This window comes from Sciurus vulgaris, assembly GCF_902686455.1.
Source record: "Sciurus vulgaris genome assembly, chromosome: 2".
Taxonomy (NCBI): Eukaryota; Metazoa; Chordata; class Mammalia; order Rodentia; family Sciuridae; genus Sciurus; species Sciurus vulgaris.
The window spans coordinates 2,853,707-2,914,654 of NC_136462.1; the positions used below are offsets into that span (position 1 = coordinate 2,853,707).

The window sequence follows — 60,948 nt, forward strand, 5'->3', positions numbered from 1 at the left end:
GGGGAGGTCAAGAAGTGTCCTCAGAATAAGAAGATACTGAGTTCCATGAACTCAAGTGCAGATGCAATTTAGAAAGCAACAGAAAACACTTGGAAAATAAAGTATGGTAATAGAAACAAAGTTCAAGAGAACTGAAAGACAAAACCAAAGGAATTCCCCAGAAAGCAAAGCAAAAAGACTTGGAAAAGAAGAAGGAAGGCGGGGAAATGATGAGACAGAATAGGAAGCAGAATTTCTGATTAATGGGAACTGCAGAGAAAGGACAGGAGAGACGTGAGTGAGGAAATAATACGCAAATTAAAAATAATTCCCAGAACTATGGGCTAGGAGTCTTCAAAGCCTACAGTCATGAAAAATGTCAACATGTGTGTGCAATTTCAAAACAACACCAGGACAAAGAGGAGATACTGAAAGATCCAGGGGAGGGAGGGAGGGTTTTCCACATAAAGGACCCAGAAGTGACTGGCTTCAGTTATAATGAGGGTTTAACTAGTATCACCTTAAAAAGCAAAACAACCATCCACAGGATCAATCTATTTACAAGTAACTTCACCATGTCCCAGAAAAAAGCTTACAAATATTTATAAGAAACAAAATTACCCAGCACCCAACAATGTAAAATTCACAATGTTTAGAAATCAGTAAAAAATGACCAGGCATGCAAAGAAGCAAAAATGCATGAGAAGAATCAATCAATAGAAGCAGACCCAGAAATGAAGCACATAACAATAGACAAGAACACTAAAACTGTGTTACAACTAATTTCAGTATGTCCATAAAGGTAGAATCTAAAAAACACAGCCAATCAAACTTCCAGAGATGACAAATGTCATGTCCAGCATGGAAATTACACTCAGTGGAATTGATAGCAAATTAGACCCTGCACAAAAAAAAAAAAAAAAAAAAAAAAAAAAAACATTATTTTCAAAATTTTTTATTTTTTATATTTTATTTGTTCTAATTAGCTATTCATTAAAGTAAAATGCATTTTGACACATTGGACATAAATGGATTATAACTTCTCATTCATCTGGTTGTCTATGATGTAGAGTTACACAGGTCATGTAGTTATATATGCACACAGGGTAATAATGTCCGATTCATTCTACTATCATTCCTACCCCCATGCCCGCCCGCCTCCCTCCCTTCACTCTCCTCTGTCTATTCTTCCCCTCCCCCTTATTGTGAATTAGCATCCACATATCAGAGAAATCATTTGGCCTTTGGTTCTTTGGGACTGGCTTTTTTCATTTAGCATAATATTCTCCAGTTCCATCCATTTACCAGCATTTGGCAAATGCCATAATTTTATTCTTCTATGTGGTTGAGTAATATTCCATTGTGTATACATACCACAGTTTCTTTATCCACTCATCTGTTGAAGGGCACCTAGGTTGCTTCCATAGTTTAGCTATTGTGAACTCAGTTGGTATAAACAGCTGCGTCACTGTAGTATGCTGATTTTAAGTCCTCTGGGTATAAACCTATGAGTGGGATAACTGGGTCAAATGGTGGTTCCATTCCAGGTTTTCTTAGGAATCTCCATATTGCTTTCCATAGTGGTTGCACCATTTTTGAATCCCACCAGCAATGTATGGGTGTACCTTTTTCCCCACATCATCCCCAACATTTATTGTTGCTTGTGTTCTTGATGGTTTCCTTTCTGACTGGGCAGGTCCTGTTGCTCTATCTGATGTGCAGATGGAAAAGATTTTCTTCCATTCTATAGTCTCTCTCTTCATGTTATTGATTGCTTACTCTGCTGTGAAGAAGAAAAGTCATTATTTATATATAGAAATTATCCAGCATGAACCAAGGGAGAGAATAAAAGACTATCAATGATATTTGAGACAGTTCTAATTGACCTAATATACATGCAACTGGAATTCCAGAAAAGGAATAGGGATTTATAAAAAATGTTTAAAGAGTGATGACTGAGAATTTTGTGAATTTAATAAAATTTAGTAAACCCAGAGATTCAAGAAACTCAGTGAACCCTATTCACAAGAGTCATAAATAAAACCACACCAATACACACAATAAAATTTCTGTAAACCAGTGATAATGAGAAAATCTTAAAAGCATGCAGTGCGCAGGAGTGGAAAGGGAGACAAAACATATACAGAAGAATAAAGGTAAGGATGACCATAGATGTTGCATCAGAAATAATGCAAGCCACTCAACAATGGAACAACTCCAGAAAAGTGAAAGAAAAATGCTTTGCAACCTAGATATGTATAGCCAGTGGAAATATGTTCCAGAACTACAGGTTAAATAACTTTCTGATGTTAAAAAGTCATATAAATTCATCTCCAGCAAACCTGTACTACAAGAAATATTAAAGAAGTTCTCCAAGCCTAAAGCAAGTGACACCAAGTAGAAGTCTGGATCCCCACAGAGGAAGTAAGAGCACCAAAAGTGGAAAATAAGTCAGCAAGTGGAAACTATTTTTCAAATTTTTACATCTCTTTAAAGGATAACTGATGCCAGGCCCAGCAGCACACAGCTGTAATCCCAGCTACTTGGTAGGTTGAAGCACAACCATCACATTTTGAGGCTACAACTTAGGGTTTGGATATGAGGTGTTCCCCAAAAGCTCCTGTATTCATGCAGGAGGTGAAGTGATTGGCTCCTCCTTCTCTCTCTCCCTCTCTCCTTCTCCCTCACTCCATCCCATCCACCGTGAACTGAGAAGCTTCCCTCCACCGTGCCCTTCTTCCATGATATGCTGACTCACTTCAGGCCCAGGCCAATACAGCCAACCAACTATGGACTGAACCCCTGATATCATGAGCCTAAAATAAACTTTTCCTCCTGACAAATTGTTCTGGTCAGGTATTTTGGTCATAGTGACAAAAAGCAGATTAATACAGAGACTCTTTCTCAAAATAAAAAATAAAAACAGCTGGGGATGTAGCTCAGTGATCAAGTGTGCAGGACCATGGGTTCAGTCACTAGTTGTGGCGGGGGGGATAATTAAGTAAAAAATAGTGACATATTGTGCAGTTTATAACATGTAGAAATGAAATAAAAAATAGCGATAGCACAAAACCTGGAGGTGGAAATATACTATTCTATATTTGTAAGGTTTTCTTTCATTTCTTTGTTATTGTTTTTGTTTGTTTGTTTCTATATATGCTAGAAATTGAACCCCGGGCCTCATGCATGCTAGGTAAGTGCTCTACAACTGAGCTACATTCCCGGCTCTTTTTATTTGATTTTGACCCAGGTCTCACTAAGTTTCACAGGCTGGTCTCAAATTTTAATCCTCCTGCCTAAGCCACCTGAGAAGTTGATATTACAGGTGTGCACCCCTGTAACCACATGTAAGGCTCTTACACTAACTATACATACGTTTTTATGCTATTACTTGAAAATAGAATATGGTAAGTTAAAGACGTATACTATGGAGACATATGTCACATAATGACATTCCACTGATGACAGACTGAATACACAAAGGTGGTCCCATAAGATTACCTCAACTAGTGACATCGTAACTGTATTAGTTGGTTTAAGGATATTTTATAGTGTTTGCACGATGATGAAATTGCTGATGGACACATTTCTCAGAATATGTCCCTGTTGTTAAAAAACACATGACTGTGTATCCACTGAGAAAGCACAGAAAAGAAATTTAGCTAATAAGGCAATAAAGAAAATAAAATGTAATCACAAAATAAATCAATCCAAAAGAAGACAAAAAAGGAAAAGAGAACAAATAACAGATGGGAAAAATAAAACAAAGAATAAGATAGAGTAAAACCCAAATGTATCAGTAATCAATCACAGTAAATGTAAATGGCCTAAACATCCTACTTAAAAGGCAAAGAGTCTCTGATCACATAAAAGAACAAGATCCAATGATGTGCTAAAAGAGAAAATGCATTTAAAACCTTATATCACAAAACTGAAGATGATAACTTGAATCACAGGAAAAGAGAAATAGGTTGACAGTAAAAGGACAAAGAAGAAATGCCACACTGACTACTCAAAAGCAACCTGGGGTGGCTGTGTTAGAAACAAAATCGTTAAGTTCCAGAGTGAAGAATCTGATCAAGGATAAAAAGCTCATTTCAAGAAGAGGATAAAACAATCATAAATGTTTATTCACCAAATAATAGAGCCTCAAAATACATGAAGCAAAGAGAATGGAATTGAAAGAGAAATCGGCAGATCCACAATTGTAGTTGGAGCCTTTGAAACTATCCTTCCAGTAACGAGACAGAAAATCACCAGGATATTGTTGGCTTGAACACTACCAACCAATACACCTGACCGACACAGATGTTCCTCGACTTAAGAGGGGTGCCTCCTGATAAACCCACTATAAGTCAAAAATAATATGTTTAAAATGCATCTAATACCCTGATTAACCCATCATGAATTTAGAAAGTTATAAGTTAAGCAATTGCAAGTTGGGGATCATCTGTATATGGAGGAGTCCTCCCAATAACAGCAGAATAGATATTCTTCAGTATATATAGAACACTTACCAGGACAGACTCTCTTATGGGCTATAAAATAAGTCAAATAAACTTAAAATGACTCGAATGATACAGAGTATAGTCTCCACTCATAAAAGAATTAAATTTAAACATCAGGATCAGAAAGATATTCCCCAATATTTTGCAAATAAATTGTGTACTGCTAGGTAATCCAAATGTCAAAGAAAAATCTAAAAGAAATTAGCAAGTATTTTGAATGGTTTAAAAATGAAAGAAAAGGAGACCAACTGCAGACTGCTAGTGGATCGCCAGCTGCCTGCTGTTGCCGCGAAGTCCACTGTCACAGTACCTGGTTACACGTGGCTGCCTCCATTTTGAGACAATAGCCAGGACCTGTAGGACCCCTAGCTGGACTGACTGAGCCCCATCTCCAGGACCCCTCAACCCGACCGACCACTCCCTGCCTCTGGGACCCCAGACTGACTGACTGCTCCCCGCCACCAGGACCCCCAGACCAACTGACTGCACCCCGCCTCCAGGACCTCCAGCTGACCACACCCACACCCTGAGCTGCAGCTCCCCATTTGCCAGCACATTTGGAAGCCATATCTCCCATCTTTAGGTGGGGCAAAACCCGTCCTGAGACTCCTGCTGGAGACTGGAAGCTCATTGTCAGGTACCTCCCATACATCAGGCTACTGAAGACTGGGAGATTTGATTAGTATGAGATTGTTATAGTATAAATTTCTTTTTCTTTTTTCTTTTTTTTCTCCTTTTTGAAAATTTTAAAGTTGTTATTTCTTTACTTTTCTCTATTTTCCTTTTGTTTACCTATTTCCTCGGAGTCTCTTTCTCCCTTTTCTCATGCTAACAACCAACTTCTTTTGATTACACTTTCACTTTTTCTACGATCTAGAACTTCTATATACTCTTTTCTTATTCCATTAACAGCTATATCCTATACCCCTCCCTGTCCTCTCTGTCCTCCTTTAGAAACTGCAGACCTTACTGCAAATCTATTTGTTATACTGTAGATAATAATTGAACGCATTCTGTTTATTATGACAATATTGTTAACATCTTCAGAGGGGTTATTTGCTTTAGGGTTGCATTCTGAACTGGGCACTGGTAATATTGATCTCCCCCTTAAAGAAAAGGTTTTGGAAACCTATAGGGCCACTATAAGCCTATGGGGGAAATCTGAAATACCCCAGATCTGCACTGCTAGAGGGGAAGATACATGAACAACATGAAAAAACAAGGGAAGAAAATGATCCAAACAAATCTAGATTCTATATTAACAGAATCCAGTGACAGTATGGTAGAAGAAATGTCAGAAAAGGACTTCAGATTATACATGATTAAGATGATTTGTGAAGCAAAGGATGAGATAAGGGAGCAAATGCAGGCAATGAATGATAATACCAATAACCAGTTGAAAGAGCAACTGCAGGAAGCAAAAGATCATTTCAACAAAGAGACAGAGATTCTCAAAAAAAAAAAAAATGGAAATCCTTGAAATGAAGGAAATAATAAACCAAATAAAAAACTCAAGGGAAAGCATCAGCAACAGACTAGACCACTTGGAAGACAGAACCTCAGACAATGAAGACAAAATATTTAATCTTGAAAATAAAGTTGCCCAAACAGAGAAGGTGGTAAGAAATTATGAACAGAATCTCCAAGAACTATGGGACATCATGAAAAACCAAATTTAAGAATTATTGGGATTGAGGAAGGCACAGAGACACAAACCAAAGGAATGAACAACCTATTCAATGAAATAATATCAGAAAATTTCCCAAACCTGAAGAATGAAATGGAAAATCAAATACAAGAGGCTTACAGAACACCAAATGCACAAAATCACAACAGATCCACACCAAGGCACATTATAATGAAAATGCCTAACATTCAAAATAAAGACAGGATTTTGAAGGCCGCAAGAGAAAAACATCAGATTACATATAGGGGGAGACCAATACGGATAGCAGCAGATTTCTCAGCCCAGACTCTAAAAGCTAGAAGGGCCTGGGACAACATATTTCAAGCTCTGAAAGAACATGGTTGCCAACCAAGAATCCTATACCCAGCACCTAAGAATCTAACCTTAAGATTTGAAGACGAAATAAAATCCTTCCATGATAAACAAAAGTTAAAAGAATTTACAAATAGAAAGCCTGCACTACAGAATGTTCTCAACAAAATATTCCATGAGGAGGAAATGAAAAACAACAATGTAGATCAGCAAAGGGAGGAACTACCTTAAAGGCAAAGCCAATCAAAGGAGAAACCAAGTCAAGTTAAAAACCAAAAATGAGCCCAAATGACTGGGAATACAAATCATATCTCAATAATAACCCTGAACGTTAATGGCCTAAACTCATCAATGACATAGACTGGCAGAATGGATTAAAAAGAAAGACCCAACAATATGCTGCCTTCAAGAGACTCATTTCATAGAAAAGGACATCCACAGACTAAAGGTGAAAGGATGGGAAAAAACATACCACACTCACGGAGTCAGTAAAAATGCGGGGGTTTCCATCCTCATTTCAGATAATGTGGACTTCAAGCCAAAGTTAGTCAGAAGGGATAAAGAAGGACATTTCATACTGCTTAAGGGAACCATAAATCAGGAAGACATAACAACGGTAAAGATTTATGCCCCACACAGCGGTGCATCAATGTACATCAAACAAATCCTTCTCAATTCCAGGAATCAAATAGACCACAATACAATAATTCTGGGTGACTTTAACACACCGCTGTCACCACTGGATAGATCTTCCAAACAAAAACTAAACAAAGAAACCATAGAACTCAATAACACAATCAATAATCTAGACTTAACAGACATATATAAAATATTCCATCCATCAATGAGCGAATTAACTTTGTTCTCAGTAGCGCATGGAACCTTCTTGAAAATAGACCATACGTTATGCCACAAAGCAGCCCTTAATAAATGCAAAAGCATAGAGATACTACCTTGTGTTCTATCAGATCATAATGGATTGAAATTAGAAATCAATAAAAAACAAGTTACTCCAACACCTGGAGACTAAATAATATGCTATTGAATGAAGCATGGATAATAGAAAACATCAGAGGGGAGATAAAAATATTCTTAGAGGTCAATGAGAATGATGATACAACATATTAAAATCTCTGGGACACTATGAAAACAGTATTAAGAGGAAAATTCATTGCATGGAGCACATTCAAGAAAAGAACAAAAAGTCAACAACTAAATGACCTAACATTACAGCTCAAAGCCCTAGAAAAAGAACAGAACAACACCAAAAGTAGTAGAAGACAGAAACTAATTAAAATCAGAGTTGAAATCAATAAAATGGAAACAAAAGAAACAATTCAAAAAATTGACAAAACAAAAAGTTGATTCTTTGAAAAAGTAAATAAAATAGATAAACCCTTAGCCACACTAACAAAGAGGTGAGAGAAAACTCAAATTACTAAAATTTGTGATAAAAAAGGAAATATCACGACAGACACCACTGAAATACATAACATAATGAGAAGCTACTTTGAAAATCTATACTCCAACAAAGTAGAAAATACCAAAGACATCAACAAATTTCTAGAGACATATGATCCTCCCAAACTGAATCAGGAGGACATACACACTTTAAACAGATCAATATCAAGCAAGGAAATGGAAGAAGCCATCAAAAGCTTACCAACCAAGAAAAGCCCAGGACCAGATGGGTTCTCAGCAGAGTTCTACAAGACCTTCAAAGAAGAACTCATTCCAATACTTCTCAAAGTATTCCAGGAAATAGAAAAGGGGGAACCCTACCAAACTCATTCTATGAAACTAATATCACCCTCATACCCAAACCAGGCAAAGACACATCAAGGAAAGAAAATTTTAGACCGAAATCTTTGATGAATATAGGTGCAAAAATCCTTAATAAAATTCTGGCAAACCGCATCCAAAAACATGTTAAGAAGATAGTGCACCACGATCAAGTGGTGTTCATCCCGGAAATGCAAGTTTGGTTCAACATCCAGAAATGAATAAATGTATCCATCACATCAACAGACTTAAGGTTAAGAATCATATGGTTATTTCAATTGACGCAGAAAAAGCATTCAACAAAATACAACACCACTTCATGCTCAAAACACTAGAAAAAATAGGGATAGTAGGAACATATACCTGAACATTTTAAAGGCTTTTTATGCTAAGCCCACAGCCAGCATCATTCTTAATGGAGAAAAACTGAAACATTCCCTTTAAAAACTGGAACTAGACAGGGATGCCCTGTTTCACCACTTCTATTCAATAACGTCCTTGAAATACTAGCCAGAGCAATTAGACAGACCAAAGAAATTAGGAAAAGAGGAATTCAAGCTGTCACTATTTGCTGATGACATGATTCTATATTTCAAGGATCCAAAAAACTCCTCCAGAAAACTTCTAGACCTCATAAATGAATTCAGTAAAATAGCAGGTTATAAAATCAACATGCATAAATCTAAAGCATTTTTATACACAAGTGATGAAACATCTGAAAGGGAAATGAGGAAAACAACTCCATTTGCAATAGCCTAAAAAAAAAAAATACTTGGGAATCAAGCTAACCAAAGAGGTGAAAGATCTCTACAATGAAAACTACAGAACATTAAAGAAGAAATTGAAGAAGACTTTAGAAGATGGAAAGATCTCCCATGTTCTTGGATAGGCAGAATCAATATTATCAAAATAGCCATACAGACTCAATGCAATTCCAGGTGCTATACAAATTCAGTGCAATTCCAGCTAAAATCCCAATGGCATTCCTTATAGAAATAGAGAAAGCAATCATGAAATGCATCTGGAAGAACAAAAGACACAGAATAGCCAAAACAATCCTGGGCAGGAAGAGTGATGCAGGAGGTCTCACAATACCAGACCTTAAACTCTACTATAGGGCAATAGTAACAAAAACAGCATGGTAATGTCACCAAAATAGGCAGGTAGATCAATGTTACAGGATAGAAGACACGAAGACATATCCACATGAGTACAGTTGTCTCATACTAGACAAAGGTGCCAAAAACTTACAATGAAGAAAAGATAGCCCCTTCAACAAATGGTGCTGGCAAAATTGGAAATCTATATGCAATAAAATGAAATTAAACCCCTATCTCTCACCCTGTACAACACTCAACTCAAAATGGATCAAGGATCTAGGAGTTAGACCTGAGACCCTTCACCAAATAGAAAAAAAGGTAGGCCCAAATCTCCAACATGTTGGCTTAGGACCAGACTTCCTTAACAAGACCCCCATAGCACAAGAAATAAAAGCAAGAATCAATAAATGGAATAGATTCAAACTAAAAAGTTTTTTCTCAGCACAGGAAACAATCAATAATGTGTAAAGAGAGCCTACAGAGTGGGAGAAAATCTTTCCACACACACTTCAGTCAGAGTACTAATCTTCAAAGTTATAAAGAACTTAAAAAACTTTACACCCAAGATACAAAGAACCCAATCAATAAGTGGGCTACGGAACTAGGCAGACATTTCCAGAAGAAGACATACAGGTGATCAACAAACATGAGAAAGTGCTCATCATCCCTAGTAATTAGAGAAATGCAAATTAAAACCACCCTAAGATTTCATCTAACTCCAATTAGAATGACTATTTTCAAGAACACAAGCAATAATAAGTGTTGATGTGGATGTGGGGGAAAAGGCACACTCGTACATTGCTGGTGGAGTTGCAAATTGGTGCAGCCACTCTGGAAAGTAGTATGGAGATTCCTCAGAAAGCTTGGAATGGACCCAGCATTTGACCCAGTTAGCCCACTCCTTGGTTTATACCAAAAGGACTTAAAAATCAGCATATTACAGTGATGCAGCCACATCAATGTTCATAGCAGCTCAATTCACAATAGCTAGATTGTGGAACCAACCTAGATGCCCTTCCATAGATGAATGGATAAAGAAACTGTGATATATATACACAATGGAATATTACTTAGCCATTAAAAGGAATAAAATTATGGCATTTGCTGATAAATGGATGAAGTTGGAAAATATCATGCTAAGTGAAATAAGCCAAGCCCAAAAAACCAAAGGCCGAATATTTTCTCTGATAAGTGCGTGACAATATATAACAAGGTGGTGGGGGAAGAGAAGAATGGAGGAAATGTGGATAGTTAGAGGAAACTGGAGTGGGAGCGGGTGGAGGACAGAAAGATAGTAGAATGAAACAGACAGTATCACCCTGTGTAGATGTGTGAGTACATGAATGGTGTGAATCTACATTGTGTACAACCACAGAAATGAAAAGTTGTATCCATTTGTGTACGATGAATCCAAATGCAGTCTGTAAAAATAAAAAAGATTTTAATAAAAAAATGAAAAGTATACCTAAATTTGTATTGTGAAGCTAAAGCGGTGCTTAGAGGGAAGTTTATAGCACTAAAATGTCCACATTAGAAAAGAAGAAGGGTCATGCGTAGATGACTTTAGCTTGTACCTTAATATACTAGGAAAAGAAGCCGGGGAGGGGTCATCCAAAAGATCAAAGAAAATAGGAGGGATAAGTTCAAGAGATATATCATACAACATACAATGTTAATAACAAGAGTCAATAACAATGTGTTGAATTCTTTAAATTGCTAAGCTTTTAATTGTTCTCACCACAAAAAATCTATAAATGTGAAGTGATGTATCTGTTACTTTGATTTAGCTATTGCACGATGTATTTCAAAACAAGCTAAACAAATTCATATGATTTTTATTTGTCAAGTTAATAAATAAAGTTTTTTTAAAGGAACTAGGAAAAGAAAAGTAAATAAAACCCAAGAAAGAAAATAATAAAAATCAGAGTGGAAATCAGTATTATAGAGAACAAAAAAATAATGAGAAAAACAATAAAACCAAAAATTGGTTCTTTCAGAAGATCAGAGAAAATGATAAACTTTTAGTCAAACTCAATGATAAATTTTTAGTCAAAATATGTCATTAATATTAAAAATGGGATGCAGGCAGAGAATCCCAGTGGCTCAGGAGGCTGAGACAGGAGGATCTCGAGTTCAAAGCCAGCCTCAGCAATGGCACAGCGCTAGCAACTCAGTGAGACCCTGTCTCTAATCAAATACGAGATAGGGCTGGGGATGTGGCTCAGTGGTTGTGTGCCCCGAGTTCAATCCCCAGCACCCCCACACCAAAAAAATGGGATGCTGGACATTGATTCAGAGTCTCCATAGAAATAGAGTGCTACACACAACTTAATACCAACAAATCTGACAACCTAGAGTAAGTAAATCTCTTAAAAGAAACAAACTCCTAAGACTCACTGGAGGAGAAATAGAAAAACTAAGTAGTCCTGTACGTAGTAGAGACAATGGAATTTTCAGTTAAAAACCTTCCAACAAAGAAATTCCCAGGGTGGGCAGGAGGGAAAGGCGGGGAAGAATCGCCAAGAGCCAGATGACCCCTAGGGGTCGAAGTGGAACTTCATGGTTCCATGGCTGCACACAGATGTCGAGTCACCAAACTGTACACTCCAAACGGATCTCACTGGATGTCAGTGAGCCTGCGGCCAGCCTGCAAAAGCAAGTAGGAAAGTGTCCCCAAGACTAGGAGACTCAGGCACGGTCACTTCCACAGGTTCCTCTACTCTTCCTGGTCCTCTGCCTGCGGCTCTCAGAGCCCCAGACAGATGGTCAGGAAACCAGTCACCGCTGGCCCCATTGCCCTCCAAAGTGGGCAGAGTGGACAGATGTTTCCCCACAGGCTTCCTCCAAGTCGCCGAGGAGGCAGAGAGTGAGGAGCCATCCTCTGACCAGTCTCTACTCTGAACAGGGTAGAAGGCGACCCCGCCATCTTGTGCTGTGGGGCTGGAGCGAGCCGCCCCGGGTGCACGCCCCAGAGGGAGTTTCTGCTCTGCACTCCTGCCATTGGACTAGGAGGCTCCGGACGTGGCCAAAAGCCAGAGGGGCAGGGTCCTCCCACTTTCTCTTCCTCACTCCCTTCCCCTGCTGAGATTTCGGCTTGAGAGAGACAGTGGCCCTCAGCCTCGGCATTCGCCGGATCCTCCTGGGAACCCAGCAAAGACGCAGACTCCAGCCGGTCCTGCTCGGGAGCCTGGGCCTCCGTGCTCCTTGTCAGCAGCCGAAGCCTGGGAACCACCGACTTAGCAGACTGGCTGAGCAACTTGAGCAGAGACCAGAACAACAGTGGCTGTAGAAAGTCAGAAGCTTCGTTTCTCCATGGGAAGGAAGGACAGGCCCGTAAGGCCTGAGTGGCCAGGGGCGTGCGTATCATGTCCTTACCCTGGGCTGACTCCCAGGCCCGTCCTGCCTCTGGACTTACGGTGCTAAAGCCAGAAAACCCAGACAAACCTCAGCAAACCTGTCAGTCACCCAGGGACATCTTGCCACACCCTGGGGTGTGGCCCTGTGGGTGCAGCCTCCAGGCTCCACTCAGAGGCAGGGGAAGCCAAGGACAAGGACACGCGGCCATCTATGGTCACACCCCCTGGCGAGAACTGCCTCTTAAGTCCACACACAGCCCAGGGAGGGTGCTGGGGAAAAAGACCCAGGAGTGGGGAGGGAAGTGGCCAGCTAGCTTGCAGCAGCTCCATCACCAGAGGGAGTGGACACTGGGGACCCTCAGCGTCCTCTGTCTGATCAAAGGAACAGAGAGGCTGCAGTGCCAGGAAGCACAGGTCTGGTCTGCCTGCCCTCCTCACAGCTCCAGGGACAAAGAGACCTGTGGTGGGACCCCTCCCCACGGCCAGCTGGGGCCTTCCCTGGGTCCTCCAAGACCCTGGCTGCAGTGAGGGCCCTCCAGTGAGCCCGCCACCAATCTTCCCACCACGAATACTGTGGTGGGAATACTGTGTCTGTGGCGGGTCTGGCTCTGCCCCAAGTGTTCAGGGGGCAGGGTCCCTGGCTTGGTGGCACAGCCATCCAGCGATCCCACGCCCTCTGCGGGACAGCAGAGGTACTTGCAGGGCCTGAGGCACCTGCCAAGGTTGCTTGCTTGTAGTGGTAGAAGTGGTGCCAAGGCAGTGGGTAGGAGGGGGAGAGCCCTCTCCTCAGCTGCTCAGCCGTTCCCCAGGCCCATTCCCATAGCCTCTAACTGGGGATGGATGGGAACTGACCAGAGTCAGCTAGAACCGCGACCAGCAGCTCAAGCCCTGGAGGCTGTGTGACCCAGAGGCCTGTCTCGGAGGTCAGACAGAGTCGGTTGAGCCTCCTCCCCAGCAACAAGAAGGCTGGCCTCAGGGGTTGGAGGATTCTCCGGAGACCAAAGGGCCAGAGGTAGAACTGGGGGTGGGAAGCAGCCCGGAGAGAGGACCAGGCCACCCACCACCCATGACCACGCTGGTTTTGATTCTCTTGTGATCAGTTTGGGAAGGAGAGGCCACCAGGGATGAGACCCAGAGGAGAAAGACAACCAACCTCAGGACACAGCGATGCTTTGGAATATGTTTATTTTTGCCAACCTAGAATACACAGGCTTGCGCCACACAGAATGAGTCAAAGCTGGAGAAAAGGCCAGCACCCAGCACCCCCAGCTGAGCCCCAAGCCCTCTCCCTGAGCTGCTGAGGGCCAGCAGCTGGCAGACGGAGAGCATGGTAAATAAGGCAACTGCCACCAGAGACTATCTGGCCCTGCCGAGCACCATGGACCCCCCATGGACCCCCCAAGTCAGTGCCTTGGTGAGAGGGGCCACATGGTATTTGCTGGGCAACAGAGGAAGGTGCTGACCCAAGGTGGCCCCTGAAGAGAACAACATCTCTTCCACCTGGGTGGCCAGGGGACCGGCTCTGGCTGGCCCTCTCCCAGGACAGCCCTCCACAGTTACCTTCTGAGTCCTTGCATCAGCCCTGCCAGGAAGAGGACACAGAGATGATGCACGGAGGGAAGAGATGGTCCAGGGCCACCCTGCCAGGAATCATCCCCGACAGGTCTCAAATCCAGGCCTGTCAGATGGCCCAGGCTGTGGGGGCAGCTCCCCTAAACACTGGGCCAAGGAGGAAGGGCCCTGAGGTGGCCTCATCCCAGAAGGTACAGCCAGACCAGCAGGCCAGGCAGCCCCAGATGGACATGGCTTCCCAGGGCTTCACATTAGCCTCCCAGCATCCACCCCCCCACACACACACCTCAGAGGAGTCTGAAGCCCCAGTAGGGACACTCTCGTCCAAAGGTGGCAAGTCACCAACTCTACAACCGGGCTGCTGGTCTGTCTCCATATGTGGTCTCTAAACTCCCTCCCTGTCCAATTCTGGTCCTTCATTAATTCCTCACGCACTCACTGGACTCCCGCCCAGCCGTGCGCACCGCCCAGAGTTCCCCGCAGGCCCTGGGTGAAGTGAGAGGCTTAGGATAGACAGAATTCCCAGCTCTCCAGGACGCAGGAGGGTGCGGCTGCCACTGCCCCAGTCACCAGCCCTCAGGACGCCCAGGGCAAGGAGCACTCCTTAACCCCGAGAGGCCTACTGCCAGGTTTTCGCTGGGAGTTTCGACAAGGGTGGGGGCCCTCAGGGCCAAGGAGGGTGGCGATGGCGTCTCCAGGTCGGCAACTTGCCAGGAGCGTGGGCGATCCAGCTCTCCCCTACCCCAGCGGTTCCCAGAGTTCGGCGAGGCCACGCCCGGCCACACCCTGCTGCGCCTGGATCTCAGGCTGCTTGCGCGTCCAGGGCCGTCCATAGCCGGCCAGAGGCCCCAGGTCCCCAGCTGGGTTTAGCCGGAGCCCTGGTGTCTGCTGGGCGCAGCGCGGGACTCCACCAGGCTGGGATCGCGCAGCCAGGTGCGTGGACTCCTCTTGGGCGGTCCCTGGCGCGCCCCTGACTGCCCTTGACCGAGGGCCGAGCCTGGGACGCCTGGTTGTTGCGGTCGCGCTGCCAGGCGCGCCGGGTCTAGTGGTCCTAAACATTTCACAATTGCGCTACAGAACTGTTGAACTGTTAAGAACCACTGAACCCGGCGCGCGAGTCCGCTGCACCCTCGGCTCGACGCCCTGGAGAGAGAGAAGCCCCCGCTGCCCTGGGGACCGCCTGCGTCGTCCGGGAATTCCGGGGTGCCCAGCTCCTGCGCCCGGGTCGCCCCTCGCTGTGCACCCCGCTGCCGGGCTGCAGTCCGCGCCTCCACGCCGTCGCGGACACCCGGGACACCCCAGACACCCGGGCCCCGCGCAGGGCAAGCGCAGCCGCAGGACCCAACCCGCCCGCACCGCGCCTTGTCCGCGAGTCCCCGCCGGTCCCGGCGTCCCCTAGTCCCGCAGGTCCCGCGTGGCCGGCGGCTGCGCTCCGTGCGGCAGCGGGCAGCGCGGCGGCGTCTTTTATGCGGCGCGGCCGCCCTCCCCGGCGCCGGAATGCGCTCGCGCAGCGCTGGCCCGACCGGTTTTTCCGGGCGGGGCGGCTCTCGGGCCCGCGGGTCGCGCGGCGGGTCGCGCGGCTGGTCCACGGCCCCGGGACCTGCTCGGCGCGCCCGCGCGGGGGTGGCCCTGACTCACCGGCCGCACGGCCCCGCCCGGCGCCCCCGCCTCCAGCACCCAGCCTGGGCGCACCTGGCCTGGGGCTGGCAAGGGGGACACTCCCGCCGTGTCGCTGGGACCCGGGCGCCCAGGCTCACTGAGGGGTCTACACTGGCAGCTGGTGCCCGGGGTGGGCGACGACCGGGCCTGCCGGGGTCCGCACTCTCGGCGGGCTGGCACCGGGGCTGGACACGCCCACCCCGCCCGACCCACTTCAAAGGCAGCCTGGTGGGAGGGAGGAGGTAAAGAGAAAGTGAAACCCAGCGCGGGCGGAGGAGGGCAGGTTTCTGGCTGTCGGACACTTGCCTCCTTGGCTGAGGGGAGGGCGCAGCCCGGAACACACCTCACAGCCCACAACACACCTCACAGCCCACACGGGGCGCCCCACGCCCGCCCTCCCCGCGGTGCCACCCCTGCAGGCGCGCAGCGGGAGCCGGCACTGTGCCCTCCAGTGCGGGAGCCCAGCGTGCCGTGGCAATCTGGAGGCGCTCTGCACCCGCGGGCTGGAGGTGCGGGGTGGAGCCCAGGTGGAGCCTCCCAGGGACTCTGCCGATGGAACCCAGGGCAGGGAAGTGGAGCCACTGGGCGGGGGTGGGGGCTCTAGGTGCCCCCCTCAAGCTCTCCCCTAAGTCTGAAGCCCCCGGTGGGCAGTAAGGGGTGGTCATGATTCACTCAAGTGCAGGGTGCTACCCAGGGCCACCCAGGAGAGACCCACGTTCTCTGCTCAGGAGCCACAGCTCGAACCCAGGCCAGGGGCCAGCCACGAAGCTGTAAGGGAGTCCCTGGACAGTTTCACCTGAGCTGCTTATAGTCTAACTATTGCAAAACACCCTGTAGAGTGAACAGTGAGGATTTTATTTTATCTGTTTTGCAATTGGGAAAACAGACTCAGAAGAGTAGTGATTTTCCAGAGGTTCACCAGTTCCTGCAGTAGAGAAGGGCTGCACCCGCCCATGCCTAGTCAGTAGGTCTGCGTGGGAGTGGAGTCAGGGGCTGACTGGGGGTGGGTAGTGGCCTGGGATCAAGAGGAGTTTAGAACCCACTGCTCCCCATCGCCTCTGCGGGAAGAGCCCTCCTCTCCTCTCACAGTGCCCTGCCCTACAGCAGCCCCGTGGGGGGCACACTCCCCCTCCACACCTGCCTGGGTGGGCCCCCTCACTCAGCCAGCATGAGCCCTGTCTCTGCTCAGAGGGGACCACTGTGGCAAGGTGACAAGTACAAGTCCCTGTGGTTCCCCTGCAACAGGAAATACTAGGGTACAGCCAGAGGAGAACTTGCCAGCACGAAAGAGAGATCTGGTTCCTTGTCTGTAGCTGGGGTGGGGTAGTCACCCTAGAGGGCCCTCAACTGTGGAGCCCCGTCCTAGGGTAGAAAAGGCGGGGACATAGACGGTGGGTTCAGTGGAAGGAGATGTTCCCCAGAGATAACTCTGGGACCCAGATGACTCTTGATGGCCGTGAGAGCGGAGGCCTCCCCAGAGGGAAATTACCAGGTGTGAGGGCGGGAGCCTGGCCCAGGGCTCAGCCACCTCCCACGCAGCAGCAGAGCCGAGCCGGCCTTCCCTGCATCTGACCCGGCCTCACGACTGTCGGAGAGGAGGCTGATGCTAGGACAGGCGGGCTCAGCCCAGCTCTGCCAGGTGCCCAGGCAGAGGCCGAGGTGCAGGACTGGACAGCCCTGTGACTCAGTCTCTTCATCTGTAAGAAGGGAGGTGACCCAGTGTCCTCCTCAGGGCTGGAGGGGAAGGAGGAGCCAACACACAGCAGGACATGAGCACTCCAAAGGGGTCACCTGCTCCGGCTTCCCAGTGCTCACTGAGGGACTGGAGGTCAGCAATGTCCCCGCGGAGCCCCTCTGGGGGCTGCCGGCTCAGGCCATGCACCCCACAAGTGTGCCAGGGGCCTGCGACGGGGTTTGACCTCCGCTGGTCCCTGTGGGGAGTGCTGCTTATCTGCCTTGCTGCCCGAGCTCCCCTTGCCCCGTTGCCCGAGTCTCTGTGGAACCCTGTCTGACCCACTTGGGGGGGTGCCAGCTCAGCAGGGCATACATGGACACCAGGGCAAGTGGGCGTTTCCACATGGCAGGGTGCTCATCCTGGGCCCCAGTGGGCGTTTCCACACTGGCAGGTTGGCACCTGCTCTGGGAGGGTCCTGCCATGTGGAGTAACGTGAGCCACCTGTGCTTTCACAATCCAGGGCTCCGCGGGCCAGGGAGAAGTGCTGAGTGTGGTGTGGCCATGGGCCGCCTGGTCCCTCAGGAGCAGAGCCGAGAGCTGCATGGGGGGCATCCGGGTGGGCTCAGTGTGACCCAGGGGCAGCCTCGCCCCTCCTGGCCTCCACAGGCATCTGTCCGCTGTCCCTGCATCTCCAGCTCCTGAGGTCCCAGCCCACCAGTGGCAGCAGGGCTCCTGGGCCTCAAGCTCAGGGTCCTGTCCTTGCTCCGGCACCCCCACTCGTCAGGGTTCATGGGTGTGGGGCAGAAGCCTCCGGGCCTGCCATGCTCCTGGGGCACCCTGGTGTGCGAGGCTGGGCAGAGCAGTGTTGGTGAGGAGCCCAGGGTGTGGGCAGAACAGCCCTGCCTGGATGCCGAGGGCCAGCCCTTGGGGTCACGCTTTTGCCCCACATTCCTAGCCCAAGGACCAGATAGACGGACAGACAGATGGGAATCCTCCTGGACATGAGGTGGAGAGGTACCCAGGCCAGGGAGCAGCCTCTCATGCCCAGCAAGCAAGGTCAAGGGCTGTATGTGGCAAGAGGTGTGGTCAGTGGCTCACACTGGGGGTTCTGAACCTGGGGCAGGCTCATTGGGCAACATAAAATTTGGACCAAGAACTGCCTGGGGTTCAAACACCTGATTTCAACCCCAACCAGCCTCTGATGGGGCATGTGGCTGCCCACCAGCCCGGGAAAGCCACTCTCTTTGGGCAGGGGCCACCCAGCCATGGGCACCTGCAGCCTGCCCCTTGACCCAGGCTGGCATCACAGACCGACACAGGGCCCTGCCTCCCCCAGCAGGCAGCAGCCTGGGCAGCCTGGCTTGCCCTGGGTCTGGGTGGGGTGGCAGGGGATCAGCCTTGAGGGGCACTCATCACTGGAGCTGGTGCCAAGCCTTCTGGCCCCTGTGGTCTCCCTCCACCTCTCTGTTGTGCCCCTGCCCTACGATGCGGTCAGGGCACGGGAATGCTGGGGCAAGGGGGTGAGGCGGCAACCTGGCAGGCACCGTGAGGGGCGGGAGCTACATAGGAGTCTGGGTGAGGTGGGCCTCCCCCAGAAGTGGCCTCCGAGCCAGGCAGAGGCGGGGGACTTGAGGTGGGGCAGAGGGAACACCCGTGCAGGTGCAGGGAGGCTGGGGAGGGCAGCCTCCAGCGATTGGCTAAGCACCCCGACCCCCAGGGTGCAGACGGAGCCCTCTGCCCCCCACAGCCGCAGCCCAGACAGACCAACTGAGATGGCTTTGGGGACCTGGGGAAACAGCTCCCCCATGGCAACTTTATTGCCATTCTGCCCAACAGAGGCCTCTAGGCTTTCCGGAAGTCTGTCCAGCAGGTCGCAGTAGGGAGGAATGGCTTATGGCTTACTCAGCAAGATAGCTTCAGGTTAGACCCCAGGCAGCACTTGCTGAAAATGTGAGGTCTCCTGAGAACATGGGCCCAGGCTCTGCAGGAGGGCTGTCACCTCCAGGTGGCCGGCTGCTTCTGCCTGTGGGAGAGCACATGGGGAGGGGCTGCCTCCGGACCTCCGCACCTGAGAGCCCGCCCCCCAGGACGCCCTGGCCTCATAGGACCCCAGGGCCCTCCCCTTCTCTCCCCACAGCTCTGGGCCTGAGAGGGGCCTGGGGTGGGGAGCGGTGGCCCCGTGGCTCTTCACAGGGGAAGCACAGCCCCCAGAGCTGGCCTTCCCGCTAGAGCAGCAGAGGGCAGCTGGTGGGACAGTCAGGGTGGACTTCCTGGAGGTGTCACCTCCAGAGAGGGCACAGAGGCGGGCACTCACAACGTGCAGGGCGCTGCGCCCATCATAGCCGGGCCGCCACAGGTCGGCCCCCGCCTGGCACCACACCTGCAGGCCTTCGCTGTCCGCCCGGGAGGCCAGCCTGGGGGCGGAGGGGACGCTGTCAGGGCCTGCCGGTCACCCGTCCACCTGCCCACCCCTCCCAGTGCTCCAGGCACTTTTATGAAGCCAGCCCCAAACAGCTGACCAGCAGCGCCCGGCCCTGGGGGCAGAGTCGCGGGGGCCAGCGGCGCCCGAGTCTGGTTTCGCCCAGTGGGTGTGACTGACTCAGGTCAAGGGCGCACAGGGGCACACGCAGGCGTGCACACGCAGGCGTGCACACTGCTGCCTGCCGAGTGCCCTGCCAGTTTCACATTTCACAACAGCCCTGGCAGGGAGGAGAGCCAGGCACTCCGTAGCTGGACCTCAGCGGCTGCAGGGCGTCCTGCCCGGGAAGGGTGCGCCCAACTGCCCTGGAGAAGGTCGGGGGTACACCGACCCTCCCAGGCGTCTTCCACCTGGAGGCTACCCCAGGTGAACAGGTGAGGGAGGCCCCTCCTGAGGACCGGGACTCTGCTCCTGGTCAGGAAGCACCCACAGCAGGCCCCATGGTGGTGCTGGGCAATTCTGGTGGCAAACCTCGGGGGATGGCACCCCCAGCTCCTCTGGGAGCTGTGCCCACACCTCCAGCACAGGCCTTCGGGAGAGGAGGCTGCTCCTTCAAGTGAGCCCTTGGCAGGGCGGCCGGGCACAGCCTCCCCACCCCACCAGCCGAGCAGCTCAGAGGACGATTTGGGCCCAGCTCCCCTTGACCCTGCTGCCTCGGCCTCCCCATCTGTCCGTGGAGCCAACATGGCCAGCCCAAGCCACCCCAGAAGCCCTTTCAAAGCCAGACTGGCTCCCATCCTCCTGGGCCCCATCCTTAGCCCCTCCCCTGAAAAGGGCAGGCAGGGCTGGGCCCGCAAGCAGCACTCCCCCCCCAACCCCCGCAACACTGAAAACCTCAGGGCCCAAGACTGGGGCCAGTGGGTCTGGCTACCCAGCCCCACACTGAGCACTGGGGACATCTGAAGCACAGAAAGGCCTTGCTGGGGCCAAGGTGTTGAGGGGTCGAGGGCCCAGAGCTTCACAGTCCACTTCCTGAGCAGGGACCTCACCCCACCTCCCGCCAGCCTGAAGTCCACAGTAGTCACCCATTCTGTGGGCCGCAGCTCCTGATGGTAGGGATGGAGACCCAGCACCCCCACCCAGCTCCTGCCTCTGCTTTCCCTTTCCTGACTCTCCCCACCCCTCCTGAGCCCCAGGCAGGCACGCCCAGGACACACACTCTCACTGGACTGTCCTCTAGCAGGGAATGATCCCTTCATGAGCTCCAGGACAGACCTCCACCCGTCAGCAGGCTGGTGCACCCCAGCTGGGCACAGGTTCTCCCTCCTCAGCCCCCACACCTGGGCCGGCCAGTCCCTACCAGCGGGTCTGGCTTCCCTGCCTTAAGCCCTATGCCTTCTCCCCAAAACCATGCCTGCTCTGGCCGCCCTCACCTGCACAGCTCCGTCCCTGCATCCTCCAGCTCCTGGGGAGACAGGTGGGCCCCAGCAGCCCGCAGCAACCCAATGACACCTCGATGCCTGCCGTGAGAAAGAGTGTGTAGGCCATCAGACCCAGCCAGGCCCGTGCACCCCTGGGCCCGCTCTCCAACACAGCAGCACCTCAGGTCCTGTGCACGGGGGCCAGGGCAAATCCCTGGGCCTTGGCCCAGCAAGGTTGCTGCCCTGACCGCTTGCCTGGGCTCAGGTGAGGCCGTCCTGAGGACCCACCTCCTCCATCTGCCCGGGGCCCCTTCAGGACATCTGGGTCTGCAGGGTGTGGTCGGCACCCACACCAAGTCAGGGTCCAAACAGCCCTGGCTGAGCAGCACCTCCGTGCAGACCGCGAGCCCCACAGGCTCCACCATCCTGCGGACGCCCTGTAGGTCAGCCTCCCACACTGAGCCCGCCAGCCCCCGCGCCCTGGATACTTGTCTCACACACGTCTGAGGTGACCTGACTCCCCTGGCCAGGCCTGGGGCTGGCTGTGGGGAAACTGAGTCACTTGTGCCCCACATCTGCCCTTGGGTATGCAGGGGGCTGCAGTCCTGCAGACCAGAGTGAGCGGCAGCGTTGGCAGGAACCCGGAAGCCATCTCCTCCAGAGGCAGCTGGCACAGGGCTCTGGCAGGCCACAAGGGAACCAGCAAGGCCCGGGCTGCAGCGAAGCGCAAGGGGTGCCAACTTGCCAGCCGAGAGCTGTGTCCACACCACCTGCAGTGCTGGGGTGCACCCTAAATTACACGGCCACCCCAGTCTCAGGGAAGCTTGGCGCGTGGGGCAGTGGCCGGATCCCCCGTGGCTCTCCAGTGACAGGACTGGGCGGGTCTTGGGGAGACTGCTGGGAGTGTTGTGACAGCCAGGCGGGACCCGAGTGAGCTCATCTCAGCTCCATGCCACCTGCCCACGCCCAAGGAGGCCCTGTCCAGAATCTCTAGCCCAGATCAACCCAGCGTCGTGCAGAGGTCATGGTCCACCTCCCAGGCTTGTTCTGGGAAGAGGGTTGCCATCAACCCTTCACAGGGGTGACACACCCCACTCAGGACTCTTGGAAGGGCAGGGTCCAGGACTGGCCACCAGTCTGGTGACCCTGGCCTCAGACACCTGCCACCTCCGTGAGGCACTCAGGAGCAGCACACAGCCTCCGGGCCACAGGACACAGGCCCCCTGGGAGAAACCCTGGGGAGGCCGGTCTGGAGGGTTTAGGTGGGTGTGGATAACCTGTCAGGCAGGTCTGTCCCACCTTGTCAGTGAGCCATGGTCGCCTCTGCCGGGAGCCCTAGGGGAAAGGAGCGCAGCCCTGCTGGCTACAGCCCACATGGGCTCTCAGGTCAGCACGGCATGTGGTGCTACAAGCCGTGGGCACAGGTGCCAGCAGGGGCATGTGGTGTGGACTGAGGCCCCTGCCCTCGGGGGCATCTTCCCTCCCTCCCCTCCGTTCACTGTTGGCTCAGAAGACCACCACACGCCTGCTCCTGGCATCTCTCAGAGGCAGGGCCAGGCTGCTGGGACCAACAGGCAACACTGAGAGGTGGGCACCAGGTGGGGCAGGGCCTGGCAGGGCCCTGAGCCTCCCTGGGCACTGCCGCCACAGCCTGATGACAGCCTGCTCTCCCTTGTCCCTGGAGAGTACACAGAGAGTACACAGTGCTGCCAGTGGCTTTCCCTTTTCTAGAACCTGCCAGGGCCTTCCTGGGTGCACCTGGCTCAGCTTGGAGTTTGCCTCTTCCATGAAGCCCTCTCAACGGCCCTGCTGACCCCAGCCTCCCTCTGGCCCTGGTCACACCCCACACAGTCCTTGCTCACAGCAAATGGGTGTCCTCATCCAGCACCCAGGACCCCAAATACCTGCCCTTCACAGCCAGCAGCAGAGGACTGAGGCCGTCTTCATCCCGGGCATTCACGTCCACTCCTCTCTGCAGCAGCAGGGCTACCACCCCGGCGTGGCCTCGCTGGGCCGCCATGTGCAACAGGGTTTGACCAACAGGGCCTTCCAGGCTCAGACCACTGCCCTGGGTGACACAGGACACAAACCCCTGAGAGAGAGGGCTGGGCAGCAGGCAGACCACAGGAGGGGAAGGGCAGGTCAGGGGCACGGGCACGGGTGGTATGCAAGGGTTAAGCAAGTCTTTGAGGTCAGGTCAAAGTCCCTCCGCTGGGGGGCCAGCACCCCTGCCCACAGGCCCAGGCGGCAGCAGCGGATCGGGGCGGAAGCAGCTCACCAGCCTCTCAAGTGCGTGCAGGGCCTCCAGGTCACCAGAGTGGGCTGCAGCAAGGGCCAGACCCGGTGTCAGGGCATGCCACACAGCCTCAGCCTCCTGGGAGAAGATGGTGCACCCAGAGCCTCATTCTGTGTCCAGGCGTGGTGGAGCCACGTCCAGTACTGTGTGAACCCTGCCTCCCCCATGCAGTGTGCAGCGGGTCCCCACCACCGGGAGAGAGCTGGAGTGGCCACATCGGAGGCCTTGGATCTCATCTCACTATTGGACACACAGGCCACCTGGCCCCCGCTGCCTGGGAGCAAGGTCAGGAGGAGGCTACCACCCGGCTCCTCCCCCGCCCACTGTGCAACTGGAGCTCACCACCCGCCTCTGAGGTGTGCATCTCCTCCGTCCCCACTGCTGTCAGGGACGGGCTCATCAGGCACCTCCCACAGGAGGGAGTGACCATGCGGCCCCTCCTGGAAAAGGACCCTGCTCCCAGGTGGCACATCCTCGAAGGGCCCTTCTCTGCACCCTGTCATCTAAGGGCTCCCAACTGTGGCTCCCAGCAGAGCCCCAGAGGTGCCACCTCATCCGGGGCCCACGGCCCAGCTGATCACTGAGCTGACTGCTGAGACATTTACGGCCCCCACACAGCCACCCTAATAACAGGCCACACACCCCAGTCCCTTTCATCTGACCACGGCCTGCCCACAGCAAGGCCATGGGGTGTTGGGAAGGTCGGGTGCACCCGCACGGCAGGCTCTGAGCTACTGTGCTGCCCCTAGGCTGCAGCCAGGCTGACAGGGTTGGCAAGGCCCAGCTGAGCCCACGGGCAGGACAGCAGCAGCAGCGAACGCACGTGGGGCTAACCAGCACTGCTCTGTCCAGGGAAAGGAGGCCCCAGGGCCAAGGCAGCCTGGGAGCAGTGCTCTGCTCTACCAGCTCCACGCCGGGCACTTGGCTCAGAGGCTCGGGGGGCAGGTGGACATGCTGGGTACAGGGTCCCTAGCTGACCTCCCCTTCCGGGGACTGGACCCCAGACTGTAAGAGGGGTGGGGAGCTCCGAGACAACCATGTCTCCAGGTAGGGTTGTGGAGACCCCAGTGGGCCCCACTTCTGCTCCAGGATGGGCAGCATGTTGCCCAACTCGGGAACTCCCAGCTCCAAGGCAGCCCCAGCCCTGAGACCCAGTGCTGATGTGCCCTGGCCTAGGTGCCTATGTGTCTGCATGTCTGTGTGCTGTTCCATGGACACCTGGGCCTTGAACCCTGGCTGGAGCCAGCTCCTGGGCTGGAGCACAGCTGCAATGGCTGGTGTCTGCCAGGTCCCAAGGGACGTGTCCCAGGTGCCTCTCAACCTCCCTGCTGCTGCCACCCGCACTGGGGAGTACCTGGCCAATGCTCAGACTGAGGAGCCAGGAGACCCCGTGGCTCAGTGTGCCACCCTGAAGTGAGGACCCACGCTCACTCACTGGGGGCAGAGTCATCTCCCCTCGAAGGTCCTGGGCCAGCAGCTGCAAGAGGACATAGGCCAGGGGCTCAACCAGGGTAGGAAGCCGAGTGGAGCCAGGAGCCCAGGGCCTGGGCGGAAGTCGTCCTGAAACTCCACCTCCTGCTCCACCCTCTCCAGGGTCCCCACATAGGCTAGTCCCACCAGCTCAGGGCCTTCCAAGCACCGACCAGGGACTGAAGCCCAACAGCCGGGGGATGGCCATGTCTGAGCCCCGCCTGGGAAGGACAGAAGTGGGACGGGGCATCCAGGAACAGTTGGGGAGGCTCAGCCTGAGCCAGGTGAGACCCCCAGACCCCTTGCAGAGCAAGGAAGGGGTGCTCGGGCCAGGCAAGGCGGAACCTGGGCCCAGAGCTGGCCCTTCCCACCTGACAGGAGCCTCATGTCCTGCCCTTCCAAACCAGGCACACATACAGCCAGCCAGGAAGGCTCTTCCAGTCCCCAGGCACACCCTCAGGAGCTGTGAGTGTCCTCAAGCCTGTGCCCACAGCCCAAGGGATGCACACACCGCCTTCCTATCATCCAGGCTCAGCCCCGGCTGGCCCAGCACATAGGACAGCTTGGCCAGGGCAGCCTCAGACGTCATGTCGAAGCCAGAGATGATGCCGGCTCCCGCCAAGGCCTGCGAGGAAGGGCACAGGGGCAGAAGGGCAGCTCAGCCATGGCCCGCCCTGCAGCTTCTGTGCTCCTTCCCGGAACCTCTGGCCTCAGGTTCCGACCCCTACCATGCCAGATGCATAGTCTGCAGTCACCGTCCCCTGAAGGCAGTGGGTGCAGTTGACAATGACCAGGCCACGTTCAGCTGCTGTCCGCAGCTCCTGTAGCAGTTCTGGCTTGGTGGGCCCGTTCCCGGAGCCAAAGGTCTCCATGACCACACCTTTCAGAGGGGGCTGCAGGAAGGCCCGAACCTAGGGCAGCGGGGCAGGGGTGCATGGTGAGGGTCTTTGCTTTCTGCTCCAACAGCGGAGACCCACGAGACTGGTCCCAGGCACCCACATCATGTCCAGGGGCGTCCTGCTCTGAGCAGGTGTGTGCAGGCCTGGGAAGAGCTGGAGGGCTGTCCCTGGCACATCTCCCACAGGGAAGACACGTCCACCATGCGTGGGCAGAAGTGGCAGGACGAACGCTGGGAACATGTCGGGGAGGTGGCAGGCCCAGGCGCCGTGAGCTGCACTAACACACTCAGGGCTCCCTGAGACCTGCCCACATCCCACCAGGCTGGAAAGCTCCACTCAAGGACAGAGGACAGGGCCTGGGTTCCCGTCAGCATCTTAGAAAACAGGACAGGGAGGCACTGTGGCCACTGCAAGAACAACGGGTAGCTGAGGGGCTAACAGCAGAAGCAGACAAAAGGCCATAAAAAGCGGACGGGGAGCAGGGAGTCCTGGGGCTACCATCAGTCAGTCCCAGAGGGGCCCCATGTCCCTGAGCATCCTCAAAGATCCATGCAGGCAAGACCACTGATAAAGGTGAGCAGGTTCCAAAGCCTCAGCTGAGATGCCAGGGAGGGTCCACAGCAGGTGCCCTTGTGCTGGTCGGACTCCAGCCCAGGAAGGCGGCCTCCAAGCTGAGAGCCAAAGGGCTCCCCACAAGGCAAGCTCTTTTCTTCAAGCCCGGTCTGGGAAGGGCGGGGCAAAGGGAGGCAGAAGCAAAGCAGGGGCCACCCTGCAATGCTGCAGGTCCAGCACGGGCACTGGGGAGCTGTTGGGGGCTGAGGGCCACTGGGCAGCCGGTGAGGCCCTGGCGATCCTGGGAATGTGGGGGCATGGGAGCCATGGAGGGCACTCGGGCAGCCCCTACCAGGGAGGCAGGAATGCCAGGGAAGAGGCGCAGCAGGCCCACGTCCCGCTCCATGCTGCTGCACACCACCAGCCGGCCCTTGCTGCTGGCCTTCCGCACCAGCTCCCTGTTGACTGCAAAGACAGAGGGGCAGAGTGTGGGCCCTGCAGGGACCCCAGCCCTGCTCAGGCCTCTGCGTAGGGAGGCCTCCCTAATGTCCTCCGAGCCCGAGATTCGCCCCTGCCCTGCCTCCCCTCCAGGCAAACCCTCCGGCTCTGGGCTTGTCCTGGCTGTGCCAGGCTCTGTAGCAGGCAGGGGGCCCAGGGAGCAGGTGCTCTCCACCCAGGGAGAAAGACTGATGGCCAGGCCATGGTGACGCTGGGCTGGGGTGGGAAACATGGCAGGGAGGACTCGCTGAGCCACACAGGCAGCAGAGGTGTCGGAGAGGCGATGGCATTCAGGTGGAAGGACTAATAGCAGGGCAGGGTCCTCTGAGCAGCCAGCTGCCTGGGACACACTGCTATGCTCGCTGCCTAGCACATCGACCAGCAAATGACCCCTCGCCCTCGAGGAAAGACAGCCTCGTCCTCTTCTCCCCCGTGTCCTGGAGGTCTGGGATATGCCCATCACCCCCAGCCCAGGCCCAGGGAGGGCGACATGGAACCCCAGGCCTGTGGGAAGTACAGGGACAGGAACTTGAGGTCAGCATGCCTTGAAGCCCCCAGGGGATCAGCCTGTGCACAGGCCTGGAGGCCACCTCTCTGCCAGGCCCCCAGCAGCCGAGCTCCAGGAGCCCGTGGCTCACGTGGCCTCGAGCCAACAGAGTGGGACCTGGGGACTCCCCTAGGCTGAAGGGTGCCTGGGAAGGGCCATGGCTGAGGTGCAGGCAGGCAGTCACGGGCTCGCCCTCCCACTTTCTGCACCCTGCGGGGGTGGGGGCCTGTGTGCCTCCTGCCATTTTTTCCAGAGTGATTCACATATGATCACGAACAGAACATTCTGGACCCACACATGGGGGTGGGGTGGGAGGAGTGGGGAGGGCAGTGAGTCTTCCACCTCCAGTGGCAGAGGCCATCGGCCCCCCGTGGCAGGAGGCATCCTTCGCTGGGCAGGCAGAAAGGGTGGGGAGGGGCTGCTGCCCACTCAGATAGTTCCACCAGCTCCCCTCACTTCCCAGTGGGCCAGTGAAGGACCTGAGAGAGGCCTGGCACCTATTGCTGGCCCAGTGGGTGCACAGCAGGGGGCCCTGGCTCAGCCCTCCCCCTCCCCAGGGGCCCAGCAGCCACACCCTGGGCACATGCCGAGGTTTCTCAACGCTGGGTGTCAGAACCAGCCCAACAGCCTGACATCAGTCAGGGTGTGCAGTGAGTTTCCCACACCTGGCCCATGCGGGGACGACCTGGAGGAATGGTGGGCAGGGGCTGGGGGCTGCGGCCGGAGCAGCCTCCACTCTGTGCAGGGAAGCGGCTCCACTGGGCCGGGACTGAGCCCCGTGGGTCCCGTGTGTGGCAGAGGCCCTGGGATCCAGAGTGAAGGCCTGTCCGCCCGTGGAGAAGCTCCAGTCCTGAGCCCGTAGGTATGAGTCAGCCCAGGGGAGCGTCCCTGCAGGGCAGCACCCGCCCCTCCACGACGCCCCTCCTTCCCGCTGCAGGGGCTGAGCACCACACCCACCCCTGTGCTGTCCGCTCCAGGCAGCCTTCTGGACTGCCTGGCCCTGGGGAGCAAGGACCCCTGCTCGGCCTGGGAGTCCTGGTGCACGATGCACACTAGACATGGACAGTCCTGGCTCTACACTCTCTGGAAGGTACTAGGAGGGGGGCAGGAGAGGGGGTGTGGAGTCAGAGCCTGGGGCCGTCGACAGGGCTCAGGGTCAAGGCCCTGGCTGCCCACAGCCCATCCCTCTCTCTGGGGGCATCTGCTCCTTCCTAAAGTGAGGGTCGAGTGGCAGCAGCACCTGCTATACCAGGAGATCTCCAAGAACAGCTCTCTCCGGGCCCCCAGAAACACCCTGTGCCAACCCACAGGCCTGCAGTGGCCCAGGCAGAAGCATGGGGTGGGCAAGAGACACTGCCACCTCCCAGAGGGCTGGGGCCCTACACAGTCACGCAGTCAAACGAGAACAGCAGCTTTGCTTCTAGAAGGCAGCCCCGCCCTGCCATGAACACCGGGAACCCAGGCACAGGCCAGGTAACAAGACCCCAAAACATCCCCGAAAGAAAGGCCAGCTCTGCTGGGCAGATCCAGAAGAGATTTCTTCTGGGACAGATCCCTGGGGACAGGACCCCATAGACAGCAGGGCGGAGACACAGGCCCCAGGGCATGAAGGGGCAAGAGCCAGAGAGAGGCAAGAGACAGGGGGCCCCACATCCAGGAAGGTAGAGACCCCTCAGGAGACTAGACCCCTCAGGTGAAAAGACGGTGGTCCTGAGACTCCAGCATGGCCTGACCAGAGTGCCACTATGACACCCAGGATCAGGAAAGGCTGCTCGGGCCTCCCCTGGGGAAGCCTCAGGACCAGCCTAGGACATCTGTTGGCCCCATAAGGACAGGACAGGTCCAGGGGCAGAGGATTCCCTGGAACGCCTGGGGACCAGATGTACCACAGGGACCCACATCTCAAGGAGGGCTAAGCTGTGTGGCCGAGCCGTAGACAGCCACCAAGAGAAACTCCTGGGTTTGTGGCAGATGGAGGGTCAGGCAGATCCCCAAACCTCTCCTCCAGCCCCAGCTCTTAACCTGTGGTGTGAGACCTCCCAACTCCCACCTCCCTGGCACGGGGAGCCATGGCCCACCCTCTCGAAGCCGCCCTCTGGCTCCTCCACAGTTCAGGGCGAAACCCAGCACCATGCCCTCCCCCAGGTCAGGGAGACCACTCCGGAGCCCACAGCCTCCGTCCAGCAGCACCACGGCCAGCGGCCCTGCTCTCAGATTGCTCACTTGTGATGTCCACACCCACGGTAGCCAGTGGGGGCAGGTTGGGGGAGCTGAAGGCCGCAAACCTCCGAGTATCCACCTTCGTTGCCCGGTTGCCCCGAAACAGCTGATTCTGGAAGAACAGGCATACCTGCAGGAGAGAGGGACAGGGGCTCTGAGCTGGGGGCAGGGCCTGTCTCCTTCCAGCTCTCCCCACCACCCTGCCATCAGCAGGGATGCCCAGACCTAGGGGCCAGCAGATGATCCGCAGGCAGAGACCTGCCCAGGACCGGCCTCCAAGGATGGCTGCTCCCTGCAGGCCCCTTCCCACCCTGCCAACCACCAAGGCAAACCCCAAGCCTGCAGGGCCTGGGCAGCATGGGCAGGGGGAGCTGGCTGTTGGCCCCAGGAGGGGTCTGGGCCTGCTTCTCCCCCATGAACTCAGCCACAGGGGCAAGGAGCACAGGGAGCTGCCCGCCTCTGAGCTGCTCAAGAGCTGTCCCCGAGGAGAGGCTGGACAAGAGCAGGCAGAGGGTCCGCCTGGAAATGCTGCTCTGGAGCGGCCCCAGCTCCAACACCGCCCGCCCAGGGAACTGCTGAGGACAAACCCACTCCTCGCCCTGACCCCAGGGGGCAGGCGGTGTGCAGCCCTAACAACCACCTGGGAAGGAAGAGTCTGAACTGCGCCCCGAGCAGAGCGCACTCCGGAACCGGCGCTCACGGACAGTACGAGAACAAATCGTGATGGGAAGACTGCACAGGCACCCGCCAGACCGACCATGCTGACATCTCTGGGGAGTGACATGGGTGACCGTCCACCCGCATCAATGACGCTCACGATGCGTCACTTGGAACACAGGCACATCTTTAGAAGGCTGCGGGCCCTTGCCTGCAGGTGCCACGAGCACACACCACGAGCTCCTGCCCGGCTCTTCGGGAGCTCCTGGGCTGCGTCACCCACCATCCCACCCTGGATCAAAGCGACCCCCACCAGGCCAGGCCAGGCCAGGTACCTCTGGGATGACGTACTGGCCGGCCATGAGCAGGGCCCCCAGCAGGTTCTCGCGGCCGTCATTCCACAGTGCGTGGATGGGAACCTGGGGAGAGGTCACAGGTTGGGGCTGAGGCCCAGGAAGCAAAGGGGCCACCTGCTCCCTCCCCTCCCCAGTCAAGTCCTCCAGCCTGGGGGAGGGAGGAGCAGCCCGTTTCCATGGCCACCACAGTGCTTCCTGCTACAGTGCCAGCCCAAGCCCAGGGCCTTGCTCCATGCAGGTCAAGTGCCCAGGGGACAGCAGGCCCAGGCTCCCTGGTCCTGAGGACACGACGGCTCTTTGCTACCATAGGAGCTGTGGGTGGGAAGGAGCCAAGGACGATGCCCAGGCACAGTCCAGCCCGTCCCTGGGCTGCGGGTGTCTACTGTGGACAGTGCGCTGGGTGATTCCGACAGTTCCCAGCTCCTTGTCACTCTTTCCCAGGAGGGCACCAGTGGGCAGGGCTGCTTTGGGGTGTGCAGAGGCCCAGATCCGCGGGAGAGGCCAGTCATGGTGTGGTCTGCGGGGAGTGGTCAGCACAGGGCCTCTGGAGGAAGAGACCCCGGCCCAAAGGGTGAGGTCCTTGGTCCTCCTGAGCTCCGCCCCTCATGGGGTGGCACATGGCTGTGGGTGAGCCTATCCAGAGCCTTGGTTTCCCCTGCAGCACAACAGGGAGGGACGGGTGCTTCGTGACAGGCCGTGAGCTAGAACGTGCTGGTGCCCCCAGGGCCAGCAGTGCTCACCAACCCCCACCCACTGAGAGAGCTGCGTGGCATTCACTCCCCTGGTCTAGGGAGGGGCTGGGTAGTCAGCCCAAGTCCCATGCGCCTCACAGGGACTCCAAGTCAGGGATGTGGGAAGGAGCCAGGCAGGACAGGAGATGCCTGGCACCAGAGGTGTGCTAAGTGGCACAGGGCACCATTGCCCCTAGATGCCTCCGAGCAGCCAGGGAGAACAAGCTGGGGGTGGTAGAGCCACCTCTAAACGGCACCTGGCAGCCCTGGCAAGAGGGTCTCCCTGGAGCTTCGCGGAGTTCTGCTCACAGGGACACGAATTGGCTTCCAGAGCCCAGGCCTCAGCCTCCCCAGTGGGGAAGGATGCTGAGGGGCTCATCTAAGATTGACCCCAACAGCCACTGGGGCTCCTCCCTCTTGTGAAGCCACCTGCAGGCAACAGGGACCCCAGGTCAGTTTCTAACAGGCCCCAGTGGGGGTGCAGACCTCCTCTGTCCCCTGCCCTCAAATATAGCAGTTTTCCAGAACATTCCACCAACCTTGGCTTTGGCAGGGGTGTGCTAGCTTAGGGTGAGAGAGGAGGGGGCATCATATGCTGGGTCCCCAGGGAGGGCACTGGTGGGAACCACCATGGCAAGAAGGAAGAAAAGCACAAAGACTGGGGGGTGACCAGGGCCTCCCCAGGCACCTGTCCTGGGGGTGGCCACCAGACTGAATGGACAGCAGATATGAAGCTGTTGTAGTGGACAGCAGATGTGAAGCCCATTAGCTAGAAGAGAAACGGCTTCCTCAAGGGTGGAGCTGTTGGGGCTGGGCTCTGGGTTCTCCTGAGGCCTCATGGCTGGACAAAATCACCAGCAGGCCATGGACCCCAGCCACAGGGACTGCTGGGGACTGGCCCTGGGAGGTCGAGCAGGAATGAACTGGGCCTCCAGGGGGCACACAGGAGCTGCCCCAGGGAGCTGAGCAAGAAGGTCGGGTCCCAGCTGGGACTTGCCTTGAGGCCTCAGGAGGCCTGTGGCACAGGAGCCTTAGATCCCAGGTTACCTGGGCACCAGTGAGGATGACGGGCTTCTGCAGGTTTTCCAGCAGGAAGGAGAACACGGAGGCCGCGAAGGCCATGGTGTCGGTGCCGTGGATGACCACGAAGCCATGGTACTGGTCGTAGTGTCTCTGTGGGGGCAGCAAGCTCAGGGCAGGTCTGGGCCTTCCCCTTTCAACCCTGCTTCTGGGAACAGGTGCTCAGTCAGGGCAGCAGCCTGTCCCCTTCAACACTAGGAAAGAAAGGAAGGGGCCCAGAAGGCAGGTAGAGGGACTCAGGGAGCACCACGTGACCACCCCCTGCAGGCCCAGAGGCCCTCTCTGGAAGGGCCTGGGCCTGGGCCCTGGCCTGTGGCTTGCCTCAGAGCGTGGGAGAATGTGGGTCCTAGGGAGCCCTGGACTCCCCCTAGACTTCCAGTTAGCGTCTCCCCAGACATGGCTACCTCGAAACTGGGCTTGGTAATCTTGAGAGTGCTGGACGAGGGCCCACTGCCTCCAGGGCCACTGGGGGCTGTGGGGCAAGGACCTCACTGCCCAGAGACGGTCAGCATTAGCACAAACAACCAGCACAAGGCCTGGCCGTTGCCAGCAGGTGGTTGGGAGGAAGGGGACTGGGCAAGCGGGCAGAGGCTGAGAGGCAAACGTGGAGGAAGGGCCTTCTTGGGTCTTCTTGGGTTAGCAAAAGCCAGAAACCCTCCCAGGCACACTGGCCATGCAGCAGAAGTGAACTGGCCATGTGGGGAAAGCCTCTGGCCACTACCTACATAGTGTGACTGTCCAGGCCATGGCTACCAGGAGCACAGCTCTGGCCACAAACCCTCCTAGGTCCCTTGTCCTAGGCTGCCTAGGGACTGCAGAGTAGCCAGGAGTGGGGCGGGGCGCCCTCTGCTGGCCAGGCCGGGCTGCAGGATGACGAGGCCTTCCTGAGGCTGGGCGGCAGAATCTGGAAGGACCACAGGGCACCATCTGGACCTCTGTCAAAGTCAGGCCTGGCCTCAAGAGTGCTGCAGCCACAAACAAGGGGCGCTGTCCAGACCTCCACAACCCAGGCCAGACGTGCCCACTGGCAGCCCCATTCCCGGAATGGGACAGATGCAGGGTCACACACTGTCCCCGGCAGCTCACAAGTTGGTGGAGGGGTCGGGGAGGGATTATGGGGTTGGGGGGCTGTTGTGTCTCAGATAGAAGGAAATAAGCATGTGACCCAAGTGACCCCATTCAGGGGACTGTGTGCTTCCTCCAGGAGGCAGGTGAGGGAGTCCAGGATGGGTACATGCCGGGAGCTGGGGTGGTGACAGCGGTGGGGGTTGCTCTGGCCTTCAGCTCCCTCATCAAGAATAGGGACATGGCCTCGGTGCCCACCCTCCGCTTGCAGGAGGGAAAAGGCTGTGGAGCTTTGCACCAGAGTGTACCTCAAGGACCTGCTCTGTTCCTGGGGCTGCCATTCCCAGGCACCACCCAGTCTCAGGCTGGGCAGACTCTCCACAGGCCCCAAGTGCTTCTGCAGTGGCTCCGCCCACCCACAGCCTGCCCACAGCCCCTGCCCCTACCTCTATGATCTGGGCAATCTGAACCCACTCCGTGATGGTCATGTCACTGGAGTCGAAGAGGGGCTGGCACTCCAGCACGGTGTAGATGATCCTCTGGTCAGGGCCAGCAGGCCTGCAGGAGGCAGAACGCCCCTCTTGACCCAAAGCCCCCTGATCCTCTGCTCTCCTCTGGCCCAGCTCCAGCCGCTGCGCCCAGCGACCTTTGTCAGTGGGCCCTGCATATTGCTAAGGTCTCAGCATCCTGAGTACAGGGTACAACCTCCCTTCCGCCTGGAATCCCCAGAGGAGACAGGCTGTGGTCCACAGCAGGATGCCCCCAGCAGGGTCACCTTCCCATAGCAGCACTGAGAGGCAGGCCTGTGAGCAGCCAGAGCCCATGCTGGGAAATTCACACTCAGGGAGAGCAGCCGCCACCGGGAGCTTCCAGCTCAGCCTTCCAGCCACCAAGGGCCCCGGGCAGCTGGGCTGAGCCAAGAAACAGAAGGACCGGCATGCCGGGGAAGGAGAGGTCGCCAGGCCAGCCCCACTTCTCTAGATGGGCTCTGTCCCTAACAGGTATCCTCAAAGACGAGGACAGCCAGTCAGTTTGTGAAGCCCCATGAAAGTGCGCTGAAGCCTCCTGCAAGTGCATGAGTGGACCCCAACAGGCACCGTCCAGGCTCAGTGTCTGCCTTCCTCTCCCCGGGGAGACCCGTACTCACGGCAGGACCAGGGTGTCGTCCGGGAGGCTGCAGACCTGGGCCTGCTGGTCATGGAACATGGGCAGCGCCCTCAGACTGGCAGCCAGGCCTCTCCCAGGGACAAGCACTACAGGTGGAGTCCAGGCAGCGTGGGGTCAGGGCTGGTGGCCACAGCCCACTTCCTTCCATCCTGTGAGACAAGCCCTGGGCAGGAGCAGAGGGCAGGACCAGGGGTGGCCTGGGCAGGGCCTTCATGGAAGTCAGAGGCCAGGGGGACTGGGACATGGCTGCCACTGGAGGTCTTGGGAGGGTGGCACCTGGCGTCTGGAAGCCACAGCTTCCTCCCATGGAGCCAGTGCCGAGTCCTCCTCTGGAACCCAGAGCCCAGGGGCCCTGCATGCTCCTCTGCAGGTCCTGTCTCCGTGTGTGCCCCACTCTACACACGCCCACTCTCCCCACTGAGCTAGGCCCTCTCCCAAGGTGCCCACCCACAGTTCCACCCCACCTCCCAGTATGCCCAGGATGCTTTGCTGATGCTCCCAAAGTCCTGCCTCCCTCCGCTTCTCACCCAGCAGTGCTCCGCGAGGCCTGGCCTGGGATGCCACCTCCAGAGAGCCCTCCCCAGTGCCCAGGTAGTGGTGCCCTTCCCACAGGCTCCCTTGCTGGTCCTGAGCTCCCAGACGGCATTGAACTGTGTGTGACTGCCCAGACTCCAGCCTCCAGCCTAATCCCCTGCCCTGTCCTGTGAATGGGAGGGCCTGGCACACAGCAAGTGCCCAGAAAGGTGGGCCCCACCAGAGCCCGCCCCTGCCCGAGCCTCTGCATCTCAGAATTGTGCACCTAAGGTGGCACTGTGCAAAACTGGTGCCCATCCTACAAGGTCACAGGCATGTTTCCTGAAAACAAAGGCTCCTGGCCAGTGCCCTGAGCTGCTCCTGCTAGCTCTGTGACCTTGGGCAAGTGAACTAACCTCTCTGGGCACCTTCACTCCTTACCACTGTCTGTGAGCCTCCCACGTGCCTGGGAACTGGGACATGGTGGCAAGGGCAACAGGGTCCCCCAGAGACGCATCCTTGACTGAGATGTGAGACTCAGAAGGAGTCAGTGGTCCTGGGCATCACCTGGTCCCAGCCTTCATCCTTGGCTGCTTGGACAATTTCCTATTGCAAGTCTCAAATTGCCACCAACACAAAGCCTTCAACAGCCCCCTTATCACCTCCCAGCTCTGGGGTGAGAAGTTGGGCCATCTCAGGTGTCCTCAGGGCTGCGCCTCCTGTTGGAAGTTCTAGGGACCATTCTGGACCCACTCAGGGGCCTGGCAGAATTCCATCCCATGTGAGAGACAGCAGAAGTGCTGTGTACTCGGGGCTCATTCTCAGCAGCAAGAGGCCACCACACTCCCAGGCTGTGGCCCTGACTGAGTTCTGTCTTCAAAGCCAGCCCTCTCTTCTGCCTCATCTCTCTGGCTTCCTCTTCCGTAGCCAAGCAAGGAATTCTCTGGGAACAGGTGGGCTCCCCCGCCCTGGACAACCCAGCTGCACCTCCCATCGCAGGGTCAGGGCCTTGATCACATCTGCTGCCCCTTTGCCATGGGAAGGTCCCCACTCACAAGTGCAGGGTGAGGATATGAATGATCCAGGGGCTACAATTCTGTCACATGGGCACTGTGGGGGATGAGGAGAAGGAGGAGCCCCTGGAATGGACAACAGCAAGCCTGGCGGCCAGGTGGCCCTGACTCTCCACTGTCTCCATCAACTGCTGCTGGTCATGCACGTGGCACCAGGGGAGCACACGAGGAGAAGGGCTGGCACCCCCATGTCCCCTCATGCAGCTCACAGTCCCAGTGGCCTCACGGAGAGCACGACTGTGCAGGGCAGTCAGGCACCAGCCTCACTGCCCCTCCTCTGGTCGCCGCAGACCTGGCCCTCTCTCCCCCAAGCACAGCTCTGGACACAGGCTCCGCCCTCCCTCCCTGCAGCGGCTCCCTACTCTTCCTGGCCCACAGTGCCAGCCCATCGCAAAGGAGCCACACACTCAGGCTCCTCTAGCAAGAGGGGGCACAGGCCCTGGTGTCCCGCTCGGGGCATGTGGGCATCACAGGAACAGGGAAGACCTTACAGCCTTTCTCCCCAGGCAAATCCTGCAAACTCGCCATCACGCACCGAAAGCCCAGAACGGGCAGGCGGGAAGCACAGGGAAAATGACCTGGAAGGAGGGCCTGGGCCTTACCCCCCCGCGCCTTCTCTACGTTCCAGGGTATTCTTTTTAATCTGCAAGCTGTCATGGTGTCTACCACTCTAAGTCGGCATCAGCTTTCGCGACAACTCTGATTCTCTCAATCCTATTGGTTTTCTTGCTGAGGGTCCTCCAAGGGTCAGGCCTGAGTAGCCTGAGCCCTGCCCCTGCTGGCCCTTCCCACATGGCAGGCAGGTGACTGACCTCACCAGAATCTCTGGGCTCCTTCCCACATGCTCAAGTGGAGATGGGGCTTGCTCTGGGGGCAGTATGTCCACCGCGACCACCATGTCTGGGATGCCCGAGTGGGAGGGAGGCCGGACTGTGGCTACAGAGGTCATGCTGCAGTGCTCACGTGGCCACGGGCACCACCCCACAAGGCCAAAGGTGGCCACTGGGCAGGATGCCACACAAAGGGACACAGCCTTGGACCACCGTGTCCTGGAGTTTCTCCTGGCCACAGGAGCCAGGTCCCAAGGGAAGCAGGTGAGAGGTGCCATAGCTGGACACAGAGGCCTCTGGGTTCCTGTGTGGCCTCTGTGCAGGCCAGGCCAAGGCCTGGGTTACTGGGTTTTAATGCCTCTTGGCTAAACTATGAAAGGAACTGGCTAAAAGGTGAGCCCTGTGCCATCACCTCTGTCCCCCCAGGACTCTGGCAGGGCTGGGGCCATAGGGTGTGCTCTGCCCTGCAGGCCCCTGTGTCCAGCAAGCGTAGAGGTTATTACAACAGCGACAACCCAAATAGCTTGGTCGTGGCCATGCCACCACTCCCCCACACGCCCAGGTCAGCAGGACTGAGCAAGTTAATCATTGGTGCCTGTGGGGCCACAACTCCAGGGCGGGCAGGCCTGCAGCCTCCCTTGGGGGTGCAAAGAGGGCTGGGGCTTGCCTGAGACCTTCTGCCCAGAGCCCCTGCCCAGGACCAGCCCGTCCAGTTGTCCCTCACTCCCTGGCCTGTGAGTGCTACCTTGTTCCTGGAAGCCTTTTCACTTCACACACATTGTTAGGCAAAAATCCAAGGTGCCCCGTCACCATCTGCACGTCCTTGAAGAACAGCCAACTGCAGCTGCACAGGAGAGCAGGCCTAAGGCCTGGAGTCCCTCTTGGGGGTTGCCAGGAGTCAGACCTCACTCACTTCCTACCTCGTCCTCTGGGGCTAAGACCCCTAAAGCCTTTCCGAAGGAGGAGAGTCACAGCTGCAAATTCTGGGGCTGCCAGAGGTGGGGGTTGGTCTTTTCTGGAAGCGGCTGGTGTGGGGACCAGAGCCCTTTGCTGAGCCGGAACTGCCCTGCCCTGGGAGCTCCCTGCATCTCACCAGGGCTCCAGGACCTGGTTTGGGCAGGACGGGCTGCCACTCTGAGCTTGCCTGGTGGGTTGGCGCATGGGTAGATGCCTGCCAATCCCCCTTTCTCACCAGGCCTTGAAGATCCCGGGGCCCAGAGCTCTCTGGGATCCTAGCAGACTTTTACCTGCCTGAAATCAACACCCACTACACCCCATCTTTTGGGCATCAAAGTCTGGTCCACCTCCAGAAGTGCAGCATGCACCTGTGAACCAGCCCACAAGGCTGCCAGATGAGCACAAGGCAGAGGGCACTGTGTTCCTTCAGGTGGGACTGTGGTCAGTGTCCACTTGTCCCTCAGCTTTGCCACAGGATAACCACTTGTCGAGTTGGAGAGCGCAGGAGTTGGTCACGTGTGGAGCTGGGAGGCAGCAGCAGGCAGTGGAACAGGACTCTGCAGGTGGAGTCCACAGGGCCAGTCCAGGCCAGGCCTGGTTCACACTGGCCCAGCAGCTACGCCTCTGCAGCCCTACACGCACTCAGAGGGCCCTCTCCACAGCCCCAACGCAACATGTCTGCAGCCCACTGGCAGAACGGCACCTCTTGGACCAACCTCCTATGCATTTCTTTTGCACTGGGAATTCAGCCCAGGGGCCCTTGACCACGTTTTTGTATTTTATTTAGAGACAGAGTCTCCCTAAGTTGCTGAGGCTGGCTTTGACATGCGATCCTCCTGCCTCATCCTCCTGAGCTGCTGGGATTACCGGCATGTGCCACTGCACCCAGCTGAGTGTATCATGACATTTAATGTCAACCTTGCTCTCGGTGTGAGTAGAGGGTCCACGTCACTCCCTGTCCCTCAGTGGCATCCGCCAACCTGTGAACCATGTCCCTGGTACCTAAGTCCATGAGGGATAGGCTCAACTCAGGTCTGTGTCCTGAGGCCTGGCTCTGAGGGGTCTTCAGGGATGGCTGTGTATTCTGCAGCCCTTGGAGCCTCTGGGAGAGGGACAGTGGCTTCTGAGTACCCAGTCCAGTGGAAAGGGGTGGCCAGGAGGGAGCTGAGTGTCCAGCAGGCAGCATAAAGGTCCCACCAGGGAGAGACATTGAGTGCCAGATGTGTGGACAGCACCTGAGAGGCCAGCATCAGAGTGGACTCCATTCCTGGCAGGGGACCCACACAGGACAGGGGTGGGCAACGAGGGAGGGCTGGAGCTAGAGAAGCAAGAGGAGGCTCCTTGTGTAGAGTGAAGCAGGGGCAGCAAGGGGCAGGCAGAGGTGCCCTGAGGCTGCAGGGTGGTCGCAGCCCTGGGGGAGGGGCACTCAGAGAGACGCTGTCTCCACTGTCCCTGAGCCAGGGGTGCCTGGGAGATCCTGAGGGGCTCCCCTCCCTTTCCTTGCAGGTTCCCTCTCTAGGTGCCACCGGGGGCCTCCAGAAGCCTTGCAAAGGCAGACTGCAGACCAACCCCACCTACCGGCCGCCCAGCTGAGCCCTCCACTGTCCCGACTTCTGCCAGAGCCCTTGTGGGCGCAGGGAGGCCGGTGGGCAGGCGGCCGGAGGCTCCCCGTCTCAGGACTCAGGGCGCGGGGTCAGGACTCACCACCTTGCTCGCTCCGCATGCCGAGGGTGCCGCCAGTGTAGACGGCCAGAACCCGCCGCTCCGGCCCTGCAGCGCGCGCCATGCCCAGGACCGCGGGCACCGCTGGCGCTGGGGACACATGGGGGCCGCGGGGCGGTGGCCGCGGGTTGGTGACCGCGGGGGCGGTGCCAGCCCTGAGCGGACCTGGGCGGGTGCGGGCGGCCGCGGGCCGCTCGTCACCTGCCTGGGGTGGGGGGTGGGGGGGGCGGCGCCTTCCGGGGGCGGGCCTCCAGACCCGAGCGCCCAGGACCTCCGGAGCCCCGCAGCCCCACGCCCCGGTGCTCCCCAAAGCCCGTGCTGCAGGCTAGGTCCCCGAGGCAGTGAAACCCACCCTGGCTGTCTCCGTGCACGGCAGCCGGGGCCTGGACTGCTGAGGACAGAACTGAGCAGGGTCTGCAGGAAGAGCCCCTCCAGTGTCTGATTCCTGGAATCAGGAATCACGCTGAGGCCATTCTGCCACTGACGAGCTGGGGAGCCCCGGGTCCATTAGGGCTCTGTGCTTATTTGTTCTGAACTAACAGGTGACGAAATACCACAGCCTGCAGGCTGCAGTGCGGTGTGTACCTGTAATCCTAGTGAGTGGGGAGGCTGAAGCAGGAGGATCACAAGTTGGAGGCCTGCCTCAGCAACTTAGCAAGGCCCTAAGCAACTTAGTAAGACCCTAAGCAACTTAGCAAGACCCTATTTCAAAACAAAATAAAATAAAAAGGGCTGGAGACGTAGCTCAGTAGTAAAGCACCCCTGGGTTCAATTCCCAGGACCAAGAAAAAAGGAACAAACGCCATAGCCTGGGTGACTCAAACATAAGGTGCTGTGCCACAGTTCTAGAGACCAGAGGTCCTAGATCTCAGTGGCAGCAGGTTTGGTTCCTCCTGGGTCCTCTCCTTGGCTGGCAGATGGTGCCTCTTTTTATGATGACAGAAGGCATGTTGGGTTAGGGCCACTGAATGGGCCTCATTTTAACTTAATCGTCTCTTTAAAGACTATTTCCAAATACAGTCACGTTCAGACATTCTGGGGATTGGGACTTCGACACAGGAACACGGGGTTCAACAGGTAACAGCCACCCCTGAAAACCCAGGGTGCCTCCCATGGCTCATCTCCAGTGCTCCCTCGGCCTCTCCGCAGGCTCTCCGACTCATGCTCCTTCTCCATCGCTGAGACCAAATACCGACAAGAATGACTCAGAAGGGACAGTTTATTTTGGGCTCACACTTTCAGCTCAAGGTCCATCAGCTCCGTGGTCTGGGCCCAAGTGAGGCAGAATGTCACTGCAGAAGGCATGGAGGAGCAGGGTCACTCAGCGCATGGCAGCCGGAAAGGAGAGGGAGGGCAGCAGGGAGGGATCTGAGTTAGAGGACAGCCAGGGACCTAGTCCCCTAGCCAGGCCCCACCAGCCTACAGTACCACCCAGCAGTCCATTCCGATTATGAATGAATCAGCGGATTAAGCCACCACTGAGGTCACAGCCCTCTGATCCGATCAGGAGCCCCTGAACATTGCTCCACTGACAGACTTCTCAGGGGACGCTTCAGAGCCCAGCTACCCCAGCTTATGAGAGTCACAATTTGCCCTTTGGCAATCTTCCTCTGGCTACCAACTGCCATCACCAGCCCCAGGAAACAACATGTGAGGCTGGGCAGGCCTTTGGTGATAATCCCAGCCCTGGGCTTTCCCTGGCTCCAGGCATGTATGAGCCTTACCAGGTTCTACAGTCAAAACTATCCAAGAGCCAGGGGTGGCTAACAGCTCCACCTGTGGCACCAGTGGGTCCCCAGGCAGCTCAGCCGTTCCACTCTGTGTTCTCTGTGCACGGACACCTGGCATCCTCTGGTCACCCGTCTGCACCATGTGTATTCTCAGACCTAGCTCCTGTCCTCCTGGTGCTTATCCTCTGGCAGGGGCAGCAAAGGACAAATACAAGTGCTGGTGTCTGGTGGGCTCAGTGCAGAGGAACAACAGGGAACAGTGACAGATGGAGGTATTTTCAACAGGGTGGCCAGGAAGGGCCCTCTGAAGGGCTACATTCCTGCAGAGCCAGGGCAGAACACACGCAGCCAGGCAGAGAGGAGCAGGTGCCCAGCCCGGAGTCAGTCCACACAGTGGTCAAGTCAGTGAGCAGGGCATTTGCAGGGCGGGTGCACTGGCTAAGGAGCCGTGGGACCAAGCAGGGACTGTGGCTGTAACCCTGAGTGTGACTGTCAGTCCCTGGAGGGCTTCAGCAGGTCTGTCACAACCTCTGGCTGCTGTGGGGAGAGAGACGGGCAAAGCAGCAAGGCTGGGCCTGGGCTAGTCGGCCCTCGGTAAGTGACCGATCGAGACACTCAAGAGGAGGCAAGGACGCTCGCCTTGTGGTTTCAGAGTTTTCAGCGTGTGGTTGGCTGGCCCTGTTGCCTTGGGCCTGTGGCAAGAGCCAGGGACCTAGTCCCCTAGCCAGGCCCCACCAGCTAGGTTGCTTCATGGTGGCCAGGAAGCAGAGAAGAAGGGATGAGGCACACCCCATGGCCCAACTGCCTTCCACTGGTCCCCACCCCTCCTAATGGTGCCAAGAGCTGAGAAATAAACCTCCAATACAGGGGCCTTTGGGGAACATTCCAGACCTGAACTACAACAGCCCCTCAGTCTTTGGCCAGAGCACCCTGCTAGAGGGGACTAAGGAGGGAAGAATTCACCCCACAGGCCATGCAGCCCGTCTGCCTCACTCCCTCTCCAACCCACACTTCTGAACACATTTTTCTAGAGCACAGTTCTCAAAGTACAGCGCCCAATCCAGCAGTGATACAGGGAACTTGTAGAAACTGCAACCCCAGGCCCTTCCCCAGTCCTCCTGACGCAAGACTCCAGGGGCCCAGGAATGGATGCTCCCACACCCTTGGGATGATTCTGACCCAGCATAAATCTGAGAACCACTGGCCTAACCCAGGGGCCAGCAATCTATGGCTCAAGGGGGAAACTGCCCTCCTGTTTCATAAATAAAGTTCTCTTGGAACAGCTATGCCCACTCCTTTGAAATCTGAGTGGGGGAGGCCAGGAGATGGCCTGTGGAAAGGCCCTGTGGTCACATGGGTAGGAAGAAGCTCCAGGTGAAGAGTGGAGGGGTGCAGGGACACTGGATGCCCCGAGTGATGGGCAGCCTTTGTCCCAGGATGTCCCACTGGTTCCCAGCAGTGGTGAGAGTGGGCTGCTTCACAGAGACTCCACAAGGCATAAGCTGTCCACATAACACACAGCTCCCTCACTGGAGGCTGGCAGCCCAACGGCCTTGTGAGGCACATGCAGAAGGCCTCTGTGCTGTGGCTTCTTTAGGCAAGTTTTCCCTCCAGCTGTGCAACTTCTTTAGAGCCCACCCTGTGCCTTCTGACCCCAGCACCCCTGTGGCCCCCTGAGGTGCTCATCTTCCGTCCAGCAGGTGAGGGAACTGAGGCCCATGGAGGGCTCCACAGCTCTGTCTGCTGAGCTGTGCTCATGGACCCATGCGGGTGTATGGTGGCCACATACAGGCCAGGTTGCTGGGTCCTGGGCCCGCTTCCTGTGTCTGGAGGGGAAGCCAGGGAAGGTGACAAGTAGGGAAAGGGGGAGCGAGGGGGGATGGCAGTGCTGGGGACTCAGCAGAGAGAGGCCTGAGAACCCGAGTGGGGTGAGGGCCTGGGGCCAGGCAGGGAACAGGGTGTGTTGGGCTGAAGGCTGGCTGGCAGTGCGAGAGAGACTCCTAGGTCCATGCAGAGACCTCAGTGCTACACCGCAGCACCTCAGAGGCCATGGTGGGCGCAGGTGCTGAGCAGTCAGGAGAGCTGCTCTTTAGACCTGAACTTGGCCCCCTCTGGGAGGGAGGGAAGTGGGCTCTGGAGCAAGGTCCACCTGGTCTGCCCTGTGGACCATGACCTCAGGGCTCTCTAAGATGTCCCACAGCCTGGCAGTGCCATGGTCACTGGACACTAGCTTCCTCTGAAGGACAGTGTGACCTTGGGTGAGGCACTCTTTCTTCAACAAGAAAACCTCCAAAGATCATGACAGCTGAGGGCCACTGCCCAGCAGGCCCAACAGCACAGGACACCATCATTTCTTGGGGGAGCTGGAGGGACATCATGGCATCCACCACACCACCCAATGGGGACAGCGTGTCTTCTCCATGAATGGTACCAGAAGGCTAGCTGCACACAGGGAAAGGGCAGCCTCTGACCCTCACCTCACCAGAACAGCTGCGAGCCTGAGAGGGGTCCCAGCCCAAAAAGAAAGGCCAACACCATGACATTTCCAGGAGAAAAGAGATTTCAACTGGAGAAGACAAAGATTTCTTAGTTAGGAAACTCTAGTCAGCAGTCATAAAACAAAATTTAAAAATTAACAACATAGACTATTAAAATTTCAAACTTCTGGCCAGGAGATGTGGCACATCCATAATGTCAGAGACTCGGGAGGCTAAGGCAGGAGGATTGTTAAGTTCAAGGCCAGCCTCAGCAACTGAGTGAGTTCTTGTCATAAAATGAAAACTAAAAAGGACTAGGGATGTGGCTCAGTGGTAGAGGACCCCGGGGCTCAATTCTAAGTAACTAAAAAAAAAAAAAAAAAAAAGGACTACATTAGGATCCAGCAAACCCATCGGAGTACACACCCAGAGAATTAAAAGCAGAAGGAAGGAAGCCCTGCCACGTGCTGCAACCTGGAAGACCCTGAGGCCACAAGGCTGAGTGAAGTAAACCAGCCACGAGGAGCCGAGCACGTGTGACCCACCTAAGTGAGATGCCAACGGAGGGTCTGAGTGCAGGCCCAACGCCAGGATTGGAGATGAGTGCCCAGTGAAGCAGTGTGGGGAGGGTCCCGGGCTCCACTACGAGGGGGTCAATGCCACCGTCAACCGGCTGACCCAGGAGTTGGCACCTTTTGCCCTCCTGCCATGTGAAGGTGCAGAGTCAGGGCACCATCTTGGGCACAGAGACCTGGCCTTACCAGACACCACAGGCCAGCACACTGACCTTGGCCCCTCCTGGAACCTGTTCTTTATAAACCAGCAGTCAAATGCAGAGAGATGGACTGAAGAATGGGTGGCTGCCAGGGCCGGGAAAAGCAGGGGACGGCAGCTGCCTCACAGGCACCGAGCTCCTGTGATGGAGCTCAGATGGGGAGTCCTGGAACTCCTTCACACGGCGAGAAGACACTGTACCTGTACTACTAAAAGTAGTTCAGACGATGCGTTTCACATCAGGTAGTTGTCACCACACACAAAGAAGTAAACGGGAAGAATGGCCCCGGAGAAAATGTCACAGACACACATCTGATGAAGGACCTGAATTCTGCATGACTCAATAACAAAAAGGCAAATAAGCACCCCAGTGGGCACAAGATGGGAACAGACTCTGGACAAAGGAAGAGGTGGCCACACTTAAATATGAAGACTCACTAACTGGTAAGGGGGATTAACTCCCAAGACAGGTGAGAGGAAATCTAAGGAGTGTGGGAAGAGAGAGGTGGAGCTGCTGCTGCCTCGGGGACCTCTAGACAGGCCAGTGCCCAGGAGAACCAACTGGACAGAGCCCTGACGCTGTGCAAGGCCAGGCAGGGCGCTCTGGGAGGAGAGTCACCAAGTGGCCTGCTGAGACTGGCCGAAGACCCCTGTGGGCAGAAGGCACAGGGCCAGGAAGCCCCTCCTCTGCTCGGCTGGCGGGCCTGACTGCACAGCAGGCACAACGCCTACAAAATCGTGGCACAGGGTGGGCAGGGGGCAGAGGGCAAGCTCCAGCGACACCGAAAGCAGCCCTGCAACACCTGAGGAGCCGGTGGCTTCTGAAGAAGCTGAGCGAGCCCCACTCCACGGCTGTGATCCCATGGCCCCAGGGGTCAGCCAAGAGAAACCAAAGTGCGCACCTCAAGGGGGTGTAGGCCCCAGGAGGCCCCTGGGCTGAAGGACAAGCGACTCACAGCACAGCGGAACGAACCTCGAGCCTAGGGGACCCTGCTGGGCACTGGCATCCTGATGTGGGACATCCTGCCAAGCTCCCTCCACACCTGGAACTCTCCCACGGGGAGGGTGACCCCCACGGGCCTTTGCGGGGCATGGTGCCCTGGCGGGGAGGCCACCCAAACTCGTAGCACTGGGATTCAGGTCTGCTTCTGCCCTGCCTGCAAATCACACCTCAGACGGCGATAAAGGGAAGAAAACCTCAGATTTCTCAGTGTTTCATGAAAAGAGGAGGGAAGTGCAGAAAGACCAGCAGTGCTGCCTTCTGTTTCTCATCCTGATGGCCTCTTTTAGTTTTGTATCATCCCAAATCAAAGTTGTCTCATACGCCCGAGAAACCAATGATAGCAAACGGCAGACCTAAACCCGACGCCTCTGCAGGCCCCTTGGGAGCATGCTTCCATGCATCGGCATCCGCGGCCGCTCTTGGCCTGCTGGCCTGCTGACGTTCTCCGGGGTCCTGGCTGCGGGGAATACTCTGCACGCTGTCACCAAGGCCACCTCGCCCTCTGCCTGCCAGGACAACCAGGGCAGAGGCAGGGCCTGCGGTTCGTGGTGAAATGGGCTAGATGGCAGTGCTGTTCTCTCACTACTAGCTCAGTTTGTGAGGGAAAAATCACTCCCCCATCAAAGTGGTTCACAGCCACTGAAGCCTAAGCAGCTCACTGTGAAGCACAGTTTCAGCAGAAGCATCGTGGAAACATGGCGTGCCAATTCCTAATTACAGGTCTTCAAAAGCACAGTCTAATTTCAGACTCTTCCAGAGCCTTTGTCTGTAGTCTTTTAACATTACACTACTTCTCTGAGGTTAAAATGGTAATTTTCTCTTTTACTTACAAAAGTCTTTTCAAGTTAATGTACTAAGATAATTATTCCAATACAGCAGTGAGCCCACAGAACCATCAAGAACATGCCCAGATGCAGGGCACGTCTCCATGCCCTTTCTCACCACGCTGTGTAATTGCCTGCTCTCTGCACTGGGCTGCCATTTCTTCCTGATCCTATGCATCTTTTGTGTTCCCTAAATAGCGCGGCTACTTCATGGTGGGGAGAGAAAGTGCTTAACCCCAGCTCACTCGCTTGAGCTTGAATGGCATGGAGACCCACTGTGCTTCTAAGGGAAGTTAGCCCAGACTTGTCCAAGTGTCCAGCTGGTCTGGGTCAAGTGTTCCTTTGAATTTAGGCAAGTCTGAATAAATAGCCTAGACACATATATGCATGACCCACACTTCATCTATGACACACCTTTGCGCTTTGGTCTCTAATGTGGACTCTGAATATTCCTTCTGCAGTATAGCCCTGTTGACTGAATGCATATCCTTTTAACACCTCTCTCTCTCTTAATTGTACTCTATTAAACAGAAACGATGGGTGCTGGACTCACCTACCAAAAATAACAAAGCAAGCCCCCAGCCAAGCAGCCAGGGCTGTCAGGAACACAGATTCTGCTATCGATTGTGAGTGGCTTACATCCTCCAGGTCCTCTTGACCTGTTTCAGTCAGCTTTTTGTTGTGGTGACCAGAATACTTAACAAGAGCAACTTAGAGGAGGGGAAGTTTATTTGTGACTCACGATTTCATGGGATTCAATGGCCGAATCCACTGCTCGGGCCCAAGGTGACACAACACATCCTGGCAGGGAAGCTCCTCAGTTCATGGTGGGGTAGGAAGCAGAGAGCCAGCCCCACAGGGCAGATGCACGCTTCCAGAGCAAGCCCGAGTGGCCCACCTTCCCTAGCCCTGCTCCGAACCCTCTGATGTTAATCCAATCATTCCACTTCCAAATATTCCTGCACCAACCCAAGTTTTGGAGACTCCTCAGATCCAAACCATAACATTCTGCCCTGGCCCCCAAAAGCTCATATTCGTTTTACAATGCAAAATGCATTTAGTTCAACTGCAAGAGCCCCACAGTCTGAATAGTTTCAGCCCTGCCCAAATGTCAACACCAAAGTTCTTTTCTGAGTCTCAAAGCAAACTCCTGGCTGTGAGCCCTGTAAAAATCAAAAGCAAGTTACATATATCCAATGTATAGCAGCGGAGAATAAACATTCACATTCCAAAAGGGAGGAATGGGATCATTGAAAGAAAGGATGAGGCCAAGGACCAAAACACAGTCAGGCAAACATTTTCTGTCATCTGGGGCACATGGTGGGGAAATGTGCTGAGCAGCCCTGCCTGGGCCTTGCCTGCTCCAGGGCACGTGGGTTTCTTTTAGCTGGGTTCTCTCTGCAGCCAGACGCTGTTCTCAGGAGACAGTATGTTACTAGCATCACTTAATTCCTGGGGGTCTCCATTTGGGGTTCAGCTTTACCTCCATCATTTCAAACATCAGGGACCACAGGGACTCTGACGCTACACTTTGCCTGGCCTCCCAGGCCTTCCTCTGAAGTTTCTGTGGAAGCCTCCATGCCCCCTAAACTCCAGCATCCTGCATTCCTGCAGAACTAGCACCACGTGGAAGATGCCAAAGTCTGCCAGCTCATCAGCACCCCCCTGGAATCATGGCTACAGAGGCCTCTGAGTGTCTGTGTGGCTCAGAGGGATCTTCCCTTCTACATCCTTGGTCCTGCAGTGGGTGCAATCTTATAAATTGCTGAGATACACTCAAGGCATCTTTTCTACTGTCTCTGCAAAGTACTTAGCTTCTCTTTAGGGACTGTAATCTCTTCAAGAGCTCCAACTTCCTTGACCCCAGCTTTACATGCATTTTCTGACCAAACTGCAAGTTTTTAAAAACCCTTTAGCTCTGTTTTTCGCTGAGTCTCACAGTAAACCTGGCTAAAAGCTGCCAGCTATATCCAGCTACATCCACTGACTGAATGCTGTGCTGACTTGAAAATTCCTCTGTCAGATTAATCAGTCCATCATGTCCAAATTCAGTTTCACATAGTCTCAAGATGTGGGCAAAATGTATCCAAGTTGTTTGCCAGAATATAACATAGGTGCCTTCTGTCTAATTCCCATCAAATTCCTCATTTACCTATGAACTCCCACCAAAATTGCCCATTAAGCTCTACTTACAACATTCTAAAGCTTTTCCAGCTTGCATCTCTAAACTTTTCAAAATTCCTTCCACAGTTGGGTGCAGTGGTGCATGCCTATAGTCTCAGTGGCTCAGGAGACTGAGGCAGGAAGATCACAAATTCAAAGCCAGCCTCAGTCACTTAGGGAGGCCCTAAGAAATTCAGAGACACCTTGTCTCAAAATAAAATATAAAAAGGGCTGGGGATGTGGCTCAGAGGTTGAGTACCCCTGGGTTCAATTCCTGATCTAAAAAGGGGAGGGGGGTAAAAGAAATCCTTAAATTTCCTCCCACAAACCAATTCTGCTGAGAGAACACCCTGGAGGCCTGCACCTGACTTTCTTTGGACTTCACCTCAGTGCATGCTCCTTTTACTGATTTTTTTCTGTATTGTTTCCTGCAATAAAATTCATCCACTCCACGCCAAATCCCATGAACCCTCCAAGTGAGCTGCTGGCCTGCGGTGGTGCTAAGGACCCCCAACACACAGGCGTGCACCATCTCAGCACAAGGGCTCATCCTCATCTCCTCCTCTGACTTATGTCAGGTATTTCATATTTCTGTTGATCCCGCTTGCTGGAACCTTTGAGGCATGAAGTCACAGTCACAGTGGATGCTCCTGCCCAGTTCCTACTTTTCACTCACCTGGCTTCAACGTTTTGCCACTTACAAGAGCATTTCCCAGGAATCTCTGGTTTCCACTCCATTTCAGTGCAAGTTCTCACTTGGCTCAGCTGTGAGAGGCACCAGTTTCAGTTACCAGAGGGTAATCAACAATAGCAGCCCAATAACACAGTTCAAGTACCAGTCACTATAGTATATGACAATAACTGCATAAAAAGGAAACTTTGCCACTAATTCTCCAGTCTACAAGTCACCAGGTGGTGGTAAATGACAGGCGCACATCCTGATATGTAAGTAGCCACAGCCGTGCAGATGCAGGTGTGTGCAGTGCTGCCTGCAGACGGGCCACCTGAAGTTTTATGAGAATGGCTACTCGAAAGAGGGACTTGGCCCACCAGAGCAAATGTGCAGCCAAGAACCAGAAGGTGACACTGCTGGAAGTGCAGTTCCAACAAAAGGTGAGCACAGCGCACGGAGGACACAGGCGGAGGGAACATGGAGCGGCCCGACCCACCCACCCAGTGAGGCCCAGTGGCGGTGACGGTGACACAGCTGAGGAAGGAGCTGATGAAGGCCAACGAAGCCGGCCAGCCACACGCTGCCCAGGAAGGGCGCTAGGTAGGACCGCCTGTGACACTGCAGGTGCCTAGGGTCACTGTGGGAAGTGGACCAACTTAGGAAGGAGTGCTCCGGGCCCCAGGGGAGGCAGGGAGGCCGTGGCCAGTGCAGGTGACAAATGGCTTTAACCCTCAAGGTTTTTAAGGTACCGCCCTTCCCATCTCCACCGTTTGACAGTGTCTGAAGGGACAGGGAACAATGGCCTCTTCGTTAGACCATTGGAGCAGCCCTGCCATCCACACAGTGAAGACTGCCTGGGCTTCTCCTGGCTGCATTCTACCCGTTCATTTCAGATTAGGAATGGGTGCCACGCTTCATGAGGCCGCTTGCCAGCATGTGCTGGGAAGTGGATGATCTTCCTGCTGTATTTGCGTTGGGCAGGCTAATGATTCTGTACCCCTGGAACAGGCCTGCTTTGTCCTGATTACTAGATTCTATTTGTTGTTTTCCCATCCATCTTTATTTATAAGTGAGCTTCACGTGTAGTTTTCTGATACTACCTCCAACAGGTCTGCCGTTAAAGTTAAAAGTCAGCTTAACTTTGTACCTTCAGATCATTTTAAGAACTTAAGGTTCTTGATAGTTCTGCAGCCTGGGAGAGGTGTAGCAGAATTTTGAGTTTGTTCTCTCAAGACCATGAACTTCTCTGACGCTTGGCCTTTCCCGGTGGTGGGACTGTGAGGCCTTCAGTTCATCTCCTCCTCCTCCTCCTTTCCAGGTCCTTCCCTGGTGGTGGGACTTCAGCTTGTCTTGTTCTGTCCTAGACCTGACTTATAAGAGGCTTACCTTATTTTTGTGGATGCAGCTTTTGGATTTATTAGTCCTGGTAAATTTCTTTTTCCTGATTCCGTATCTTCAATACATTTCTCCCCTAGAGTTTGTTTTTGTTTTCTAATTTGTCATGAGTACCTGCTGTTTTTTTCTCATGGGTTGTGGTATGATGTCTGCTGCCTTGGGGGTTCATAGTTACACTCTTATTTTCCTCTTTGACCCAAAAATTGTTAAGGAGCATATTTTTTTTTGCTTTAAACTTTCAAGCAGTTAAAATTTGGAAGAGACCAACTCAACAGTCATTTTAATGGATTTGATCATAAAATGTAGACTTACAATACTTTAATTTTTTAAATGTGCCTCTTTGTAGTCAAACATGATCTATTTATGTGAATGCATCATAAACATAAAAATATGCTTTCAATTCAAGAGAAACTGGCTTCTATTTCAATATTATGTCAATTTTACTGATTACGTCATTAAATCCCTGGTCCTAAGTGGGCCTTACAAGGGAAGAGAGGTGCATGCCGAGGTCACCCTTTATCCCTGTTCTGCACGGCCCTCTTTTGTTTCTAGCCCTCTGTGGACACTGCTCCTCACCCTGTTGCTTGGCACACCACTGTTCCTAACAGGAGAGGAGAAGCGATACTCAGAGTTGGGTGGTTCAGAATGGGAGACTCTCAGGATGAAGGGGGTGGTGCAGGGCAGATGTAAACGTGCGCTCTGCCCGCTCAGCTTCCTGGCCTTTGCCCCACAGCCCCGACACCCTGAACTGTGGCATGTAGAGATGCTGCACTGCCTGGCCCCTCCCCAAGCATTCCTTACCTGACCCTCCTCACCCTTCCAAGGTCGAGTGCAATGCTAAGTCCCTGAAGAAACGCCCAGGAAAGGTTTCTGTGCATCCTGCCCCCGGAGGCAGAGACCAGGCCCAGGCCCAGGCCCTGGCCAACAGTCCCCGTGGCATGGTCTGTACACGTGACTTTTGTGGCTGGTGTGTGACTCCACATGAAGCTGAGCTCTCCTAGGCAGGAAGCTTATTTCTGGCTCTAGCACCTATCAGTAACCCAGCACCCAGTTGGTACTCAAGTGTTTACAAAGTTTTTCCCTTATTTACATTCATAGCAAATTATTCCTGCACTTTATGAGTCACTGTGAACTGCTACTATTCCAACTCAGCAATCCATTTACACTTACCAGGCCGCTCTCACATCTGAAAGCAGCACTTGGGCGTTTTTCATAGCAGCGAGCCCCCTGACAACTGAGGGGCTAGGGTGGGACTGAGGGTTGAGAGGCCCGGGAGCAAGGCCTGCCTCTGCCTCCGGGGGGTGGCTTGTGCTGTCCCCCACCTCCTGGGCTCCACCAGCAGGTACAGCACCTCCACTCCTAGTCAGGGCTCCTACAGGCCTCTCCTGACAGAGACCAGAACCTCTCTCCCCAGCTACCGTGCAGCCCATTCAAACCACATCTGAATATCAATTAGGTGTCAGGTTCTTCCTGTTCAGAAATTAACAAGCTGCAGATTGCACCCTCCAGAGACCTGCACAGCCTGAAAATCACTCTTAGGAGGTTTGGCCCCAGCCCAGGTGCAAGGACACTAACCTAGAAACCCTGTACAATAGAAAATGCTTAGTGAACAAATGGACTGCCCAACTCCAGTTGCTCATGCAGACTGTACAACAGGAAAGGGTGCTTCCTTCTGTCCAGAGGCCAAGCACAGTTGGCAGAAGTGACCATTCTGGAGGCTTGAGGAGGGAGAAAAGATTCACTGAGGGCCCAGGAGGGGAAGAAGTCCAAGTGCAAGGGACAGAGTGTGCAGAGAGAAAGGAGCAACCCATGGGTACCAGGCTGGCAGGAGGCGATGGGCAGCCACAGGCCACCCTACCAGCTACAGCAGCCTTGCCTGTGCCACAGTGACACTGGCCTGATGTGCACCAGAAACAGGAGGGAGGGAGACGTGGCTTCAGAAATCAAGTTGAAACACTTTCACTAAAGCGTGTCTGAACTCCAAAATTTCTACCCTGCTACTTTAAACAAGTGTTTGTGAATTTACAATATATTGAGTGGCACTATATCTATAATGATGAGTTTTCACTGAGCAAGTATTTTCTGGAATGAATTTCACTAAATCAGTGTAATTCCTTGCTCAATTTCCACACACCTAGCTTTTTCTTTTCTTTCTTTTTTTTTTTCTTTGGGTGCTGGGGATCGAACCCAAGGCCTTATGCTTACAAGGCAAGCACTCCACTGACTATCTCCCCAGTCCCCACACCTAGCTTTACTTTGCTTAAATTTTCTAAAACATTTTCATCGGTTAATTCTCTTTCAGACAGTTTTGGGGAGTAGGTTATACCTGTTTTGAGATGAGAACTTGATCCACTGTGGGTTTTTTTGGAGCCACGGTTTCCCAGGTAAACGTGACACAGCGGTTGGCTGGCTGAACACTAACATGAAGGTGCTTTTGGATGGCTCTTCTGCCAGGTGAACAAGGCGTGTTTCCAATGCCACTGATCAGAGGCGACCCTGCAGTCCTGTCTCCGCTGCTGTCTTTTCACATGCTCTACCAACACCACCACTCCAGCTCTCAGCAACGGGGACTGCATCACTTCCATCAGGTGCCAACAACAAGGTGCTTGCTGCCTTCACCTGCGAGTGGGTCACCATGCCTCCTGCCAGCCAGGTCTGCTCTGGAAGAGGTGTCACCCTACAGGACAACGGCAGGGGCCCTAGCCTCCAGAGCACCAGGCTGCACTACCTGGGCTCTTTTTACTCACAACCTGAGTCTCTCAGGCAAGGTCGCACTCACGCCTCCACCACCTCACCACCACATTCATGGTGCCGCCATCCTTGTCCACAGAAGCCTCTGGCTGAATCATGATGCACAAATGCTGTTCTAAAAACCACACCTACGCTGGTGCCAGTCTGTGCTCCAAGAAGGTGCAGGACTCTGCTCCACGTGCTCCCTCGTCCTAGCAGGTACAGATGGCCACCTCACCAGCATGCTGGCAGCAGGCCTGCCCCCTGGAGCCACGCGTGGCCAGGGCATCAGGGTGCACAATCTTCCAGGGTGCTGCTGGCTGCCATCTGCCAGCACTGGGTATTTCTGACTAGGTCCATGAAGGACACACAGTGTCTGGCACAGAGCAAGTCAGGACAGGTTCCCTGGAAGGGACACAGCAGGACTGCTGTCTTCTTCCTGATACTTTGGGAGGCCATGTATTCCTGACCAATGATTCAGATCTCTTTCCATTGCGACAAGTCTGCTGAGGTTTTTGTTTCTTCTTGTCAGTGTTCACGACCATGTCTCTGGAAATCTACCCACTTCACCTGTTTTGTCCACTCTGCTGGTATATGATTGTTCGAGGTGTCCTCTCAGTCCTGCAACAGCTCTTTATTGGTAGTGGAAGGTCTCCACTGATTTTTTTTCTCCCTTCTTTTTTTTTTTAATTGTAAACAAATGGGACACATGTTGTTCCTCTGCACATGGAGTCAAGGCATACCATTTGTGTGATCATAAATCCACATAGGTAATGTTGTTTGATTCATTGTTATTTTTCCCTCCCCCCTCACACCCCTCTTTTCCCTCTATACAGTCCTTCCTTCCTCCATTCTTGCCCCCCTCCTTAACCCTAACTCTAAACCTAACCCTAACCCTAACGCTAACCCTTCCCACCCCCCATTCCATTGATTTTTGACTTGAGCTATTCATATCTTCTGCTTTTCTTAGTCTAGCTAAAAGTTGAGATCTCTACCTCATCCCACAACCAAAAAATTAGCACAAAATGGATCAATGCCTCAATATAAAAGCTAAGACTGTAAAACCATTATTAAAAAAAAAAAAAAAACAGGAGTAAATCTTCATGACCTTGGACTTGGCAATGGATCCTATACCAAAAGCATGATGGCAAAAGGATAGATGAGCTGGATCCCACCAGAACTACAGAACATCTGTGTACTAAAGGGCATTTTCATGAAGTTAGGAGGAGGCACACTCCTGTAATCCCAGTGGCTCAGAAGGCGGAGGCAGGAGGATTCCAAGTTCAAGGCCAGCCTCAGCAACTTAGCAAGGCCCTAAGCACTTAGTGAGACCCTGTCTCAAAAAATAAAAAATAAACAAAGCTGGGGATGTTGCTCAGTGGTTAAGTACCCCTGGGTTCAATCCCTGGTACAAAAAAAAAAAAAAAGTATTTAAAAAGACAATCTACAGAACAGGAGAAGATATTTGCAAATCACATATCTGATATGTTTCACATCTAAAATATATAAAGAACTCCTGACACTCAACAAGAAGACACCCCAATTTAAAAATCCACCGCACGGGGTGTCTTAGTCTGTTTCCTGACATGGCAGCAGAGTAGCACAAAGTGGGTAATTTATAAGATCTTTAGCTCATGGCTCAGGAGACTGGAAGGCCCAGGTCATAGTGGCCTTGTCTGCTGCGTCCTGATGTGGTGGAAGGTGAGCTGGTGGGCAGGTGCGTGGAGGGGAAGCACGAGGGGGGCAGGCGCTTGTGTGGCACCTGCCTTTGTGATACTAACCTCTCCCCTGGTAATGGCGCTGATCCTCTAGCCAGGGCTCAGGCCTGCAACCCAGACCCCACCCTACATGGCTGCATTGGGAATCAAGGGTCCCACAAGTGAATTTGTGGACACATCTGAAACACAGGACCCAAAGACACTTTTCTCAAGATGACATACAAATGGCCAAAAAGCACATGGACAATGCTTAGCCTCCCTGGTCATTAAGGAAATGAAATCCACAGACGCTCGCTCCTGCCCTGCAGAGTGGCCTGACTCCACCAAGAGAAGGGAGAGGGAAAGCAGCAGGCAGTGAGTCAAGGGCACAGAGAGCAGCGCCCAACTCCACGGCGGGCACCAACCACAGAGCCAGAGCGGGAGTCGCCATGTGACCAGCAGCTCTTCCCTTAGGTGCAGAACCAAGAGGGAGAGCCCAGGCCCCACCAAAGCCTGCACACACCACACACAGGAGCACCATCTGTAGCAGGCAAGCGGGGAGAGACCAGCCAGGCATCCGACGACAGATGAATTCTTCAATGACTGTGGCATCACACGTGACAGGGTCCCACTCAGCTACAAAAAGGAATCAAGAGCTGTCGCATGCCACGACGGGGATGAACCCCACAAACAAGCGAAACCCCAAGGCTCTCCTACAGGACCCGACAGAACCAGCAGGCCCGTGGTCCCCAGGGGCACAGTGGCTCTGCTGGGTGGCAGAAACACGTTAAACTAGGCAGAGAGTGTCCCACAACATTGTGAACACACCAAATGCCACTTTAAAGTACTTAATTATAAATTATCTGTTTCACCTCAATCCAAAAATCGGCAAAGGGACAGAGAAAATATACCATGCTGACATAACAGGAGACGGTGAAATAGCTGTACTAACTCCAGGACAGCAGACTTGGGGAGAGGACAAGGGACAAAGGCACTGTGTGGGGTCAAAGAGGCCCATTCTTCATGAAGACATGAGGATCCTTAATGTGCATGTGCCTAACAAAGTGACAAAACACATGAGGCAGAAACTGACTGAAGGGCAAGAAGGAATGGACCAGGCCACCGGCACTGCCGCAGATGCAGCTGGGAGCTCAGCAAGGAGAGCGAAGGGGCAACGCACCAGCTCTTGGCCAACTGGCCCACCCTGCAGAACACAGCCAGTGACAGCAGGACTAGCCTTCTCCGCAACTCACAGGCAGCCATCAGCAGGACAGGCAACGTTCTGGAACATGCTTTCATAAATCTGATGGCAACTGTAGAAGGTAAGCTCTCAGACTACGATGGAATTACAAGAGAAGTCCATAACAAAAAGGTAGCTAGACAATCCTGTAATATTTGGAGATTTAAAAACATGTCTAAATAAAACATGGTCAAAGAATAAGTCAAAGATCTTCAAATATTTTTAACTAAATGGAAATTAAAATATAACTTATCAGGGCTGGGATTGCAGCTCAGTGGTGGAGCACTTGCCTAGCGGATGTGAGGCACTAGATTCAACTCAGCACCACATAAAAATAAATCAATAAAATAAAGGTATTATGTTCACCTACAACTTAAAAATATTTGAAAAAATACAATTTATCAAAATCTGTGCTATGCAGCAGAAGTTCTACTTAGAAGGACGTTAATAGAATTAAATACATATATTAGAAAAGGAAATACATAAAATCAAGAAGTTTAGCTGGGAATGTAGCTCAGAAGGGAGCACAAGCTCCCCATGTGCCCTCCAGGCCCTGGCTCCATCCCAGCCCATGTGCACACTCAGAAGGCAGGTCTCAGTTTTAGGGAACCAGAGAGAACAGCAAGATAAACCTAAAGTAAGCAGAAGAGAAGAAAAGAAAAATTAGCACAGAGATCATAAAATTTAATACAGGCAAAACTAGAGAAAAACCAATGAAACTTCGAAAAGATTAATAAAACAGATCAAATTCTAGCCAGTGTAATAAAAAAAGGCACAAAGTACAAATTACCAAAAATACACATGAGAAAGGGGCCATCGCTACTGATGGCGTGGACAGTAAGAAGATTTTAAAAAATTAACAGTTCTGTGTCTATCTGCTCTCTAAGATGAATTCCTTGAAAGACGTAACCTGCCATAGCTCAGACAGGGAGAAACAGATACTCTTAGTAGGCTTATATCTACTAAAGAAATGGAATAAATAGTTAATGACTTTCTAAAACTGGAAGTCCCATGCCTGGATGGTTTCAGTGACTTCAACCCAACAGTTAAGGAAGAAAGGGCACCAATTCTCTTCATCTCCTCCATAAAATAGAAGAAAGAACACTTCCTAATTCATTCTACAAGGCCACTATTACCCTAATAGCAGAACCAGACAAAGACATTCTAAGACAGGAAATTTACAGATCAGTATCTCTCAAGAACACAGATGTAAAAAAAAAAAAATCCTAAAGCAGTATTAGTAAACAGAATCCAACAATGTTTCAAAAATTATACACCATGATCAAGTGTATTTACTGCAAGACTGCTACAACACTTGAAAAGCAATTAGTACACCACATTGGTAGAGTCAAAGAAAAAAAACATCACACGATCCTATCAATACAGAAAAAGCATTTGACAAAATCTTATACACATTCATGATCAAAACTCTCAGCAAACTACAAATAAAAGGGAATTTCCTTAACATGAAAGATGACATTCATGAAAAAAACACATTCAACATCAGACTCAATGTTGAAAGACTGAAATTTCTGTCTCAGACCAAACACAAGGCACGGGTATCTCTTCTCACCACTCCTATTTCACATTGTGCTCAAAGTCCTACCTCATACAATAAGGAAATAAAAGACATGCAGCTTGAGAAGAAGAATTAAATTTTAGTTCACGAATGATGTAATTGTTTATATGGAAACTCCCAAAGAATAACCCCCGGCCAGGAGTAAGAATTTCCTAGAACTAATAAGCAATTATAGCAAAACTACAGTATGCACAATTAATAAATGAAATTAAACTGATGTTCTATATTCTAGCCATGAACAATTAGAATTTGAAACTTAAATATAACACCATTCACATTAGCACCCCCCAAAAGAAATGTTTAGATGTAAATCCAACAAAATATGTATAAAATCTACATGAGGAAAACCACAAAACTCACTACAGATCCAAAGGAACATAAAGATATTGCGTGTTCATGGACAGAAAGACTCAATATTGTTAAGATGTCAGTTCTTCCCAATGTGTCCTATATATTGAACACAATCTCCCAGAGTTATTTCATGGATATTAGCACACTGATTTCCAAGTTTTTATGGAGAATAAATACCCAGAATAGCCAACACAACACTGAAAAAGAACGAAGTTGGAAAAGTAACACTACCTAATTTTAAAACTTAATATAAAGCTACAGCAAACAACACCACATGGTACTGGTGACAGAACAAATACATCAATAGAACAGAAAAGAGGGTCTAAAAATAAACCCCCAAAAAATTCAATGGGGAAAGAATATGATTTTGAACAAATGTATGGAAAAACATAAATCTCAACCTCATGTTAACACCCATCCCTCCCTCCAAAACGAACATGGGAAAAACATGGAACTTGAAATGGATCACAGATCTAAATGTAAAAGCTTAAACTTTAAAACTTCCAGAAGAATATGAAGTAGGCAAGCAATCTTGACTGGACCCAAAATTTCTCATATGGGACATGAAAATAACAAAACATAAAATATAAATGACTATTGTCAAATGTCATCAAAATAAAAAATTTGGTCTTTACATTAAAATGTAAATTTAAGGGGGCTGTGATTGTTGTTCAGTGGTAGAGCGCTTGCCTAGCATGCGTGATGCACTGGGTTCAATCCTGGGCACCACATACAAAAATAAAATAAAATGGAAGAATTTTAAAAAATGTAAAGGCAAGCCAGACTTGGAGAAAATATTTGCAATATACATCTCTGATGAAGAACTTCTACCCAGACTATCTAACAAATTCAAATAACTGTAAGACAGCAATGCTGTTCTAAAAATGAGAAGACTTAGAACAGATCCTTCACAATAAAAGTTACATAAATAATAATCACACAAAAGGTGCACAAAACCAGTATTCATTAGGGAAATGCAAAATTAAAATCACAATAGCACACAGTTACCCAGTATTTTTGTTCAAAGACTAAAACTCCAAGACTGCCAGTACCAAGTACTAGGGGGAATTCAGAGTGGCTGGAATTAACTCAAAATGGTTGCCAGGCATGGTGGCTCCACCTATAATTCCAGCTACTTGGGAGGCTGAGGCATGAGGATCTCAAGCTTGAGGCTAGCCTCTGCAATCTGGCAAGACTGTGTCACAAAATAAAAAATAAGAAAGGCTGGGGATGTAGACCAATGGTAGAGTGTCCCAGGTTCCATCCCTAGTATTGAAAAAAGGAAGAATGAAAGATGACAAAATGGCTGTCCCTCCTGAAAACACCCGAGGCTTCTCGTTAAACACACACTCGCCATCTGACTGGTAGTTCCATTCCTAAGTACTCACCCACGAGGAACGAAGCACGCCTACACAAAGATCAATACCAAATCATTCAGTCACTATGTAATTCAGCAACACCTGAAAATGACCCAGAGAGCCACCGAGAGGTGAGAGGACAGATGAGGTGCCACACACAGGATGGGGCAGACCCCAGAACCAAGCCGAGTGCAGGGGTCCAAGGCCATGCCTGGGAAGTGGGGACCAGGACTTCCCCAGGTTGCTGAGGATGTTCTGGGCCAAACTCTATGTGCCTTGACCAGACAAACTCCATTTTACCCTGAGACTCCATTTCATATAAGGAACGTTTCTCCCATGTGAAAACCCCACCTCTGTAAACGGTTTGTTATTCTTACACAATGTGCTACTCTGCTCCCTTTTGAGCTCCTCCTCTCCTTGGGCTGTGGTTTTGACTTACTGGTGCTCACAGGGTTTTGCTGAGAGTGCGTCCTACTTTTTGCAAGGGGTCGAGATGCGCAGAAGCAATGTGGTCACTGCCTTTGAAGACCTGCAGCAAATAAAGTTTCATGTCCTGCTTCAAGACTGACCCAGTGATTTATTTCTAACACTCCACAACACTGGCACCAAGTTGGCAGAGGCCAGGGCTGCTGACACCCCATGGGGCATGGCCGCACTGCCCCTGTCCACCATCTGTGGCAAGTGGCACAGCAGCACATGGTGGGTGAGCACACAGGGAAGAAGCTGGTTTGGGCTCTCCGTCCCAGCCCAAGGTCAGGAGCGGGACACAGCTGGTGAGGGTTGTTCAGCTGGCAGTCTGGACGTGGCGCATGTCTGTCTGTTTTCCTGGCTCTCCACGCTGGTCTCTCCCT

The 60,948-nt window shown here is 53.6% G+C and overlaps 1 protein-coding gene across 6 annotated transcripts; it reads right to left on the reverse strand.

The window, feature by feature from the left end:
- Window positions 1–19,389: 19,389 nt before the first annotated feature.
- ASPG (asparaginase) lies at window positions 19,390–40,277 on the reverse strand. 6 transcript variants are annotated; one of them, XM_079127259.1, is made up of 15 exons: window positions 40,086–40,277; window positions 34,989–35,094; window positions 34,288–34,399; window positions 32,744–32,869; window positions 30,945–31,028; window positions 29,956–30,082; window positions 27,040–27,152; window positions 25,965–26,147; window positions 25,748–25,861; window positions 25,121–25,243; window positions 23,749–23,844; window positions 23,375–23,538; window positions 21,483–21,569; window positions 20,011–20,044; window positions 19,390–19,653 (listed from the first exon to the last, which is right to left on the reverse strand). In XM_079127259.1, the coding sequence occupies exons 1-15, from the start codon at window positions 40,165–40,167 to the stop codon at window positions 19,552–19,554; spliced, it is 1,653 nt and encodes a 550-aa protein (XP_078983385.1). In that variant the 5' UTR covers window positions 40,168–40,277; the 3' UTR covers window positions 19,390–19,551. The 6 variants fall into 6 exon arrangements, with proteins under 6 accessions (XP_078983385.1, XP_078983386.1, XP_078983384.1 ...); XM_079127260.1 differs by having other exon boundaries at window positions 19,945–20,044; window positions 25,202–25,243; window positions 40,086–40,276; XM_079127258.1 differs by having other exon boundaries at window positions 19,945–20,044; window positions 40,086–40,274.
- Between the last annotated feature and the right edge of the window lie 20,671 nt (window positions 40,278–60,948).

Coding starts and splice junctions, on each gene's coding strand:
- ASPG (XM_079127258.1), bottom strand. CDS start 40,167: ATGGCGCGCGCTGCAGGGCCGGAGCGGCGGGTTCTGGCCGTCTACACT. Junction 35,095..40,085: donor CATGCGGAGCGAGCAAGGTG/GTGAGTCCTGAC, acceptor CTCCACCTGTAG/TGCTTGTCCCTGGGAGAGGC. Junction 23,845..25,120: donor TCAGTCTGAGCATTGGCCAG/GTACTCCCCAGT, acceptor ATCTTCTCCCAG/GAGGCTGAGGCTGTGTGGCA.